Genomic DNA, 72,089 nt, shown 5'->3' with positions numbered 1-72,089 from the left:
AAGGAAATCTCGTTTTTGGATTTTTGTGTTTCTTTTTCTGATTGTACCTACAAAAACTGAAATGGATTGAATAGAAAATTGTAGCTAACTAAAATAAACCTTGCTGAAATGAAAATTGCAGAATTGAAATGAAAGTAGGAGATGTCTAATCTACTTTTGCTAAAATGAAATTGCAGAATTGAAATGAAAGCACGAAATGTCTAATCTACGCTTGCTGAAATGAAATTGTAGAATTGAAATGAAACCAGGAAATGTCTAATCTACACTTGCTGAAATGAAATTGTAGAATTGAAATGAAAGCAGGAAATGTCTAATCTACTTTTGCAGAAATGAAATTGCAGAATTGAAATGAAACAACTACTCTACTCTTGCTGAAATAAACTACTTAGCAGAATGTTGCAGTAGAAAATAGAAGGAAAGCAGTAATCAAAAATAATCTGATGCTTCCCCGGCAACGATGCCAAAAAGAGTGGTGAGCTCTAGTATTGCAGCAATAATGCTGCAACTCCTAGGGCTCCCTTCTTTACTTTTATCAACCTGGTAGTTCGTAACAAACTTGGAAGCGACGGTGCTGTATGCACAAGTACTAGCTCTTACTGTAGGCTGTCACTTGATCAGCTGGCACAAGTTTGCTAGGAGCTTAAGCAAACTTCTATGAGTTCTCAGAAGAAGCTTTTACTGTGATGGCAGAAGACTAATTCTATAGGGGCTATTCTACTTGCAGAAAGAGAATGAAAACTAAAATGGAACTCAAACCCTAGCAAACCCTAGCAAACCCTAATCGTGCAAGAAAAGAGATGGAAACTACTAAGATGGGTGCCATTGATTACTGAAAAGGTAAATTGCATTTATTCAAGCTACTTCTAAAGAGAAATGGAAAGACATCATCTTTTTGAAATTTTCAGTATTTTTATGCAGATTTATTATGCTTGTGATTTGACTAATTGTGACTGTGCAGTGGTTTGGTGGTAAAGGAAAATGGAGTGGCTTTTGTAGATGATGAGGAAGGTGTGGAGAAGTCCTAAGAAGTCCCTAGTACCCTTCTAGAGACTTCCATTGCGATCTGACTTTGAAAAATTGCTCGCATGGACTTCCACAGGAGGCTGCAGGGGATCTACAAGAAGTTCTATAGGAAGTTCTACAGGAGGAGGCCGAAAGTGCTTTTTGGAGGTTTGAAGGTGGAAAAATGGCGAGAAAAAGGAAATGAAGGCTGGATGAAGGTGTTGGAGGGTCTAGGACTCTGCTAATGAAGATCACGAATGAAGGAGAGGGTTGGATTTGCTCAAAGGGAAAGAAAGCAGCTTTGCACAAAAACGTAGAAATTAGGATAGCTTGGCGAAATGTGGTGAACGAGTGAAGGAATCTATGAAAGATGAGCTCGTATAGGTTGTGCTATTGAGGTATCACAAGCTGGAATGTTTTTCAAGTGAGTTGCACACCTACTCCTTAAAACTGACCCAAGCAAGAACCAAAAAACAGAGTTTCTCTAATTTGACCTAAAATCTGACCTAAAAATAGAAAAGTGCTAGACAGAACTTTATGAACAGGAAACTATGTGGGAAATTCATGGTAAATGAACAAGAAATGGTCTAATCATGTGAATCCAAGCAAATATCAGCCTCTCCAACTCCAAACATCACACTAGCGATTGCATGGAAGGCAAAAAAAATGTGTTTTTGGTGGCAGCAATAGTGCCTTGTCCTCAATTCATGATCCCAAGGAGGGAGAAAGCAGATCAAGACCTGCTGGTAGCCATTTTGGATCTTTCTCTGTTACCACAACAAACGATTTAAGCAACTTGAAGCAAGAACAACTAATTTAACCATAAAAAGCAACCTATTTTACCAAAGCAAGATTTAACCTAAACAACAGAAATCAGCTTATGAATGCAAGAAAAAAACATATAAATACACAAAGGAGGTGCTGGGAAGCTTGGGTTGGGCCCTAACCTAAGAGCTTCAGCCCTCTAGAAAAGATCAGTGCTGGTTCAAAGCTGGATTCATCTTCATTGATCAAAAAATAATAGTTACATCACAAAACTATCTGCAAAAAGAGCTCGGAAATGAACTGAGTACAAGACTGCACAAAAGTTCAAAAATAGACTATGAAATGGCTAACCTACTGAGGCCTGAAGCCTTCTTATTTATACAAGTGAGGTCCCCCAACAGTCCCCCTAAACTTAAGGAACTCAGCTGCATAAAACTGGAGATAACAGCAGCCCCACTTGAGTTGCTCGGCTGCCCCTTGGAATCATTGATGTGGTGGCCTTTGAACTCTAAGCTACTGGTGGAGAACTCAAGGAAGGGGTCATTAATGCAAGAGACACCCCTCTTATAATTCCTTAGCCTTGTTTCCTTGATTTTGGCTGCTAATCTACTCATAAATGCCTGGCCCTTGTCCAAAAATTGTCCAAAAATCTGCAATAAACACTCATTAGACTATGTGGCAAAGTGACTATCCCCATTCACTCAATTTCAGACATAAATATATTCAAAAACATGCGCAAAACTATGGAGAATGGTGGATTAAATGGAAATAATAGGCAAAATGAGCCCATATAGTTACCCATTTATGGGGCTCATCATCTCGCAGTTTGGCATATCGGCAGGATCTAAACCATTAAAGACTTGCAAACTGCTGATTTGCGATTTTTGTGTAACATCACCAAGGGACCGAGAAAATAGTTTACAAAGGAAAAGGACAACAAAATGAGGGTTATGCCTCCCCTTTCTCTCTCCTCCGCATACGATCGGTGATCGGTGATCAGCGGAGGTTGTAGTCACAAATTGTTGAAAATCATCAATATTGCGATATAGAAAAAAATCGTTGGGCGTGCCACTTTCTCTCTCCTGTTGAAGGCCACGTGGCGGCATGTGATTGGTCTTAAGAGCTGACAGGGTAGTTGATGTCATTAGTGACATTGTAGTATGATTGATGATGTGGCAGAGGACACGTGTCGCCCAATTTCAGTGTTTTTAGGGTTGACATGGGACCATTTCTGGGTGCCAAGTGTCAACACTCACAGGGTGACACGTGGCAATAATGATGTCACACCGCAGATCGGCGATCACAACAGTTAAGGAGTAAAATATTAAGACAATGATGCAATGTGATTGTGATATGTGGGACTTCCCTTCCTGATGCGATAAAGTGTTATGGTAGGGTCTATAAGGACCTTGTGTGCAGACTACCGACCCACTCCAAAGAAAAATATAGAGTCCCCCCTCTCCATGGTTACAATTGTGATTTCTTGTGGCGAGCCCAACCCCACAGATCGATGATCGCAAGGATAGAGGGAAGTGCCACAAGCGACACACAATAAAGCATCGATATGCAGTATTCGGTGTAACAAAGGGAAAGAAATCCCTGAACAGGAATCTAAATTCCTTAGCACCCAAGGGCTAAGCCCTTGGTCCCAGCCCCCTTTCATATGTGGAGAACCATAAAAGAGGATATAATAAAGGGTTTAAGGGGGGGAAATCAAAATTGTCGCATGTTTTTTCTGTTTTAAATGATTAAACGACTCGCGGCTATGGTGTGTTGAGAACATTTTTGCAACGATTAAATGGGCAAATGGACCGATAACTATAATATTTAATGGAGCATGGTGCAATTGTAGGAAAATATGGGGGGGCCTCAGGAGGATTTAATGGCATGGAATTGTGCTCCACTCCCTCTACACAGAAAGGGACTGCTTGGGCACACGCCTTTCCAACCCCGTCCTCTATTCCACCAAATAGGTCACATAGGCAGTTAAGGCAGAATTGATAGAAATAGGCCAAGCAATAAGTGGAACACATCGCGGCAGGGACATGGCTATATCAGGGATCTCACTGGAATATAAAGGGAACACCTCCTCCTTCATCTCTCAATATTCATTCTCTGTACATTTATTTCTGCATTTTTTCCAAGAAAGGGATTCGATCCTTGTAGTAATCTTTAGGTAGGTAGTAGTAGAGCCTTACAGAGCCGAGACAGCTAGTCTAGCATGACAGTTGGGGCTCGAGATTAGATATTTTGATTGTAACTCAAAGCTATCCCTATCTCATCTTATAAATAGGGGGGTGAAATTTATAACAAAGGTTCTGGCATTTCTGACCCTAGAGTGTTGAACTCTGTGATACAATTTTGGCTTATAACTCTGTAAGTGAATGTCTATTATCTGAGATTGTATTACTTTACAAAAGTAGATCTTCAGCCTACCACAAAAATGGTGGTCATTCCTCCTTCTTAGCATTACAGTATGTTTTTCCTTCTATTAATTCCATTATGTTCATATTCTTCTATGTATGTGTGCTACAATAGCCCTAGAAATTATTTCGTGCTTCCTTACAAATCCACGTGTGTCTATTCATTAATGCATAATGCTTGTATGAAGTGTTGAAGTATATCTTTAAACTACTCTATAAGAATCATAGCACCCATCCTCTCTTTAGTCCATTATTTCTGCTTGTAACTCAAACAAGTGTATATTTTCCCATTGCTTACGGCTCTATGTTTTCAACATAGAATTCTAGATGTTTTAGGCTCTATATGATCATTTAATCCTCCTCCTCATCCTCTATCATTTACTCAACAAAGCCTATTAAGTTGTAAACTCCTTTGAAGTAATCGACCTCCATTGTTCTATGTAATACTTCTAAGAACTGTGTGGGTGAGGGAATATCTGAAATATATAACTCATACCTTTGGAGGAATGAACCAAGCCCCCCTCATACCTTTTTACATGACAATTGGAGTGTTTCAACCCCCTCACATATAACCTTACAAGAACTCCTCTATTTAAGATGTCCTAGGCACTAGTCTATAATCAACCCAGAGGTTGTATCTAGGAGGCTTTCCTTGCTTCTTGCTACACTTGTATTGTTGGTGCAAGATTTAGCCACAACAGTTCCTTTGATGTTGGTGTTGCCATTGGTACCAACTCAATAGAGAAGTCCACTTCTCTGTGAGGTGGCATCTCTGAAATATCTGTTACAAACACATCATGAAACTACTGCAAGATTGGGTACCTCTTCATAAATTATGCATGCTCAACATCCTTATCTTTATTGCTAGAAATATGCACTACAAATAACACACACCATTTTCTGTGACTGCACTTTGTTTGCATAGGTGTCACCATTATAACTAATGTTGCCTTCTAATTACCCTACAAGATTCTTTGTTCTTCATTGTCATCCAAACACTCAATAGATTTTTCATAACAATCCATGTTAGTCATGTGAAGATACAACCAGTTCATACCCAAAAACATACTATATGATCCCAAAGGTAGTACATTCAAATGTGTTGAGGTAGGCATAGCACTCAACTCAAATGAGAAAGCTCTTACCCAATGATAAACTCTTTTCTTTGTACCTGTAGCCAACTACACTAACCAAGATTTTGCATGCACTTAGTTATTCAAAAAACACTTGTCCACCAGGTCAAGACTAACATAACTATTATTAGATCTAGGATCTATCAAAATAGAATCAACTTGATCACAAGGATTATTGTCCGTCTCGATAATATATTCCTAGTGATTTGCATGCATGTTATCCATCGTTGCATAAATCAGTGGAATGCTTTTCCAAACATCCCTAATTGTTTTTGCGCCCTATGAACTACAAATATGAGGCCTACCACCTTGTTTTTGTGGAAAATACCTCTTCATATGCTCCTTGCCACATATCCAACACTATAACTGTCCCCTACCATCACCCTTATTCTATTACCCTCCAGGCTATGACCCATTAAAATTCTTGTAAGGTGCAACATTTTCTTTCTCCCCAACATTCTAAGGTCTTATTCACTTTGGCTTCCATCTACCTTTAGCTTTGTCTTTCCCTTTCCAACCTTGTTGAGATTTTGTCTTACTCTTTGATTGATCATAACAGTGCTTCAATTTCCCAATGAATTCTTCTAGGATGAGGCTCATCATACTCGATTCGATATCTAAATGTTAATGGAAATCCACAAACAAATATATGAACTTTGGATTTTTTATTCTTAAGATATGGTACATACCTCAACAACTCCAGGAACTTGGTCATATACTCCTCATTTGTCATCAATCCCATATTTAGCTCATAAAATTCCTTAGCTTTGTTGTCATAGTACCACTTTGACAAATATTTCTTCCTGAAGAGTCTCTTGAATTCATGCCAACTCAACTCCTTTGTCCTGATGTCCCTAACCCACTTAACATCTTCCCACCAGATGTCTTCTTTCCCTTTGAGGCCGAAGATAGTTATTCTAGCCTTCATATTCTCTGTTTAATCATGAATCTCAAATAACTACTTCAAAGGTAGGTGGATTTTCTTTCTTTAACTTGTCTACAAAATATCTCCTGTCACTCCTCCCATGAGGATGATAATGATGATGATGATGGTACCTGTCAGAACCAAAAATAGAGAAGAATATGTGCCCATCATCTCTCCTATCTGATGTATCCAAGAGCCTTCTATCTCTTATTGTGTCATCCATATACGACCTATGCCCACCATGATATCTACTACCATATGCCCTGTTAGTCCTATGTCCCTGCCTATGGCTAATCCTAAGCAGTCCCCATCTCTGTCTTTCAGACAAACTCTGAAGGATTACAACATTAACTTCTGCTTTTTTGTATTGTGCCTAAATGATTCTGTCATTATGTTATTTGCAAATTCTTATTTCTACCTTCAAACTTCTCAATGTTTCTTCTATGTTAGAAGAGCGTCCACCACCATGCCGCTCATCTGATTCATAAGGAGAGTCTCATGAAATGTAATATACCATATTGCTAGACATATTGTATCTTCTTCCTACAAGTATACCATGTCAGCTTAAACCAAAACATAAAATAATCAACATACCTCAGTATAGTTCAAAGGAGGATATATCATCTACAATATCAACCATATTAGTGCAATACATGTATAAACATAATTATATCAGTACATAAACATCATTTCAACCATTATCTAGTTATCATGCATGACCTTATCAACCACCTACCATGACCTCATGCATGAAAACTATAACCATGTTAATGAATGCATAATAATGTATAATCACTAACATGCATAACAAGTGAAAAACCGACACACACGCACGAAAAATACATCCAACAACAACACCATCAACTTTCACATGGCGACACAATTGCAACCATTCCCACACAACAAGTACATAGACCACAAGCATAAAGAATAGATAGGCAACTGACATGTATGCATGACCAACACATTTTGTCCATCCAGTCCAAAGGGTGTACCATGCTCTGATACCACTCTATATCACCCTCCTCCCACATGTACCAAAGCTAATGAGTCCACTAGCGTAAACATGTGATGAAGAGTTACTATGATGTGATTCAACTCCTCGTGTATAGTTAGGAAAGTGGAACTGAAAAAACCAAACCAATATGACCTTCCTCAGGAGCTACAAAATCTCCAAGAGACAACCATCCATGGCAGGTGCCTAACCCCTAAGAAATCTTGTCATTTTTCTGAGCTAAACCCCTATCTGCTCATATGACAAGGCATGCATGTGACTGAGGCCCTCAACTCAGTCCCACAGTAAGGCATGCATGCGACTGTGGCCTTTTCCAATAAGTTTTGTTCCAACTACCCTAGATTTTGTGATACTTTTTTAGGGCCAGGACTTAGGCCACTGGCCATAACTTTAGGAAACTTCCATAAATGATAAATAATAATGAATTAAATATACTAATGAAAAAATTGGTGCAAGGACTTGATCTGACCCGTACCCTCCATGACAAACATTTCATCAAACATATCATAAACACGTAATATACAGGTCATAACAACAAATATGAGCATAGGGGTCTCATACTTACCTGAGTATCATGAAGAAGAAATTATGCCTTATCACAATAGTTGCATTATCATATATTAGGTCATATATTCATTCACATTTCATGTACTAATAAAATCATGATGAGAGTCATTACCGAAGTCTATCATAAACCATGCTTATAACCTACATATAACCAACAGAATAACAAAGATAGAACAACCATAAGAACCGCATAATAACAAGTACATTTACATATAGAACAAAAGAGGAAAAGAGCTCTTATTAACATATGCAAATCCAACAAAGTCAAGGACTCCCACGTACCACCTGACCATAGATTGGGTTGAACCAAATCTTTCTTTCAACCAACCACCCTCGTGCCATATTCCAAGCATGAATGTGGGACTCATAATAGAACCAATCAAGGCTACCTTGAGCTTTACTGTATATCCACCCAAGGATTCGTAGGCTCAAAACCCTCATCAATACAACCAGGATTTACTGCAATCCCATTAGATCACTAAGTCTAAACAAGCATGGATCAAGGAAAATTTTAGATGCAAATTTTCACCCTTGGGTGAAAATAAGGGGTTTATATTTTTGTTTCGTGAATTTTTTGTATCATAGTACATCGATAGAAATTGCCTCATATTAATTTTATAAAAAAATTAGGTATGGAGGTTAGCCCACCTTATTTTAAGGGAGAGGGTAGAAAAAGTAAATTTAGCTCTTGAAATTAGGAGTTACAACCTTCCATTCGCCCTAATTTTCAAGAATAGGAATTTATGATAGTTATTTCTCCCTCCCCATTCGGTGTAAAAAATGTCTTTTTCTTTAATTTTTCCATATTTCATGGTATTGGGATTAATTTCAAGAAAATGACCCTCATTTTTTGGAACCAATGGTCACAAAAGAATAATTCATTTTTGTTTAAAATTCAAGTCTCTTATTTTCATGTCTATTTAAAGATTGAATACTGCTCTTGCCATCTTCCAAGTTTGCATTTGTTTGTTCATAATCCTATATGAGGGTTGTCCACAAAGTTGTATAATTTGAATAGTGGTATAGGGTTGTTCGCAAAGTAGTGAAATTTGAATTAATAAGTCAAGCATCAATGTACAATAGTACACATAAGTCTATGTTTTAATGGATTTTTGGTATATATAATTATTAATTTTATGATATATACTTGTCATTTTCAAATATTATTTAGATAATATATTTCACGAATTTTCAATCCCCTTAAAATAATTGATCTTTGATTTTTGATTTTCAACTTCCACCCATCGTTAAGTCAACATACATCTGTGAAAAAATTAAAAATCTCTAATCCAAAAAGTAATCCCTTACCTTCCAAATCAATACAACTCAAATTCCATCATTTATTTTGTTACTTACCCTTTATCTTCAATGTACACTCTATGTAAATGATAAAGTAGTTATTACTATTTGAATACGAAGGTGTTGATAGTTTGAAAAACTCTACTAGAAGACCGTTTGTTGGATGACACTCTATTAAAAATCAAATTTAGCTAAAATTGTTTAAATTTTATCGATTTCACTTTTACTAGGAATTGATAAAGTAGTTGTTGTTATTCTTGGAATAGTAAGGTGCTTGCCGTTTGAAAATTTCAGCCGGAACACAATTGAATGGATGTTTGAAGGCATCTTATTAAAAAAAAAAGGACAGATATGTTTAAAATAGATGTATTATCAAAACATGGATTGCCATTTAAGAAAATGTCAAATAAATTTGAAGCTATTTACTTCAAATAAATTTCATTAGCCACATGAAGATGGAGGAGATATTTTGAGCACTTTTATATGCATAGATGCACTGAAATGTTTATTTATTGGGTTCCCATAGACATCAACAATCATTAGCATCCTATTCATATATATGGTAGCCATGAAGAGGAGAGACATTTAACATTTTGAAGACATTAAACAATTACATTTGGTGTGTGTGTGTGTGTGTGTGTGTGTGTGTGTGTGTTAGGTTTCTAGAGGGATTAAATTTGTTGTGAAAATGTTTACTCAATTTTTTCACTGTAAATAAAAAATGTGGGCTATAAAAAAAATTAATATACATGGTATACTCTTACTCTCAACCATAAATAAAATATTTCAATGTCCATATGAACTATCATGATCATATACCAATTTAATAGAGAAATAAAATAACTAAAAATAATAATAAAAACTTATACTTTTGAGTACAAGAAATAGTATAATTCTTATACTTTCTAAAATTAAACTTTTTAAAAATATTTAGTACATCACTCAAATAATGTTTTTAAATATGCATGACTTCATGCATATGTACATGGAGAGAGTGTAAATGACTAGTTACTTTAATGTTGAGCATAATAAAATATTTCAATGTTGTAAGAGGAGTAATTAAAGTAAAAAAGTTCAAGGAGATATGTATTTTATTTAATTATTAATATCAAATTAAAATGAAACATTTAAAATATATAATTAACAATAAAATATTCAATGTAACTAGCAAATTAATAAATTTTATATGGAGGGTTAATTAATATTGAAATGTATTCAAAAATATATTAATAACAAAAAACTCATTTTAATGTGGAAAATATATTCCATAGATAAAATATTTGAAGAAAAATATTTAAATGTGTATATATTATATATGATTAAAAAAACTATATATTCATTATATAAAGCAATTGAAAAAAAAAAAAACATTATGGCTAAAACATTATAAGTAGTCTCATTGTGGCCCTTTTTTAAGAATATTTTTTGGTCAATTTTGTTTGAAATCAAACAAAGATTTGTTAGAATTGCAAGTTTAAGCTATGTATTTTACACAATCCAAGTTCTCAAGTCATTTTTTAAGACATTGAACTCATTTTTTACATTCAAAAATATAATTTAAACAATGAAAAATTACAGGCGGTCTGTGTGTGTCTATATATATATATATATATATATATATATATATATATATATATATATATATATATTACAAATCGATTAGGTTTCCAAATCTGTTGTGTGCAAATTTTTTAGTAAAAAATTTTCATTGTAAAAGAGGTTTCCTTTGAGCTACAATATTTTCTTGCTCCCTCGAAAAAATATTATATACTTGTCTCCAATATTGAAATCCAATCTAAACCAACACAAACATGTACGTGTACACTGATTTGATCATGTGTGCACAAATTTTCTAAATTTATTGTTAGTTCCAGGTACTGCACTTAATTTTCTAATTAATGAGTTGATCCTCATATCCCATGGATAAAAACATACATGCAAACAAAAAAATCACCGTGATCTATCTCAATAATAATTTGAGGCATTGTACATAAGAATGTTTATCTAAAATGCTCAAGAAGCACTTGGAGAAAGCAAAATCTTCATGGATATCCTGGTTTTCAAAACCTTCGGGTATAGAGGAACTATGTCTTTTGGAATTTTCCCTTACACAATTATATTTTATATATAAAAAATTTTTACATTAATTTTAATAAAAAACAATGATTGAAAATGGTTTATATTTGTTTTACCTCTAGCTTGGTTCATAACAAGTGAGTTCTTAGATTGGCAACGAGGGCAAGAAAGTGAGGAAGTGGAGAAATGGGAGCTCGCGGCGATGGCGGAACCCTAGCTAGGGTTTGTTACAGGGTTTGCTATAGGGTTTACAGTGTAACCATGGCGTCCAACATCTGGGGCTCTCAGGACCATACACCTGGGGCCACTGGGTAACGACAAACCGCTGACATCTGATCACCAGCTGTGGTTTCGAACTTCACGGAGCCTTTGTTTTTTTCCCCGCGGTCCCCTCCCTGTTTTGTTTACCTGTCGCACTGACCTCCGATTTTCTCGCTTGACGGTCCCGGTTCGAACCCTGAACAGGCGCTTGTACACCGACAGTAAGCTATGGTTGAGGAAGATATAGTGGATTATGAGGCGGACCCCATGCCTCACCAGGAGATATGGGCACACTCTGGCAGACCGCTCATGATACCGAGAAGTGTTGCTCTTGGGTATGAGACTGTCACATCTTCACGGCACCCGCATTTGACGCTAAAAGGGAAGGATAAGTCGCCAGAATATCCTCTTCCGGACGCCACACCTCTGGAATGCCCGCCTTTATCCCTCGCGACTCTACAGATTCTGGGTTCTTGCCTACAAGCGTCGCCATCACTGGACGCTCCACTTCAGCTGCAGTTCAGGCCTCCCTTACCTCCACCCCCGTCGCCTCCGCCCCCATCTAGCTCTCATTCTCCCTCTGTCTCCTTTATGCCGCAGGCCCAACAGATTCCCCTCCCCTCCTCCTCTCCCCTCCTCCAGGGAACTAGTTCCTCGGCTCCCCGCTCCCCTATCCGTTCTGGCTGCTTCACCACGCCACCCATACCTGCTCGCTCTGCGGGCTCTGCTCAGCATAGCTCCACGGACCCGTGCCGCAAACTACTCAAGGAGACCCCCTTTGGAAAGCGCACGGAGAAGGTTACGAAAGGAAGATGCCTACGTGCTATCGACTCTGAATTCAGTGTTATTTTTGAGCCAGAAGCCCCGCTACCTGATGTAATGGACGCTGGTCGTAAGGTTCTGGTTGGTAGGGTACGTGGACGCACCTATACGGCGGAGAGACTAAAGCTCTGGGTAGAAGAGATTTGGGGACCACTACTAAAGGAACTACCGGAGGTCATGGTTCTCACCAGAGGATGGTTCGCCTTGCATTTCTGCTGTCCTGAGTATGCCCAGTGGATTCTTTCACAATTTTGGCATATTGAGCTTATGCCTGTTATGCTCAAGCGCTGGGATCCCTTATTTGACCCTGAACGTGAACAATTGGGGGCTGGCCCCATCTGGGTGCGTTTGCCTGGCCTGCCATGGCAATTCTGGTGTCCGTATGCATTCAAAAGGATAGGGGACACTCTGGGTACATATCTGGAACATGACCGATCATATGAGAAGACGGGCAACAGGTCTATGGCTTGAATTTTGGTACACTTGGATACCAAACCTGGGCTTGAGGAGAAAATCATTCTGCATCACAACCATGTCTCCCGCAAACAGATTCTGGATTATGAAGGTGTGCCCTTTCGATGTCGTAGATGCCATAAAATTGGTCATCTCTATAAAGATTGCCCATTGGTTTCAGGGGTCGTACTGGAGGAACCTAAAGGACCTAGACAGCAGCCTCCCGTGAATCAAAATGCTGGAGCCAACATACCAACTGAAGGTGGTCAGACTCAACAGGTGACTCCCAACAAGAAACCGGGCGAAAGTGGGAAAAAAAAGAAGTCTCGGAAAATGGCAGTGTCTTCATCAAAGCCGCCGCGCATCCGATCAAAGACTGTTGAGGCCGCACCAAAGCCGAAGGAGACAGCATCTACTCATTCGGGTAATGATTCCATTCCTATCTGTAATCCTTTATTTTCTGATGAATTGCAATCTATTATGCATTCTGCATTCCGGACCTCCCTCTCTGAGAATGTCTCCCTTCCTTCCATACTGTGTCCCATCGCCCCTCCTCCCCCCACCCTATCTACCACCCCTCCCTCCCACAACCCGGTGTTAGGATGTCCTGACTCCCCTCCCTCCCCTCATGAACCCGGCGCACACCATTATCTTCTGAGGTCCCGGACTCGGCCAAAATTCCTGGGCCTGGGATCCTCCCCTGGTCGGCACCGCAAGCAAAAACGTGGTAGACCTTCCCACATCTCCTCTGCAAAGTTAAATGCGGTTGCGGATGTAGCTTTGGGCCGTCAGTTTACTATTGAAAGGGCACTTAGAGCGAATGAGCCCCTGACCTGCGTTACCCCATGATCTGGCTCTCATATAACTGTAGGGGATTAGCCAACCCTAAAAAACGACTGGCTCTAAAACGGCTCATTCAAGAATCCCGATGTGATATTATTTTCCTACAGGAAACCCTCTGCACTGCTGAGTTGGCGGTGAGATGTCTACAAGCAATTCTACCTGGATGGGTATTACACGGGCTGGATGCCTGTGGCAGATCTGGGGGTCTGCTCATTGGCATAAATCCTAGGAAAAGCAGACCTCTCTCGGCCTGGGGGGGATGTGGTTTCCTTGGTATGGACATTATTATGGGAGAGCTGGGTATCCCAATTAGAATTATTAATATTTATGGGCCCAACCAGAACAGACTTACCTTCTGGCAAAATTTCTTATCAGGGGACCATATTACTCCGAATACTGTCATTGGGGGAGATTTTAATTTCTCTCTGGGATCTGGGGAGTCCTGGGGTCATTTGGCGCAGGGTGATCCTATCGCGGAACAAATGCTCTTGCTACTTGATGCTCATCATCTTGTAGACATACCCATGAATAAGAAGCTCCCCACCTGGCACAATCAGCGAACTGGAGAGGCTGCACTTGGAAGGAGACTAGACAGATTTATGATGCATGAGGAATTGATACAGAAGTTCCCTTTATATAGACAATGGGTCAGCACTGGAGGCCTCTCTGATCACCACCCGATCCTCCTACAGATAAGTGACAATATACAAAAGCCGCGCTCCCCCTACAAATTTTTTGCTGGTCACCTACAAGATCCAGATTACATCAAGTTGGTCTCGGATTTCTGGGCATCTCAGCCCCCGATGAGAGATAGAAGGAAAGCCTCGGACTTCTGTGACAGACTAAAGAAACTCAAGAATCTGACTGAGATCTGGGCTAGATCGAAACGGAACAGAGATGACCAGATACTGAAGGACATGGAAGAACGAATAGCCCAACTGACTGATGAGAGGGGGGCTGGATATCAAATTGATGCAGCAAAATCTCTCCTGTGCCAGCTGGTTGAGCAAAAAACGAAGATACTGCATGAGAAGGAGGAAATCTGGCGACTGAAGAGCAGAGCCATCTGGCTCAAAGCCGGGGACAGCAATACTAAATATTTTCACAATCTCGCCAATGGTAGAAAGGCATCCAATACTATTTGGAAGCTTCCAATGGAACCAGATGGATGGGCTACCACACATCAACAGCTAGCTAGATTGGGGATTAATCACTTCAAGGGCCTCTTCACGACTCCAAATAATGTAAACCTTCTGGAGATCATCAGACTTGCAGAAAAGTTCCCGAGATTTATTGGGCCAGAAGACATTGATGATCTGAGCCAACCGGTCAGTGCTCAAGAGTTAGAAAGTACTCTTAAATGGTTCAAGAAGGATAAGAGTCCGGGACCTGATGGATGGCCAGTAGAGTTCTATCTGGCATTCTATGACCTGATGAGGGATGACCTATTGGCGGTAGTTGAAGAAAGCAGGATCACGAGGCACATTCATCCACCTATGAACCAGACTTTTATAGCCTTGATTCCTAAATCTGATGACCCCATATCCTTCAATGATTTTCGGCCTATCTTCCTCTGCAACTGCCTCTACAAAATTATAGCAAAGATCATTGCAAGCCGCATTAAACCCATCCTATCCTCGCATATCTCGGCTGAACAATTTGCTTTCCTCCGGAACCGCCACATACAAGAGGCTATTGGCACTGCTCAAGAAGCTTTACATTCCATTAAGCTGAAGAACCTGAAAGGTATATCTTTAAAGATTGACCTTGCTAAGGCTTTTGATAAACTAAATTGGCTTTTCCTCAAGATGATCCTTACACATCTGGGATTTCCTTATATGCTTATTAATTGGATTATGGGTTGTGTATCTTCTGTCTCTTTTGCTATACTAATCAATGGTGTAGCCTCAGAACGTTTCAATATATCTAGGGGGATCAGGCAAGGGTGCCCCCTTTCCCCGCTTCTTTTCCTTATTGTTATGGAAGGTCTGAGTAGGCTCATAGCAGATGCAAAAAGGACTGGTGATATCAGTGGCCTCAAAATTACGGAACAGTTTGCCCTTACCCACTTATTGTTTGTTGATGACATATTAATCTTCCTTAATGGAAGTGTCCGAGACATAATTGCTCTAAATGATGTTTTGCTTCTCTTCTGTAAAGCCACGGGCATGGAAATAAACAAGGAAAAATCCACTAGATCCTTGATGCACTGCTCTCAACAGGAAACACAGTTGGTGGTCCAGTACTTTCCCTTCTTGGAATGCCAGTTGATGGATGGCATAAAATACCTTGGATTCAGATTAAGGCCGGATGGTTATAAAGTGACACACTGGACATGGCTAATAAATAAAATTGAAAGAAGGATCACAGGATGGCAGCACCGACTACTGTCAAAAGCTGGTCGACTGCTACTGATCAAAACCGTACTTGAGGCTACCCCTGTCTATTGGATGTCACTGACTTGGATTCCAAAAGGCATCTTAAATAAAATTCAACAAATATGTACCAGGTTTCTGTGGAATGGCAACAAAAAGGGGAGGATCTTCGCATGGACCAGATGGTCTCTCGTCTCCATGCCAAAACATTGGGGAGGATGGGGTGTAAAGTCCCTCCCTGAATTTGCTCAAGCTCTTACTGCAAAGCAGGGTTGGTCACTCATCAAGATGGACAGCTTATGGGCAAAAGTTGTTCACCACAAATACATCTGGCCCTCCAGCATCACAGAATGGCTCCGCAGACCTACTTAGAACTACATGGGTATATCCGCTATCTGGCGAGCCACACTTAAAGCTATGCCACTGATTCGCGATAATCTTCTTTGGAGGGTGGGGAATGGTGCACAGGTCCGTATAGGCCTCGATCCTTGGCCTGGTTCTGGCAACGCTCATCTTTTGCCTGAAGGCCTGATCCATCACCTCAATAACAGAGGCATCAAATATCTGGCTCAGATTGGGGATCCCCAGCGTTCTACTATTTTTACACAAGCATGGATCAGGGATAGGCATTGGCACATACCAGAGGAATGGTCAGATCCTTGGAATGGATATATTCGGGCCCTTACCGAATCACACATCAAGTTACAGGAGGAAGATGATGAACTAATTTGGGCACCCGCCAAATCAGGCACATATGCACCAAAGCTGGGCTATCTAAAGCTAATTGAAGTAAAGAAACCTGATATACTTAATAGCTGGTGGAGAGTTGTCTGGCAGCTACAAGCACCGCTGCGAACCAGACTTCTAATGTGGAACATCATAGCTGATAAGCTGCCTACAGGTGACACCCTCAAAAAGCGGGCTTTCTCAGGACCTACCTGGTGCGTGCTCTGCCAAAAAGAAGAGGAATCGACAACCCATCTCTTCCTTCACTGTGAGGTTACAAAGGCGATTTGGCATCAGGTCACTCAGGCCCTCAACATTAGCACTATTTGGAACGGCGCGGATATACCAACTGCCTGGGATCGCTGGTGGTCTGTGTTTGCCTCCGAAAAGGCCATAAACCTTCCTCCTGTGGTTTCGGGTTACATATGGCAAAATCGCAATGCTATTATTTTTGAGAATCACAGAGTCAATTGGCAGCTCCTTCCGGCATCCATATGTGCTGCAACCACAGAAATCCCTTTTGAGCATAAATCCATTACTCCTAGGAATACACAGCCTGAACTCATAAACAAGGAAATGCCTTGGGCCTACTTTGATGGAGCAGTTCCGCTGCAAGGATGTGGAGGCGGCATTGTATTACACATAACAGAATCACATTATTATCATCTAAGACTGGGTCTGGGGACAGGCTCAAACAATTTTGCCGAACTTATCTCCCTGAGACATCTCCTGTATTTTGCTCTCACCAAAAATTGCAGAAAAATTCAAATCTTTGGAGACTCAAAGATTGTGATTGATTGGGCAAAAAATAAAACTTTTTGTCATGCATATTCTTTGAAACATATCTTGGAAGAAATTGTTTTTCCAAAAACACATTTTGACCAGATCACTGTTTCTCATATCTACAGGGAAAGAAATGCGCTTGCTGACCAGCTATCGAAAGAAGCGGCGGATCGCCCTTTAGGAGACTGGCTGATCGAAGAGTACACTCTAGAAGGGATGCACAGATACTATCATCGCCCATACATAGACGGACTACAGCACGGGGATATCCCCCCTCCCTAGTTTTTTGATGATTCATGGGTTCAATATATTGTATATAACATAACAGTTTTATGTCCGGCTCTTTACTGCACAAGGGTGTACATACCTCACCTCTGTTTTTTTTTTGTGATCTATGTGATTTTGGTATTAATTATTGCTCCTTTAATATTAGTGGGATACAACTCCTGTATCCACTATATGGACATTACAGGATGTTACTATGTAACTCTCTTTTGAACAGTGGTTCATACCACACTACTGCATATGCTTCGGCATCTACAACATGTAATATCTATTATCATCTTTTTAATAGAAATTACGAACTCTATTTCCTCGAAAAAAAAAAAAAAAACAAGTGAGTTCTTATTTTAATAAAAAAATATTACAAGGTAAATGAGTATGATTAAGTAGACGAGGCATAATATATACCTCTAGTTTCATGCATAACATTAGAAAAGAAATCATATGTTCCATCCACAATTCATTATTCCCTAATGGTATCCTATAACCATAATATTGATTCACATAACATGTTCATCACAAGCTATAATGTTATGGATGTTTACTAGCACACTCACATCCAAAAATAAATAGAGATAATGATAATTAGTAAAAATGTTGTACCATCATATAAAATTCCATTTACAAGAATTACATTGGCACATATAACATTGATTTCCCATTATGAAGAAATAGTAAACCTATATCAATATTCAACATTCAAGATTCAAATATTAAAATACTCCAGCAAAGTGCATTGTATTAATCAATTCGATAAAAAAACTAAAGGAAAATCTTATATATTTTAAAGTTGAAGGGCAACATTAACTTAGGTAGATAGATGTTCCACCTAACCATACACTCTATTGCACTTATTCTTTTTATACTAGGCCACCCAAATTGAGGCTATGATACCACTAAGGAAAATTATAACATTCTTATGGAAATCATTCTATCTTAGGAAAAAAGAATTACCTATCCCATTTTCTCACCACTAATTGTTTTTCTTGGAACAACAAAACTATTTGGTGACACATTGCTTTCCTTACATAGAAAAAGGAGAATACCTTCCTTATCTACTTAATATTCCCTCAAAAGTCTTTGATCTCTCCCTCTATGTGTGCATAGAGGGTCTAGCTACTATCCATTAACTCGAAAAACATTTACATAGTTCTTGACCTTTTTCAAGTTTTAAAGGCTTCCTTGCTTGGTCATTCAACCCACACTATGATTTCCTCCTTAGATTTTATCCATGGCTTCTCCATAACATAGCTTGATATCTTTCCTACATCCCTTTCCTATCTAATTTTTTAATCTCTCTATGTTTTCCCTCTCTATAATTTGCTCGTTTTCCAAGGAATTAGCTTCTAACCATTTGAATCTCTTCCTTATCTATTTTCATAATCTATACATATTTCTATAGTTCTCATCACATGAAATCAAAATGGTCTCTATCATTCCTTGATCAATCTCCTGGTATGAATCGATATCTCTAAAACTACTTTCATGGATGTTAGCATCAATCAAGAGAGAATGAATTTACCCCTCCCTCCATTTCTTTCTCTCTTATAACCTACTTCTCTTCCATACGATTTTCCTTCTCTATTGTGTCTAGCCCTATCCATCTCTCTTAAATATGATTTGCATGGTTTTGTAATGGTCACACACCATTTATGAGAATGTGAAATGGCCTCCGCTATTCACCTTAGAATACTATGTTGCTTGTATTAGTCCAATAATGACCAATAATGAATCATTCCTTCTTCCCTATAATTATTTACATACATGCCTCCAAGATTACATGAATAATTGACTCTCTACAATCAATTTCCTACATCCAATCGTGATTTTGTTCCCTCCCCATCAACCACATGTGTGGGGTGTATGATGATGAATGAATGAATTAAAAAATCACCTCGTCCCGAACATCCCGCAGTACCTGATTTTCCCCCTTATTGTGGGGACATGATTTTTTTCAAAGAAAATGTCAGAAAATATAAGTTTTACCACTCCTCTCACAATTCCCATGATGAAGGTACTTATTGCCTTGATTTCGTAACTGTGGGAGGTGTACATCTCCACAACCACCACATGTGTTCAATGATTGGTAGTTAGGGTTTCTAGATTTTTAGTAAGGAACATGGTGATGAAGGAAACAAGGTAAAGTTTGGAAAAATGGAAAATTAAGGATTATTCGACATGTAGAACCCACTAGCTCCCTCTCACCTTTCCCATCTCCTTCTATCATAAGCCCTTTTTTATGTTCATCTATCTTAGGTAGCTCTATTATTTTAATAAATTCAAGAAATATAATACTTACATTATTCAATGTACCATAAAATTTCTTCCTCATGGTGTAAATAAACCATGGTAATTAAAATATACATGCTAAACAAAATTGAACATTTAATCATAATTAAGTATAGTTAATCAATGGGATTCAATACTAGGACATTCTATCATATCCCCCTTCAAATAACACAATCATAAATATTCTCTTCTCATTAACAACACTTATTTTCCTCATTCTTCAGTTGTATTTGCAGTGCCATCCTATTCACTATCTTGGTATACCACTAGACTTCAACATTCTAACATATGGCTACATTAGTAATCAAGTAAGCATACATATTATAGAAATTATCAAGAAACACTTATCTTATGCACAAGATTTCTTAATTCCATGATGTAAGCATCTATTCAAATATATGTATGTATTTTTTATTTAATACTTATCTCTATGGATATGCACCTATCCCATATAATTTCTTCCACATGAAATAATCAATTTCATTATCATTTCTAACTTACCCACAAGATTCTAGCCACCATCCCACATGAAATTTTAAGTTTTCTCCTCCTTGATACACTCACCCTCTAGGCTTAGGTGTCCCCTTCTCTACTAAAAAATACCTTAGGTGATCCAGGCTTATCATGGATTTCTCGTGTAAGGAGAGCACTAACTTACTACTAGACATCCACTAGTAGTATATAATGTGTGGAAATCACAGGGTTCCTTTGTCCTAACAATGGCCTTGCTTTGAGGGTTTCCATCTTCAATAGCCATAGATATATTCATAATAATACATTATAAATTCCAAGTCTAATTCATAAAGAATATCATATTTCATAAGTATGATATTCCTTCTCATAGTGTTTGGCTCTTGTGCATTGCAACACGTAATCTTTCTTATAGAATTACACTCATTTTCATATTTGAGACCATTCTGCCTACAACCTAAACTTTTCAATCAACCAAATAAAAGTGAGTTCTATGCATATAATCCTTTCTTTAAATATTTACTACCATCCATGAGGTGTTCTAAGAATAATATTAACAAACTAATAATTCAATCATTTTTAGTTGTTAATCATACTTAATGAAATGGAACTATGATTCAATGTACATGGGTTACTTAACATACCTACCATTACAAAATGTAACTAAATATTTATTACAATAAACCAATGTTCCAATACTCATGATCACATCTACTCAATCTATATTTTTCGCTTGATATCAAAATATTACATTTCTATACCATCTATTCCACCATCATTAGTTGGAAGGTCTAGCCAACACCTCAACACATCATCTTGTCAACTCCCATCTATACGTTAGGAATACTATAAGTAACTTCCATTCTCTACTCTATATTACCTTAGGAACCCTCTCCTCTATAGGTGCTCCTCACAATTTGCAAGAAGTTTAAAGTCTACAACACCAATATAAGCATAGAGATAATTGGACACTTGTGCAGTATTATATCCTTCCATATCCATCAAAAATATTGTCTCACACATGATATCTATTGGCATTCACTTTCATGTGTTATACAAATTCATAACATGATTATGTTACCCATTCACTCATTGTCATGTGACTCAATCATGAGATACTAATCCATGGTTGAATCAAAAGGATTATAACAATCTTTTCATACGAAAAGCTTCTTCCTTCATTATTTCCTACCTAGGTATCATTATCATACATGAATTCCATCATAAAGAAATAAATGAATATATAAAGTTTTCCTAAGGAATCCTTACTCAAATCATTTGAAGTCATATATCTTGGCATGATTAATGTTCATATTTGGATAGTTTATTTCAACATTCCCGGGGTTACTTGATCAATTGATATCTCATGTGAACTCTCATGATCCATTAATCAACCTATTGACAAGACAATATCTACCATTTTTTGGTCCTGATGATGGATCGCCTTTGGGGTTCGAAACGTCGACATGATGAATATGATACTATGGATAATCCGGTAAATACTACACAAAATAATTACCACAGGAGCTTAAAGTCTTACAATCCTATCATCTTTATCCTTTCCACAAGGTTTTCTATCATATACCACTTCATCATCAATATTTTCAACCATTGTTGATACTTTTTTTTGGAATAAATTGTGTGTTCATATTTGAAATGTCCAATATTCGAATGGACACTCCACCCATCATTAAGGAAAAAGAAAGTAATAACATATGAAGTGAGTTTAAGAATGAAAAGAGAATTTAAAGGTAGCATAAAGTATTTAACCATGAAAGAATAAAATGGGTTCCAAGGAATCGAAAATATCTTTAAATCATATAAAGAATAATGTAGACATTACGAGAAATTTGAGCCATAAAAGATAAAGTATTTGCTTTATATATTTGATTATTTAAGGAAAGTTTTTCTTCCTTTCACTTTGTGGTGTCACAAATAATCTTCAGCTTTTATAATCTACTATGTTTATTTTATATTTTCTTTGAAAATACTTATTGTTTGTTAATAAAGGAAAATGAGATCTACTTAGTTAATTGAAGAGAAAAATGCTCTATGCACTAGGATCCTATGTGTTCATCATAGGAGTCCTATTATCATGAGACTGACATTCATCTAATGCAATTATACTTTGATATCAATACAAAAAAAGAATCACATGTTATTAGATGAGAACGATAGACTGTTTAGTGCACTACCATTCTTGAAGTGAAAAATCCCTTGATGATGATTATTTTGTGACATATTTTTCCAAGTAATGAGCATGCAAAGACTATTGTTTATATTTCTTAGCTCACCAAATGTAGTCTTTTTATGAGTTTGTGTTATTACCTTCTTTATTTTTTCATCAAGTAGGAAATTAAGTTTCAATACATATTTATCTTCCATTCATTTTCATTTTTCATTTTGTGCGATTTGAAATAATTATTTACCAATTCAACATTATTAGAGTTGTCAACTGTAGAATAAAGTGCAACAAGTACTACAATAGTTATGATCCAATAATTAGGTGAAAAACCTACATATGACGAGGAATCACCATAATTTAAAGCTATTATTTTATTTGAACTCGAGGAATTAGATAAGTATCTACATTTTAGAAAAGCGATGTATGAGAAAACAAATGAATTTGATGTAAATATTCATGATTTTGATATATCTATTCATAGACCTTATTTTCATATGTATCCTGCAAAATATGAATTACATTAAATATGATTGAGTTATCTAGATGCATCAAGAACAAGTTTGAGCAAAATAATTTCTTTAGTTCAACATCAAACGCCTTTCGGGGTGCCTTTCCAACTAGTTTCCCCTTGGGATGTCATAAGAAATTTGTGGTAAAACATGATAAAAACATGCAAAAAAAATTGCAATAGTGTATAATAAGAACCTAGAGTAACATTACTCGTGATTTTTCTTTTCCAAAACATGGAAAATTAGTATATTATAATTTAACTAAATAATTTTCTTATTATTATTATTATATACATTATCAACGAATCACCAATATTTTACAATGTTTCTATTTTCTTAGAAGATTAGCCAAGAATTTGCAATACCATATAACTTAGTGAAAAATTCGCCAAGATTTAACAAAATTTTATAATTCAGTGAAAGATTCGCCAAAAAATTATATATGTATATTATATCAATGAAAAAATAGCCTATACATTTTTCTATATACCATGGGGATTCACCCATTTATTATACATATAAATTTGGGGGGTTTCTTAAAATTTTCCTTGGCATGGATGCCTCCATATCCCTCCACCTAAACCATGAGGAGTTTGTCTGTCTCCATGTCTTGGCTTTACCATGTATCTCGACATTATCGGTCAAGGGATTCCTAGGCCTATGGGGTCACCACCCTCTAGGCTTTACTATGTATCCCGCCATTATAGGTCAAGGGATTCCTAGGCCCAATCAAGGGTATTCACAACCAGGCTTTACTGTATATCCCACCAAGAGATTCCTAGGCCTTGTGATTAATCCTGAGACCACCCCACTCATCTTTGAATCCATCCGAAAATCTAGCTCAACCAAAACAAGAGAACCCGATCTCACTATGACTATATGCAAATGGAAAGGAAAGGATGAAAACCACTGCCACGCTTGGCAAGACCTATGCCAATGACAGGAAGAGAACCAAAAACACACGTGCATGTACCATGCATGCAAAAACTAGTTAGGAAATCTTACATGTAACTTGATACCTCCAAGTAATTCCACTATAGTCATTTGATTCCCGCTCTTCCTTGCTTGATCCTTGCTTCCTCTTGCTTTCTTGTCCTTCCTTTTCCTTCTTTCCTTCAATGCTAGAGTGCTCCAAGAATAGTTTAAGTGTCCAAGAGTAGGAGACAACAGAAAATAGATAGTGCTCCAAAACTGAACTGGCAAAAGGTTGTGAATTGATCGTCAAAAGCCTTTTTATTAATGAAGCCTCTATTTTCTTCATTTTCCATTATTTTCCTTCATTTTCCTCGTCACGTGCAACCTGCAACCTTTCACCATTTTTTTCTCCTAATTTCCTTTATTTTCATAAATAAAATTCTAATTAATGCCCCTTTTCCTTTTCAAATCCTTTTCATTGTTTTTGCAAATTTCCCCTTAGCCATAATAAACCAAATGAACACCCACACTAGGATGTTTTACCCAAAATTCAACATGGAATACCTATCCCATGACCTTGGCTATTATTTTGCCTATATTAACTTTATTACATGGACTTTTGACCAGGGTTGTTACAAGACTAAGGCTAGAGTATGCCTTGGAAGGCACCTCTAATTTTGTTGCAAGGAAGGATCACATGGAGGCGGTATTGGATGAAAATGGATTGCTAGAATACATCAAGACAGATGTTTCACAACCACCAAAATATGATGCCTACAACCATGCTCAGTGGAAGAAAGATGCAGCCAAGACAAGGAGAATAATCTTGGAGGGAGTACGGGATCACATTGTCTCAAATCTACACAGAAGAGAAACTTCATTTTCAATGTGGCATTAGGGAAATTTTGAGGTCTAAAATGGGCCTCCTAAGAAAATGTACAACCAAAATAAACTTTATAAGAACTAATAGGATTCAAGATGATGATGTCAACCATGGGGGATGATTCACCATTTTTAGAGTAAAAAGGTAAAAAGATTAAAAATTAATAAAATAATAAAACTACATTTTCAACTCGTATTTTTAACTTATCTCCCTAATATTTTGCTCAAATTTCGAGCGGGAGTACTCATTAGATGCAAAATTTAATTTCTCATCCAAGGAGTACCTATGTTTCCTACTTTTGATGGACCTTGCTACATGAAAAATGAGAAATACATGAAAAAATGTGATTGCAATCACGTTTTTCATGTATTTCTCATTTTTCATGTAGCAAGGTCCATCGAAAGTATGAAACATGGGTACTCCTTGGATGAGGAATCAAATTCTACATCCAGCGAGTGTTTCCACTCGAAATTTGAGTAAACCCATAGGGAGATAAGTTGAAAATACGAGTTGAAAAAATAGTTTTTCTTTTTTCCCTCTAAAATTTGATGATGTAATCTAATCTTATTTTATTATTTCCACTATTATTTAATAATTTCCTTAGGACGCCCATTTTAGACCTCAAAACTCCCCTAATGAAACCACTGACAAAATTGTTCGAGAATAATAGTGACCACATGAAGCTGGCACTCAAGGATAAACTTTGAAGTATCAAGATACAGAAAAATGACACAATTCCACAATATCTGAGTAGGTTCACACCATGTCATGATGAAATTGGTGGGGTCTATATTAATGTCCCTAAAGAAGATTTCGTAAGCCTAATCCTTCTAGGCCTTCCCAAGAGATGGCACAGCTATCAAGATTCGGTGAATGGGGTGGAGAAACTACCAAATTGGGAGTGCTTATGGTTTCATTTGGTACAAGAGGAAACAAGGAAAAATACCAGAGATGAGACTTCATCCAAGGGTGTGGATGAAGAAAAATTTTCATTGGATGAAAAGGGAAAGAAGGGAAAATGGAATAAATCTCAATCCAAACCCTGTTATAGCTCCAAACCTCACTCTTGATGTTTGTGATGCTACACTCATGGCCTAGGGCAACCCCTCCTTCCAGACCTGGTCCAAAATTTAAAAAATAGTGTTTTACTCCCTATACGCGACATTGCCCTGAGCTAAACGCATGTGTATGCGGGTCTGTTTATACCCAACCTGCATATATGTCTTAAAACACTTTAAAAAAATTAGATCTCCTTAATTTCGGGCAGAGATCATGGGTTTTACCTGTTGATTACCTATTAGTGCCTGTGGCCCAACTGTTCCCAACGAATTCCCAACTAAAAAAATACTTTGGGAGAAGTATAAAAGGTTTCAATGGGAAGGCCTAAGGGGAGGAGAGAAGAGAGAGAAAGATCACTCTGCTGAGATTTTCCCTGACCAGGTCTGAAGATCCTAGTGCCTCCAGCACTTCCCCCATTTACAGGAAACCCTTGTTTCCTTATGTGATGATGTCTTTCTACTACTTGAGATATCATGGAGTAAGTAATGGAAGGAGTTTGTTAAAGGCTTGAGACTGGACGAATCCGGAGGACGGTTCCACTTGGAGCCTGCGAAAGGACGAATCAGGTGAAATTATTCCTTTCTGTACTTTAGTTGTCTATAATAAAAGAAACACTAGTCTTGTTCTTGATATAAATCTTCTTCATGTTTATGATATCAATGTTATGATTCATATATGAATGGTTGTTATAATTGCATAACTAACTACCTTTTAATATGTTATGAAGATGATTTATTTATGATGCTTGGTCAATATACTGCTATACTTTCTTGAATTGATTGTTTTGCAGGCTGAAGAGGCAAAAGGAACTCCAAGAGGGTTTGGACCCTAGCTGGATCTTCCCAAACGAAGGACCCCCAGGTGCACCTCATTTTGTTCAATTTGTTTATATTAGCATCATGGCTGTGTGGAATGTGTGTTTCTATGTGTAGATAACCTCTGATCTGCTAGGGTATCAACCCAAGACCCTAGGGGAATTTATCCATTAACAGAATTAGTGACTCCACTAGGGACAACAGTATTCTTGTTCCTAGTTTGGGTTTATTCAAGCCAAGCAGGGCTCAGTTGTTTATTTGCTTGCTGTTACTGTGTAGTCTGTTCCTATAGGAATTTGAATTGTAAGTTTGATCAGTTTCTTCAAACTGTTTTTTGTTTTTTCTTGTAATCTTTTATATACGTTGTTTTTCCAGTTTACAGAAGCGTATATACGCATGTTTCCTTAAGTAAACCTGCGTATACGCATGTTTCCTTAGGCTGAGTCGCGTATACACGCAGCTGTGCACTAACACAGTCGCGTATATCCTAAAATTTCAAGATTTTCCAAATCTTTTTGTTTCTGAAGGTCTGTTTGCTAGTCTGATTTAGTCCTAAACAGTTACTTTTCTGTGTCAGTCTTTAGTTTTACAGCAAGTATATGGTTTCAAATTCTCTCTGATTGTGGAAAGTGTTGGTCTTATTTGTTTTGTTGCAAAAGTCATCGTTTTTGCTTAAGCACACGAGATTTCTTGCTAGGAATCTTGGCTGCTCTATGTCTTCAAGGCAGAAAGGTTGATTTCAATCTTTGTGTCAAGTTTTGTTTTGGTGACTTTTTGGTTTGCATCTCAAAACTATATCTTTGTGACCATCTGGTTTTCTTACTTTCTGAAATTTGTTGGTTCACACTTTCTTGAAAGTTGTCTTTTCAATCTTTTGGTCTTTATTGCCAAGCTCTTGTTGTTGTTTTTTTATTGTTAAGAGCATCTTGAAACACATCTTTGTTGAGTTTTCACCCGCTTTGTGTTGTCAACTTGAAAAGTGTTTTGTTGCCTATTCTTCGATCATAAAGTTTCAGTCTTGTTTAGAGCACTTTTGAAAAGTCATTTTTGTTTTGCTTTTGAAGAAAACTTCTTGAAAACTTGGTTTTGCTTTCTTGAACTTTGTTTTGATTCAGTTTCTTCTTGCGAGTGAAAGTGCATTTTTGTTTGTCTTGGAACTTGCTTTTAGTGTTTGGACGAAAATGAGCATTAGCAACTTATATTCTATCTAAACATCTTAAGTGGCAAATTAAAATTGATAAACAAGTTACTTTCATTCCTTGATTTAAGAGTAGTCTTAAGTTTTGCATCAACATGTACTTATTGCATTAGGGTAAATTTGTGCATCTTTTAGGGCATCCATAGTTTTGTTAAATTTTGTGAGTGTGGAGCTTGAGTAAAAGAAAAGAAAAAAAAAAAATTGTTGCTTTCTTTGAAGTTCCTCTGAACCTAGTAGAAATTTCTTTCATCGAAGAACAAAACGAGTGCATTTGCATATAGTTTGGTTTTTATTAATTTCTTTTGCATCAAAACACCACTAGTTTCATTTCCGCTTACCCCTTGACTTAAAGAACAGCCCATTTAAAAACAAGCGCTAATTAAAATATACTATAACTTTTTATAATTGTCAAGTTAGACACACCAACAAGTTTTAGGATATTTTAGGGCCTTGGATTAGGCGAGTGGAGAGATAACTCTCCAAGGCCATTTAAACTATCAAACATAGGAGTCTGAACAGTGAGTGAAAATCCAATAGTGTTAGGGAGACCAGGAAAGCTCTGGATCTGGGACTTAAGCACGAGGGTTTTTGAAGACAAGGAAGAGAGATACCCCTCTCCTACTTGTCGGATCTTACCTCAAGACTGTTCCGCCTGGCTTCTGACACGAGTTGGTAACCTTAGTGGCTTCTCCAAGGGATCTACATAGGTGGCTGCGGAGGGGAATCACGTGGCACCTAAGGTCGACGTTGTATCACTCTCAACGATACTACTGGAGGGCACCCTTGCGAAGCTTGGGGGCTTGCACCGGCGCAGGCTGTTGTTAGGAGGTCAGCGTAACTTCCTCTGTTACCTTTACTGGTAGGACTGGGCCATCATTATCCCAGACTATCTTCGGAAGGCCCCTTACTTCACTTTCTTGTATTTTGGTGTCCGGTCCTCATCACCCAGAGTGGAAATACTTGAAATTTGCTTAACTGGATGATATCTTTTAGGGACTTTTTAGTGTGTGCTCTGTGCTCTTAGTTGGCCTAGCTTTCATTTTTCTTGAGTCTTTAACTAGATCTTAATAAAAAATTCAAAGTGGCTGACCGATCACCTAGACGGTACGAAGACTTCGTGGTCTTTCACCACCAAGTTTAGATCCTTCCCCTAGAAGGCGCAGATGTAATACTGCCGGTGGGTTTCATCCCGTGGCAGCTGATGCATCGGGGATTGATCCTCCTCTCAAGAGAATTAGTGTTCAAGATAGGCTTGGTAATTCCACAGAACAAGAGAGGAACACTCCAGTTCTTTCTTGAGTTCTCTTTCAAACGGAAGATAACATAGAGGTAGAAGAACTCCCAGAGTCCTTAGCGGCTCTGAATTCTCCCCTACCTTCTAGTTATCTTGAAGTATTACAATACATTGGGACTCTGACGCATAGACCGTCAAGTCCAAGTCACATTACGCACTTACCATCGATGACCACTACTGGAAGCATGGCTTCTACTACAAGTGCTACAACTATGCAGATTCCAACATCAGTACAAGGGGGAGGAACTATTTCCATCCCCTCCGCTTCCTTATTTGTGTCTTTTACTAGCACATCTTTAGTTGGGTCTACCTCCATTCCTTCTAGGAGTGGAAATTCCCAAGCCAATGCTTTTAGTTCTAGATTCTTCTCGTTTGGCACCCATTCACAGGGTATTCCGTTAGTTCTGTTTAGTGCCTCCACATCCATGATGGGTGGATCGACTTCATTTTAGGGTTTTCCTTTTGGAAGTGGTCATATAAAACATTCCAACCCAACAATAGGATCTATGCCTTTTTCTTCTATAGGACAAAGCAGCAATCCTTTTTAAGGTTGGACTAACCCTGTGGTTAGTGGCATGGGAACTGGGAATCCGTTTTTCAACCAATAAGGGAATAGGCCGTACTCCACAGTTAGTTCGTTTCGAAGTATTCCTCCCTTAGCTTCTGCTTGGAATCCTTATCAAGGGTTATCGACTCCTTACAATCCTTTAGGAGGGAACTTCGCCGATTATGGAGGTTTTTCGGCTGGAGTTGGTCAAACTCCGAGTTTTGCTGGATCACAAGGTTCACCTTTTGGTTCAGCTGGTTCGGCTAGTTACTTTGGGCAACCTGGTGCCTTCCAAAACCTAGGCCAGTCTTTCCAGAACTTTGGGAGCCCCGCCCAGTCTGGGTGGAATCCCCAAGGTCCTCCTAGGCTTCCTTTTCTGGCAACCTTAAACTTGCCAGATCTCACAAAATTAATAAATGATCCAATCAAATACAATCCGGCCTGGCCTCCCGTCCTAATCAAACTCCCTTCGGACATTCCAAAATTCGAAGGAAAGGGCGGTGAAGACCCGGGCGACCATGTAACCACATTCCATTTGTGGTGCTCATCAAATTCCCTTATTGATGACTCAATTAGGTTGATACTTTTTCAATGCACCTTGACTGATAATGCAGCGAAGTGGTATATAGAGTTGCCAGGGGTCAGCTTTACATCTTTCGCTGACTTAGCTAATGTTTTCTTAAATCATTTCCAGTTGCTTGTTCGATATGATGCCGGAACTAAACTTCTGGCCACTTTTCGTCAGGACACAGTAACTCACATTTCTGATCATATTCAGGAATGGAGACAGAGAAAGAGGCTCATTAAAGCCGACATTCCACTGAAATATTGTCTTGAATGGTTTTTGAAATCTTTACAACCTAAAATCTCTAAGGATGTCTCCTTGTCCGGAGTCTATTCTGAGGAGAAAGCTATTTTTAGGGCCCAGCAATTAGAATTGATTTATTCTCAGTCTGGGATTCTACAAAAAATCTTGCCTGATGCTCCTGGGACTAAGGTTGATATAGCCAAGTCAAAGCCAGGTCCCCATGCGGATGGTATCGTTGGATCGGTAGACACAAATGCAGTGAACTTGTTGAGCCAATTGCAGCAGTTGTCTTTGCAAACTGCTCCTAACAACTAGGTCACATCGTCTAACCCTTTGTCTTCCCAAACCTCTTCAGTTAATGCCGTCCAATCTGAAAATCCCAAAGGAAATCAAAATTCCAATGGGAAAAAGAAAGGACGAGGTAAGAAAAAGAGTCAAGATGGGAAGGCTGATGCAAATAAATCCGGCAATAATGCTGGTGGTGGTAGAAATGAGTCTAGAAAGAAAGTCAAGTTTCCATGCAAGTTATGCAGTGGAGACCATTTAACTCATCTCTGCCCAAAGATTCAAGATGCTCAGCACTTGTTAGGGTAGCAAGGGACTTCTAGTTCTCAAGCTGTGTTAACCAACCCTTTTCCCCAAGGGCAGTAAATGCTTACTGGTGCGAGTTCAAATCCTGGTACCTCCGTAGGGGGCAACCAGGAAGGGGAGAAATCATCAAATGTTTTCATCATGGATTCTAATGTTCATGTGGCCACTCGGTCACGTGATTACGATGAAGCTGAAACTTCCAAGGACAAAAATTCTCCCGGAAATACTGACCTTCATATTGAGTGACCCCCTGTCGAGACTATACCACGGATACCGAAAGGTTCCACTAAATGCGCGACTATTAATCCTAATGCTAGGGCCGCCCAGAATTACTCCATTGTTGAAGATCTGGCTTAGAGTCCATGCGCCATGTCCACTTTAGAGGTTCTCCAGTCGTGTCCAACTCAACGAAGTGCTTTACTTTCGGCGATTGGGGCAGTTGATCCAACTAACTCTTTAGTGCTCACTTTCGACATTTTAAATGTCAAAAAGCGACTCCCTCATCATATGGCTTTTCAAATAAAGTCTACATACCGGAAAATTAACATTTTTCATACTATTGTCGATGAAGGAGCTTCCACGTGCGTCATGTCGATGTCTTGCTGGAAGGCCATTGGGTCTCCTTCAGTTGTTCCTTCACCTACCCTCCTGACTGCATTCGATGGGCATTCTCATAAGCCACATGGGATTATCCTAGCCTTTCCCATATGTGTTGGGGTGAAGGTTTTCAATATCGAAGTGGAAGTCATTGATGCTAACCTAGACTATAATCTCCTCTTAGGAAGGAACTGGGTATATGAAATGGACGCCGTTGTTTCGACTCTGTTTCGTGTCATTTGCTTTCCTCATGAAGGGAAAATTGTTAAGGTTGATCAATTGGATTATTGTCCAATCGATCCTCAAGCAACTTCCGACTCTACTGTTCCTTTAGTGGATAACCCTCGTCCGCCTACTGAGAATCTAGGAGTTGGGATGTATTCTTCATTAATGGGTACCTTTGATTTTCCCTCTCCTATCACTAGAATCAATGTCATTTCATCATCTAAGGAGTCTCCTCAAGAAGAGTTCTTCCAAACTCATTATTTTTCAGACCCTTGGACCTTGCCTTCACCTACGGCCACATTAGCTGAAGGACAAGTCAATGGAATGGAATTCCCTATGTCTGCAGCTGAGCTTAGATATCAGTCTATCATTAACTTTGTAGACAACCACTCTACTCCTTTCTCTGAGGAGGAGCTAGATGGTGATGTGGCCCCAGCCTGGACCCTTGATTCTGCCTCCGCCATGGACTGCTTAGATACGGTGTTACCTTCTGAAGAAACAACCCTAGAAGTAATGATGGGTGTGGATCGACCTTGGGAAGAATTACACCATCGTTCATATTTTCTTCCTCCGTTGCAGGAAGTAGAATCTAGGTTCTCCGAGCTCTTTACTAGTGATGTTTGTACAGTATCAAATCCTTTGGCTCCAGCACACTTTCGTGCCGAAGGTAATATGTCGGTGGTTTCAAAAACGATATCTATAAACATCTCTAGGAACCCTAACGTGATCGAGAATCTCTTCATCGGAATTGAATGTTCCCCAGAAGAAATTCAAACTTACACCGACCTTTTCAAGGAATTTCGAGATGTATTCGCTTGGTCTTATGAATAAATGCCTGGCATTGATCCTTTTGTAGTTCAACATGAGATCAAGACGTATGAAAACGCCAAACCAGTTCGTCAAAGACTTCGACTGGTTAATCCTAGGAAAGCAGCAGCCATTAAAGCTAAAGTAGAGAAGTTGCTCAAGGCGGGTTTTATATACCCTATTCCTCTTACCGATTGGGTTTCTAATCCAGTCCATATAGATAAAAAGCAAGGAACAATATGAGTATGCATCGACTTTAGAGACCTAAACAAGGCTTGTCCGAAAGTTAATTACCCCATGCCATTCATTGATTAGATTATTGACGAGTGTGCGGGTAATGATATTTTTTCCTTCATGGACGGTTTTTTCGGTTATAATCAGATCTCTATCTGTCCTAAAGATCAACATAAGACAACTTTTATATGTCCCTGGGGTACCTTTGCATACGAAAAGATTCCTTTTGGTCTTAAAAATGCTGGAGCTACTTTCCAACAGGCCATGTCATATGCTTTGCATGACATTAAACATATCATCGAAGCATACTTGGACGATCTAGCTGCTCGTTCTCGAAAGAGAACTGATCACCCTAGTCATCTTCGAATGGTTTTTGAGCGATGTCGGTTTTACAAAATCCGGTTGAATCCCAAGAATTGCGTTTTCGCGGTAACATCCGGTCGGTTATTAGGGTTCATTGTGTCAAATGAAGTGATTAGGGTTGATCCCTTCAAGGTAGAGGCAATAATTCAGTTGCCTCCCCCGTCCTCAATTTGGCAACTTCAAAGTCTTCAAGGGAAGGCTAATTTCTTAAGATGATTTATAGCAAATTATGCTGAGATCACTAAAGGGTTTATGCATTTGCTACAGAAAGGAGTTCCATTCGTATGGGATGACTTTGCGCAACGGTCATTCGATGCCTTGAAAAAAGCCTTAGTCTCTACCCCGCTTTTGAATCCACTGGATTATGGTAGGGACTTCCTTTTATATCTCGCTGTAGCAGAATCAACCATTGGTATGGTTCTCGTTCAGGAAGACGATGCTCTCACAAAACATGTGATTTATTATTTGAGCCGAGGCTTGATAGGTCCTGAACTTCGCTATTCTCTTGTTGAGAAGTTGGCCTTGGTAGCTGTCCATGCTGTCCAGGGGCTCCGCCATTATATTTTGCTACGCAAAACTTTTGTCTTAGTAGTGGTCAATCCATTTCAGTTTGTCCTCAGTAGGCGAGTGATTGGGGGCAAATATAATCGATGGATAGTCATTCTACAAGAATTTGATCTCGAGTTCTTTTCCACCAAGTATAAGAAATCTATGGTTTTTGCCGATCTAATGTCCGAGCTGCCTTGTGGAGAGGATACTATTTATGAGGAAAGTTTTCCCGACGAACATTTATTCCTCATCTCTTCACTTGACCCTTGGTACGGAGATATCATTGTCTATCTCCAAACTTCGAAGTTCCCCTCTACTTTCTCTAAGGGCGAACATCGAAAGTTACGTCACCTGGCTAAAAATTATGTTATCATTGGTGATACATTATATCACCAAGGGGTTGATTCAGTCCTTCTGCACTATTTAACCTTAGAGGAAGCAGAGTCAGTACTCAATGACTGCCATAGTGGAGCTTTTGGTGGTCATTTATCAGGGCTTGCTACAGCTCAGCGTATCTTGCATGCCGACTATTTTTGGCCTTCGCTCTTCAAAGATTATGTTGAAGCGGTCAAACGCTGTCACCCCTGTCAAATTTATACTCGGAAGATGCGCGCACATCCAACTCCTCTTTTTCTCGTTGTCACTGTCGGTCCTTTTACTAGGTGGGGTATTGATTTTACAACTTGTAATCCGCCTTCAGCGGCGAATCACAAGTACATTATCGTGGCCGTAAACTACTTCACGAAGTGGGTGGAGGCCATGCCCACTTATAAAAACGATAGTGAAACAGTGGCATTGTTCCTTTTTAATAAGATTATCTCAAGGTCCAGTATCCCGAGAGAGATTGTCACTGACCATGGCAGTCATTTCCATAATCAACTAATGTTTGAATTGGCTCTCAAATAGGGTTTCTGGCAGGAACATTCGTCTCCTTATTATCCTCAGGCCAATGGACAGGTCGAGGCAGTAAACAAAACTCTTAAGACGATCCTGTAGAGGACAATCGACAAAAATCGGTCCAATTGGCATCTTATGCTGTATCCGGCTCTTTGGGCATACCGAACCTCCGTAAAGACTACTACAGGTTTTACACCTTTTCAGTTAGTTTATGGGATGGAATCTATCTTTCCTATTGAATGCAAAATCCCATCTCTTAAGTCAGCTATTGAGCTCCTTCCAGAGACTTCTAGTCTCGAAGAGCACCTCCTTCATTTGGAACATCTCGATGAGCAACGTCGAGATGCCGCCACAGTCAATGAGGCTCATAAGAAAAGGGTTAAAACTCAGTATGATAAAGCTGTCCGTCCTCGACTCTTTTCTGAAGGTGACCTTGTCTTGGTCTATGATCAAGATAAGGACACCTTGGGGGTAGGCAAGTTTAAGCCTATGTGGTACAGTCCCTTCATAATTAAATGAGTTTTAGAAAAGGGATCGTATGAGTTAATCGATTTTGAAGGAAACAAGATGGCGCAGCCCCGAAACGGGTTCTACCTCAAGAAGTACTTTGCTTAAGTAGCAGCTAGGCAATGGCTTCTTTGTACATTTTGTATATTTGTACATATCTCATCAAGAGTTTTTGATATCAACACTTTTTGGTCTACTGTGGCAGGTGTTGATGGATGACTTGGTCTATTTTGGATTCGCCGATGGTGCTAGTCGGCACACTTGGAATCTCGCTTCCGCAGCTTGGGTACTCTACTATCCAACTGGTCAGTTGCTGGTATCAAGGGGAGTATGCATTAGTCCCGCTTCAAATAATATGGCTAAGTATACTGCCATTATTAATTTACTATCTGAAGCAATTTCTTACGAAATCGACTCGTTGGTAGTTTATCTTGATTCACAATTGATAGTGTCACAATTGAATAACATTTGTCGGGTAAGGGATCCATGTTTATATCGCCAGTATTTAAGGGTGAGGTTGTTGCAAAGATCATTTACTTATGTTAATTATTTGCACATTCCAAAATCTCATAATTGGTTAGCTGATTCTATTGCTAATCAAGCATTAGACTGGCACATCAATCATTCATCACAATAAAATCAAGCATCAAAAAGTCGAACTGTATATATATATCATAAAACATCTCGAGTGTACATAAGTGTGTCCAAAATAATATACAAAATTGGGACTCAAATGCCCATAATCATGTCCACTATATCTAATGCCCCGGCTCAGGATGAGCGGCTAAGTAGGCAACTACTACATTGCCCACATGCCTAAGAGTGCGAACCCAGTCTCGTGGCATGCCAACCACATGACGCTACATATCTACAGGAAGATCCTCTACGGCTGCCATCGGTACTCCGTGAGTTAGTCTCACCAAGTGCCGCTGAACTGTATGCAGAAGTCGCTCTGTGTCTGTGGCTACCTCTTCGTCCCCTCGGCCGCGACGTCTATGCCGTGGGAACTCATCTGGTCATACCGGCCCAATATCTGGAATATGATCATCATATTAGTCATTTGAATCGTATCAAAAACATTTTTCAAAATTAATTATTATATTTGAAAAATAAAAAAAAAAATCATAAAATCAAAAAACACTTACCAATGTCACCCCATGCTGCGGTCGGTGGTAATACTAGATCGGGATCTCCTCGGAAATCCAACCCAGCATAAGGGTAGTCATCTATGGCGATGATCTACTGATCCCACCAGGAGAAGAAGTCATCGTCAAATGCAGTCCGTGGGACGTCCCCACCTCCTAGATGTTTCATCAGGTCAGCCCACCTACCCATTCGTGGATCTCGTGGGGTGCTGATTGAAACCGGTACTCTAGGACGAAGTGCAGGGACCCTCTCAAAAAAGAAAGAACACAAAATAGTCCCATATCCAAAGTTTTTGGTCTACCCTCTCTTGATGGAAGTGAGCTGGTTTTTCAGGCTGGCCAGAAGAGGAGTACACCAGTCGAATACGGTGGTGAGACAATCTACTGCCAAGCTCATGGCTAGCCATGATGCCTGGTGCAGAGAAGCTGATCCGTTCACTCTAGCTATAGTGAACAAGATTATCCTCAGCGATAGACTCTCCACATGTTTGATTGGAATTTAACTTCCAATCTTCTCTTGATGTCCTGGGCAATATATATGTACGTAGTCCTCAATCGAGAGACTGCCTGATGTCCTGCCCCTGGAATGTACTACCTCTCCCCTTCGAGAAAGGCCTGTGATGAAATAAATGTCTTCCACTTCTATCCTGAGTGGAATTTGGTCAATCATTAATGAATCATCCTCGATGCTCCAGTAGTGAATGAGCATCTCAAGCAGGCGAGTGTTTTTTTTCATATTCGGCATTTTGAAGAATTTTAGCAAACCACATCCCTGTAAGGCATCCAAAACATTAGGATCATTCATAACCTCATCATCCACTGAGGTATTCTCTCTTTCTCGCCAAGTGACTGGCATCCTGAAGAAAAAATGAATTTAGACCGTTAGTTTTTTTGTTTGAAATGTTCGCGGCGTATACGCGGGTCCATTTACACACAGTCACGTGTAGGGCCTACGTGTACGCGGGTTTCATATATCCAACCCGGGTATACGTTGCGGTGAAATTTTTGACAAAAATTTCAATGGTAAAACTTAAATTAAAAATTCTAAAACTAGTCACAATTGAATGCAAGACAAGTAGAAGGGTTACCTGGTAATTTTGGAAGAATTTGAACGGTTGAGTTTGGCGTATGAAAAAGTTTGCTCCTTTTTCTCCACTCCTCTGCTCTCAAACTCAAATGGTGAAAATGGTGAGTCCAAAAACTATTTTATAGGCTTTGAAAATGAAATTTTTTTTCAAAACTTGATTTTGTTTGGTCTCATGTAACTTTTAACTTGGGAGCTTGGAATGTCAAGAATGGTTTGATTTTCAAGACATTTTGGATGTTTTCCAACAGTTTTGAGACAGTTCCATGACTGCTGACCCATCATGGTAGGTATCGTTTTCTCACTGGCATATAGGTTAGGGAAGCCATTTTTCGGTTGCATTATGCATATGAGCCTCCATTTGTCGATACACTTGCCATAGGGTCGATCCCATCGTGTTATGGTTCATAAACCACCTTCACTCGCCGATTTTTTTTTAATCATGACATGATGGTAGAGCCATCCTTTTCATGGGCATCGTAGTTAGCACCTCACTGACATTTGTTGCCCATTCTGCTCCGATCTGAGTAGGCTCTGGATTCCTCTATAGTCCCACCATGACTTATGCGATGGAGACTCATTCCTCTTTGCTTCTTTGCTTTGTTCTGGCCTTATACCCTAGAGGCTCCTTTGTGTTGAGTTGTACTACTGCATTGCATTTTGACCATTTGAACCTTTTGGCCTTGAGCCGGCTTCACTTGGACTCGTGTTTAAGCCAACTTTTGACCATGACGACTGCAAAATCAAACTTACATGCCTTTGACTTCTGCAACTTGACACACCTTGACCTGTGGAAGGAACACACCTTTGAGTGTCTTTGACCAGTTTTCGCCTCCCTGCATTGAGCATAGGATTGTTCCAATCCCAGGAACTAGATCATCTGCTTCACCGACACTCGTTCTTTCCACTATACTATAGCATTATTTTATTCTTTTTCCAGCTTAAAGAAAAAGACAAAAAAAATTTATATATTCCAAAAAGAGCGGGAACGGGACAATATTTTCATTTATTGTTGGCAGCTAGAGTCAGTCATGTCGCCCTTGAACAAAGCACTCCAAAACAAAGTCTCCTCCATCTGGGTGGGATTTAGTTTGACTTAGGTATGCCTTAACCTTGTTATTGAGTCAGTTCTCCCCCGATTGGTTATCTCTTCCAATCATATGGAGGGTTCGTTCATGCCTCCTGCACAACGAGCTTATACAGAGTCATCATATGCTGCCACATAGTCACATTGAGTCGTGCTTTTGTTCAAGTGAAGTTAGCCTGAGTCGAACTCTTTGCAGTGTCTCTTGACTCATTTTTCAGTCGGCCATCCCTGGTTGTCAGTATCATGTCTATCATCACATCAGTTATATTGGTCTTTTACTCGTGCCGGTTTGAGAAGGTCCTCATTGACTTCTTGCTGGCAGGTCTTGTCCTTATCGACGACGACATCTTGCTCTGAGGACAGGCCTAGAGCCGCACCCTGGACCTATTTTCATTATTGATAGGTCACCTTGTCCTCAGCATCGATCAATATCATGGGTCTTTGACTGAGTGGTTTCCCTTGTGTTCTACACTAGCTTACATTATCACAAATTGGGATTCGTGCAGTACCTTGGTTTCCATTTGACCCTATTGGTGGATACCACGCCTCTGTGTCAACTTTCATTATTGGTTGGTTCAGAGGGTTTCTGTCGTGCACTAGCCACATCTTGTGTACGCGGGAAATGTGCTTCGGTCGGGTTACTACATCTTTTTTGTCCAATTCCTTCCACATTGTTGGCCTACAGGTGACACTCGCGCTAGATTGATGAAGGATGCCTTAATGCCTTTCATTGCTTTGGGGCAAAGATCTAGAGTCCATTTGGTAGTACCTTGGGGTTTGCAGTCATTAGTGGCAGATCCTTCGCTATCAACAAGGGGAAACCATCATTGTCTCCTGATTGATAGATTCTTACAGGTGTTCGACTTCAGCTCATCTATTCACACTTGTTAGATTGTACTGGGTACCTTGACGCTCATTATCATTATTGGTGAGTAGTCTCGCGTTTGTTAACGGTATACATCAATGACCGGTAATCAAACGATCTCTCACATGGTCGACTTCAGATCATTTATTCCCATGCTATAGAAATTTACCACGGTGGTCGGTAAAGACCTCAAGTTGTATCAGCATTCATTGGTTCACTTGACAGTTGTTCCTGTTGCTGCTAGTTGATACCACTCCACCTTATATGTTGTAGTCATTCATGGAAACATTTTATATGTTGGCACCTTAGTTCACAGTGTAGTACCATCTTATTCCATCATGTTCATTTGGTACTTTTTGGGATCAGTCTTTGATATCAGTGATCCGCTTCATCTTTCAGCATCATTAACATTCTTATATGTGATATTCAGACATGTACTTGTTCGATCATGATCAGATAATCCATTATGTATTTTCCAGTCTTTTATACTTGTATACTTAGTGGATCCGCTTGTACTTGATATGTGGACATTCTGTACTTTTTCTGAGCATGGGTATGCCTTCCTTAGATAGTGTTTCTTTCTGATCTCCTTTTGTGGCTTGGCAGGCTGAACTCTGGTGAATTCCTTCTCAGTTTTTGACAAATTTCCTTTCCATGAACTTGCTTAATACATTTCGGCTATCATGTACCCCTTCTGACCTCATATATTAGGGGGCATCTGTTATAGCTCCAAACCTCACTCTTGATGTTTGTGATGCTGCACTCATGGCCTAGGGCAACCCCTCCTTCCAGACCTGGTCCAAAATTTAAAAAACAGTGTTTTACTCCCTATACGCGACATTGCCCTGAGCTAAACACGTGTGTACGTGGGTCTGTGTATACCCAACCCGCGTATATGTCTTAAAACACTTAAAAAAAAAAAAAATCTCCTTAATTTCGGGTGGAGATCACGGGTTTTACCTGTTGATTACCTATTAGTTCCCGTGGCCCAACTGTTCCCAACGAATTCCCAACTAAAAAACTACTTCGGGAGAAGTATAAAAGGCTTCAATGGGAAGGCCTAAGGGGAGGAGAGAAGAGAGAGAAAGATCACTCTGCTGAGATTTTCCCTGACCAGGTCTGAAGATCCTAATGCCTCCACCACTTCCCCCATTTATAGGAAACCCTTGTTTCCTTATGTGATGATGTCTTTCTACTACTTGAGATATCATGGAGTAAGTCACGGAAGGAGTTTGTTAAAGGCTTGAGACTGGACGAATCCGGAGGACGGTTACACTTGGAGCCTGCGAAAGGATGAATTAGGTGAAATTATTCCTTTCTGTACTTTAGTTGTCTATAATAAAAGAAACACTAATCTTGTTCTTGATATAAATCTTCTTCATGTTTATGATATCAATGTTATGATTCATATATGAATGGTTGTTATAATTGCATAACTAACTACCTTTTAATATGTTATGAAGATGATTTCTTTATGATGCTTGGTCAATATACTGTTGTACTTTCTTGAATTGATTGGTTTGCAGGTTGAAGAGGCAAAAGGAAATCCAAGAGGGTTTGGACCCTGGCTGGATCTTCCCAAACGAAGGACCCCCAGGTGCACCTCATTTCATTCAATTTGTTTATATTAGCATCATGGCTATGTGTAATGTGTGTTTCTTTGTGTAGATAACCTCTGATCTGCTAGGGTATCAACCCAAGACCCTAGGGGAATTTATCCCTTAACAAACCCGAATCCAGTCAAGGGGGCAAGAAGAAAGATTTGTTGAAAATTAAATGCTTCTATTGTCATGAATTTGGGCACTATGCCATGAAGTGTCCACACAAGAAGGAAAGAAGGAATACCTCATGAGGCGAAGCAAGTGAATATTTGGATTAATAGATCGAGATTGACTTTATCCTCATTACAAGCATGGCCAACAAAATCATGGGGAGCGTGTTGTACTTGGACTCAAGTGGATTGTTCTAGATGATAGGGTGTAAATAATTTTTCAGTGACCTGGAAGAAAAATATTTGAAGATTCACATCGAGATGGGGAATGATGGAAGGTATAGCATGATCAAGGTTGGTACAATCACATTTTAGAGGGAGTCAGGCTCCCCCCTCAGGCTCAAGGATGTCATGTTAGTTTCGGGCCTCAATGAAAATATTTTCTCTGTTGCAGCTTTGGAAGACCATGGTTATGATGTGATCTTCAAAAACGGAAAGGAATTCTTGATATAGATAGCCATAGGACAAGTGAAGCATATTAGGGTTTGTGTGAAGAAATTGTATAAGCTAGATGTGGAGGATTGTGCTACAATAATCACTAAGGAAGAGAAGGTGCAGAACCACAATGTCAGTGAACTTTGGCACATAATACTTGGCCATTTGCATCATGGTTTCCTGAAGATTATGCCATAGATAACCACAAGCCTTCCCAAAGGATTACTTGAGAAGAAGGATGTATCCAAAGGATGTACATTTTGGAAGTATACAAAATCCACTTTCCATAATTAGGACAAAAAGGTGCATGCAGTGCTTGAATGGATCCACTCTGATGTCTATGGACCTTTCTCAATAACCTCCACTACCACACACAAATATGTTGTCATTTTTATTGACAACTTCTCACGAAAGTGTTGGATCTTCTTCATTCAAAAGAAAGATGAGACATTCTCCAAGTTCATAGAGTTCAAGGCACTAGTTGATAAATAAACAACCAAGAAGGTGAAGGCTCTCAAGAGAGATAATGGAGGTGATTACACGTTGAATGAATTTAAAAATTTATGTGCAGAAGAAGGAATTCAGCGGAAATTGACATCACCCCACAACCCACAATGTAATGGGGTGCCTGAAAAAAATAAGTTTAGCATTATGGTTGCTGCGAGGGTGATGTTGCATGACCAAGCCCTACCTCTGAACTTGTGGGCTGAGGCATGCAACAAAAAAGTATATTTGTAGAACCAGAGTCCTCATCGGATTCTAGGAATCATTACACCAAAGGAGGCTTTCTTGAGGAGAAAGTCGAATGTGTCGCACTTCAGGATTTTTGGAGCATCTGTTTACTACCATGTCTCCAAATAATCAAGGAAGAAGCTAGAGATGAAAACATAATTGGGGGTATTTCTTGGTTACACAGAAACTCCCCACAACTACCATGTGTAGTTTCCATCCCTAAAAATGATAGTTGTGAAAAGGGACAGAAAATTTGATGAGGAGAAAGCGATTCGGTACTCTCTTGAGAGGGAGCTTCAGATCCCACTGGAGGAGGAGCTTCTAGCTCTAAAGGAGGAACCTCAAGAAGTTCCGGATAAACCAAAAATTGAGGAGCAAAGAGTGGATACAACCACTCAAGATGAACCATCTAGAGAAGAAAGAAAAATAAGTTGAGAGACTTGTGTAGGATGTGAGGGAGAATGTGGGTGCTCCTTCAAATCAACACAGGTAGAGAAGGTCACCAGATCAGTACACTTACTACATCACTCTAATGACTGAGCTTGTGGAGACTGAGCCACCCTCTTTCGAGGAAGCAATAGCACAACCTATGTGGGTTGATGCAATGGTGGAGGAATACGAATCAATTGTAAAGAACAATGTTTGGGAAGTCATGCCAAGACTAGAAAATAAATGAATTGTGGGTTCATAATAGATCTTCAAGGTAAAGCATGCAACAGACAGAAGCATAGAGAAATATAAGGCTAGATGTATGGCTAAGGGGTAATCTCAAGTTGAAGGGATTAAATATGATGAGACCTTTTCTCCTGTAGCAAGGTACTTGTCAATCAGATCAATTCTTTCTTTGGCTAGGAAGATGGGGTGGAATATCCACCAGATGGATGTAAAAACAACATTCCTCAATGGAGTTATTTAGGAGGAGGCTTGCATTAAGAAACTAGAATGCTTCGAGATGTTTCATCTACATTCTCATGTGTGTAGACATAATCGAGTGTTTTACAGTCTCAAGCAAGCACCCCGTGCTTGGTACACCGTGAAATATAATAACCACGTAATAAAAGTTAATAAAGGAAATATAATAACCACGGTTGATGGGACACTTATTCCAAGATGAATGTTCGGCAAAAACATAGTGATGGTGATCAGTGATGATTAATTAATGGCCAAGGAAATTGGAAAAGGCAAGGACAAAGGATTTGGAAAGGTAAAATGACATTTTGGCACATTTATTTATAAAAATAATGGAAATTAGGAGAAAAGGGAGGTGAAAGGTCACATGTTGCATGTGAGGAGGAAAATGAAGGAAAATAATGGAAAATGAAGAAAATAGAGGCCTCATTAATAAAAAGGCTTCTAAGGATTAGTTCCCAAACTTTTGTTAGTTCAATTTTGAGCTCTGTCTCTATTATCTCTCTCTATTCTCTCTCTCTCATACTCATAGACATAGAGTTTTCTTGGAGCACTCTTGGAGAGTGTGGCATACTGGGAGTTTTGGAGTAAGAAGGAAAAGGAAGCGCAGGAAGGCACAAGAGGACATCGGGATCAACATCTATAGAAGGTTTTACTTGCAGCTACTGAGTTGCATGTATGTTTTCCTCACTAGTTTTGGCATGCATGGCATATGCATGTGGTTTATTGGTCATGATATGTCATTGGCATGCAGGGTTGCCTAGATTGACATTGGATTTTCCTAGCCTTTCCATTTCCTTGATAGCCATGGTGTTGTGGGTTCATTTGTTTATTTATTTTTTTGTTTTTTCTCATGTTTCCTTTAGCTTGGGTTGAGTTACTAGTTCCTGGAGCCTTTGTTGGACAAACGCTCCGGAGCCCTATAATAGCTTGGGTTGAGTTACTAGTCCTAGAGCCTTGGTTGGAAAAATGCTTTAGATCTCTTGGTTGGTTGAGTTACTAGTCCTGGATCCTTGGTTGGACAAATGCTCTTGAGCCCTATATCAGTTGTGGGTTGAGTTACTAGTTGTGGAGTCTTGGTTGGAACAAATGCTCTGGACCCATGGAAGGCTTGGGTAGAGACCAATCTAATGATGGTTTGTGATGTTCGACCGTTAGGTGGAATCATTGTTTGATGGGTTGAGGTGGTTTGGCCTCTAGAAGCCCTGGATGGTTTTGATTGATGTGTTTTATGAGATCCCACATTCATGCTTGGAATATGGCATGGGGGTGACTGGATGAAGAGATATTTGGCTCAGCCGTGTCAACGGTCGTGTGGTTCATGGAAGTCCTGAACCTAGTTGGCCTTTGCATATTTAATATGAGGTTATTTCTCCTTTTTAATTCGTGAGTATTATACTTGTTTATATGTGGATAATATGGTTGTTGTTTCCTTGGTATTTCTGTTTTTATTATGCTATATTGAACATCTATTATTATGGTGGCTATGTATGTCTGTCATCATGTTTTTACTTGTAAATGAATCAACAATGTATCTATGGCCTAATAGATGAAATTGCGGCTAATGTGTTGAGGCACCAATTCTTCATAGTGATTCTCAGAGAAGTATGAGACCCCTATGCTTGTTGAGAAATGTAACAAGAAAATCCTAATTTAATTTTGTCCTTGAATTAAATTAGGAATTAAATTGTAATTCTAATTCTCATAGTGACTTGTAATAGTTAAATAAATTAATTTGACTTAGTTGACTCAATTAATTTGAGTTGTGAGTCTATCTATAGTCATGTAGAGTGATCCCTAAATTTTAGGAGCCGAGGTTGAGTTCTTTTGAGTTATAATTATTTAATTCAGTTTAACTAGTTCCAACTGATGGAGGAATTAGTGGGAGATCTATTAGTGAGGTGTAACTTGTAGTATTGGGGTGTAACCAGGACTGCTCAACCAATAAACTAAATATTCACTCATAAATAACTCATGCATGTCAGATCGGAGAAAGACCCAATTGAGATTAGAGTTCAGGGACAGTGTACTATCAGTGGTAGAATCATCTAAATTAAACTAATGGTGCATGCAATCAAAGGAAGGCATAATGATGGATTGTGTAGTTATGGATGAGGAATTTACCAATTAAATATAGGGTAATTCCCTGGGAAACTACGAAAGGAAATAAGATCTTGGCAGGTAGCATATTTGGCTAAGTATTGGCTGGAGCTTGTTTGTGAAGCAGTGAGAGAGATTGTGATAGTGCAAAGTTGCACGAGCTTGAGAAAAGAGTTGTAATATTCTCAAATTTTCTAATTAATGCAACATATAGAGATCAGGGATTTTTAGTTGTGGCTTTCCCCAAAAAATTATTGTGTTATGTATGATTGAATTCTTCATTTTTCTTCTTCATGATTTCATAGATCAATTATTGTTTCCACTGATGAGTAGAGTAGATTCAAGTCAGTTGTTTTAGGATATTAAAATCTACAGTTTGAATCTACAAGGAATTTCTACATGGTATCGAAGCTTAAATCACTATAGAAGAGGAGAATACGAGTTTGTTTTTGTAGAAGAAATCAAATTTGTAGCATCATACTTCAGAGCTAGGATATGCCCTTGAGGGAAGTTCAGACTATATTGTTTGGAAGGACAGGATGGAGGCAGTGTTGGAAGACAACATGCTTAAGGAATTCATAGACAATGATATTCCAAGGCCTCCAACAACTGATGCTCAAGGTCTGGAAGATTGGAGAAAGTGTGTGGAAAAGGCGAGAAGGATTATCCTAGAAGGAGTTTGAGATCGTATTGTCTCAAACCTTGACGGTATGGAAACTCCATTTGCAATGTGGAAGGTATTGACGGATCAGTTTCAAAAAAATAGCGACCACAAGAAACTGGAACTGAAGGACAAGCTCAGAAAGATCAAGATGGAGAAGGGTGATCGATACCGAAGTACTTTACCAAGTTCACCCAATGTTGGTATGAGCTTGGGAGTGTCAGTGTTATAGTTGCAAAATACAATCTAGTGAGATTAGCACTTCTAGAACTTCCACAGAGCTATCATAGCTACCAAGACGCAGTTAATGGGAGAGAGAAGCTACCAGAGTGTGAGCGATTGTGGTTCAACTTCATACAATGTTGGATTAGGGGGTCCTAACCCAGGTTTAGAGTTAGATGCACCAACCAACAAAACCCTACACTACTAGCCCTTTCGGAAACAACCCGCGTAGCACAGGCTATAGTCTCACCCTAAGCAGTATGGGGGGATGCAAGAACCAAGTTTCTACATCCAGATACTAGTGTGATATCTTCTAGCGCCTTGGATCTGCCTTTGCGCAGATCGATAAAATCATAGGGCACGTTACTGCAACTCAGTCAAGCCAGCCTTTAGACCTTCATGAAAGCCCATGATCAGTCCTTGTGGGTCTTTAACAGTTGATTCACCTACTTATGTGCATCAGAAAGAAATCATAAATCAGAGTTCGCGCAGATCTACTTTATTCGCTAGAAAACATAAGAGAAATCACCATGAACTTCACGAAACCCAATTCTCTATCTAAGTTCCTTCTAGTTACTTCTTTATTTTGCTAAGACTCAACCATGGGGATGATTTTTTGCTCATTTTCCATCCTGAGCTAAATCGGGGACCACTATAGTGCATGTCTCCCCATCGTTTCCCATGTCTGTTTTAGTAAAACATTCGCATCGGACTCGAGATCCAAGATGACCTGGTTCATCTCATAATCACCTATTTGCGCTATTAGCCTCATCTCTCATCCTTTTCACGCCTTATTCTTGCCAATCTTTCTGACATCGCGGTGTTCATCAGGGGCCTTTTCCTTGTTGGCACATTTATTTATTAGTTCCTACAGGCCTTCCACAACCTTGCTATCGCACAGCAGTTTCATGCAGGTCTCCAAAAATGTAGTGAGTACAGAAGGATCAACATCTACAGGTGCACTGAGTTCTTGTATCTTGCCCTGGATTCCTGAGGTGGAGGCCTCCGCAAAGCTCTTCTTAGCTTCCATAAAAGTTTCCTTAGCATGATCCAGATCAAAGCCAACTTCTTTCTCTGGCACTTTGTAGACTCATCCCTCTTCTTCAGGTTGTTTACCTTTGTTAGACTTTAAGCTTTTGTGGTGGTTTTTTGGAGTAGTATGATCCAGATTATCCACAGTATTATGTTCATTATGTCGACGTTTTGAACCCCAAAGGGGGTCCATCATCAAGACCGAAAATGATAGATTATGAATAGTTTGAGAGAAGAATCTTCTAACCATAATATATATATATATATATATATATATATATATATATATAAACCTAAAGAATGATGAATTTTAGTAGAAGCCGACCAATTCAAAGAGTAACCTACATATATGAATTATTCAATTTTTATTTATTTTAGTTTAATTATTTTAATTTTAATTAACCTAATTAGTGTATAAAACTAATTAAATGAGATAATAAATAAATAAAATAATTGTAATAAGTTTATTTTACACAATGTGATATGATTAGTTTCTAACTAATTTCTATTTATTATTATAATTGTTTTTTTAATTTTAATATAATTAGTTTATTTTAATTTTAATTTAAAATCAAATTTTATTTTATTTTTATTTATTACTAAAACAAAAGAATTAATTAGTCTATAAAAATTGTGATGAAAGATTAACTTATTTTATTCTTATTTTATTTTGTAATTTTTATTTATTTATTTTTTATATAGATAATTAAACCCTAAGTAATTTAATTAATAAAGAAGTAAATTATTTAATTAATTTATGATTTTTAAAACTATTAAAACTTAGTTAATTTTAAAACTATAATAAATTTTATATTTTATAATTTATAATTATTAAAACTTAGTAAATTTTAAAACCATTAAAACTATAATTTTATATTTTGTTATATTAGTTATCTAGATTAATTTTATTTATTTATAGATAATTAAACCCTAAGTATCTAATTAATAAAGAAGTAAATTATTTAATTAATTTATAATTTTTTCTTCGAAAATGTTAATTTTTAAACTATTGTTACTATAATTTATAGTCAATAGAATAAACTTTTATTTTGTTATATTGGTTATTGTTAATAATAATCATTTATTTATTTATTTTAAGATAAATGGTTATTATGTCAAATAAACAATTATTAATTCCTAAAAATTTATTTTTTTATTTTTTTTATTTTTTTCCTTTATTAGCGTGAGCCGTCTTTCCACTTCTTAGCACAATATTAACATTCTGATCTTCATCGTGGGGCTCAACCCTCATCATTTGTAAATTTTGGGTCGGCTGTTGAGGCTACGTTTTATTCTCTTGCATTTTAGCTATTAGAACCGGGCATTCTTCTATAGTATGGTCAAACTATCTACAGTATTGACATGATGAGTGTGTAGGATTCTGGCGTTCTCGTGTATAGTGCCCCGGCTATCTGCAGCTGTAGCAGATAATCTAACCTCAACCTCTACCATGTCCTCCTCCTCCTCAACCTTGCCGTCGACCCTAATAACCTTTTTTCACTCCTCCATCGCCTTGATCTGGAGGTCGAGTTTCTGCTTGCATATGGTACATAGGGGTTCTTTCCATCATCAGCTCATAGCTTCGACAGTGGCGCTCATCGTGGCCCACAGATTTGCAAAAATTACAGAACAACTGTTGGGGTGTCTGAACAAACTTTTGAAGTAAATGGAAATTATCCATCGCATGTTGCCCAGTAACTTGACAAATGGCACACCATAGCACAACCCCCATGCTCAGTCCTGCTGGGGCTTCAGGTTTCAGGGGAATTGGTCCCCCTCTTATAATATAATTCGCATATATGGGGCAGTGATATTTATCATGCCCATGTCCCTTGCACTTCAAACACCAGACTTCTACATGCATTTCTAGTTTAATCTCCTTGTCTTTCTTCAAACTCTAGGTGCAAGCATGCTAACTGTGAGTGGATCTGTTGTACCCCTAGATTCGTATCCTGAATAGGTGATGCATGCAACCTCATCATGATCTCCAAGGCTTCTGCCTATGTATCTATCTTCTGTTGTGATAGAGCGATCCTCAAATGGGGTAGAAGCGATGCGATAAACTAGTCATGATGTTGGCCATCTATGATCTGCATGTTAGCGTGTCTGATTTGGCACTTCAACCTCTGATCAAAATCCCAAGGCGTCTCCTCAACCTTCATCATGATCTCTTTAAATTCAATCACTGACTGTGAGTCAGATTTAGGCTTACTAAACTCTTTGTTCAAAGTCGTTTTAGTCTCTGCTATTGTCGCAAGAGGATTATCAGCACAATACTTAATGTACCAAGTTAGTGTGCAATCCTGCAAAGCAGTCACCAAATGTTCCTTATTTATGTTATCATTGGTGATCTTTTGAGTTGTCCATATAGCATTTGAAATAAACCAGAATTGCTCGTGATTTTAACTTCCTATGCCCTTGAAGATTGGCATTTCCATTGCGTTTGACATGTTCAAAGGTGGGGGTGGAGGTGGAGGTGTGGGCGAAGGTGTATATGGTGGAGGTGCAGGTGGCGGTGAAGTGGATGGATGGTTTGTTCTTGGAATCCCCTGAGTGATTAGATGAACAGAATTATGTGGTGTAGTTTGCCCCACCCCTTCATTATCACTTAAAGGAGGTCCAATCAATGGACTATACTTTGGTCCCGATCCTTCGCAATTTCTAAAGAATCTTCCACTTTGCATAGCTCTGAACATCAACATAATGGTATCACCCATTTTTCACACAACAAAATTTTAATCCAAGTATTTATTGATCTCAAATACTTACCTCGCAGTCCTTCGAAGAATCTTCACTATAGCTGATTGAGGTATCAACTGCATATTCTGTAACAAATCCTCATAGATTTCAATGGAGCCAGTGATCGACAACCTGTTGGCTTGAGAGGGCCTGACCCAGGTTTAGAGTTAATTATCCAAACGAATACCTACACTACTAGCCCTTTTGGCATTAGCTCGCGAAGCGTGGACTGAAGTCTCACTCGAAGTAGTATGGGGGGATGCTGGAACCAAGTTTCTGTACCCTTGAGATTTTTGAGGTGTCGTTTTAGTCCAACTGTGCCTACCTTTGCGCACTGTCCTAACCTATGAGACCTTCGCGATCTGTTATAATCGCCTTTGGTGCAGTCCTAACCAGGGGTTGAGGTGATTTTGTGCTACTATGGCAGCGATCTACGGTAATTCCCCAAATTACATCGTGTATCTTACTTATCTTTTACAAATGTTAGTTAACTTCGCATAAACGGATATTCTATCTCACATTCACTTAATCAACACAATCTATATATGTTTGCGCATCATATAATCAGTAGAAATGAAATTTATACCCAATATATTCAATGCAAAAAATAGAAAATAGATATGCAGAATTGATATGAAACTTCTCTTTATTAATGCTCCAATGATTACAGACTCGACTCACCATACGCACTTAGCTGTAGGGGTCCGCGCACTCAGCTACGCAATACTAGGCCTCTACACACCCAGCTACAGAGCCTTCTCCTACTCTATGACCTAAATACTCGACTTTACACTTCAGATATGACTCAATTCTTCATCCTTAGATCACTACTTAACTACTTAGAGCCTCACTCTATTTATACAATCTCATGGTCCGCAAACCATGGGTAGATCTCTATAGCCGACATTACATTACAAAATTGATGGCGAACAAGCCTATGAATATTTTACAAGCTACGCACTCCACACCCACAAAATGCGGAGTCTTTACATCGGATTTATCATTTGTGACCAAAATCTGGGCTCTAAGCCCCAAAACTTTCCTTGGGGGATCCCGCACCCAACAGGCCCCCAACACAAACATTGTGACTCGCCCTCAAGTCACTCTGTTGGTGCGGAGATCTTTATGCAAAGACCTCCCAAATCTTCCTGGATTGTTGCAAGATCGACAACGCACTGAGAAGCTGCCTGCTGCACTTCTTGGACGCGATATTCAAAGACTGTTGTGGCTGAACTGCTTTCCTGAACATGTTCCTGCATACCTTGCATCTGCACGAGCTTTGCTTCAATAGGGGCTGTAACAACAAAGGCCTCATTGATCCATGGTTATACGCACACCTTCAAAACGACTTCCTTGTGTCGAGCAGCATCCACCTGCTCCTTGAGCACTTTCGCCTGCTGCATCCATGCGAACCTCTGTGTAAGGGAAACCATCTGCACGATCCCTTTTACTTTGTCACACTGCTGCTATAGCTCACGCATGTCTGTTTCTAGGTGTTGTATGTGAGGGTCCTCTAGCAGAGTAGTGAGAACCTCGAACGATTCCTCGAATAGCTTCTTGCAGTCCTTTACTGCACTGTTGGCCTCTGCTATGGCTATGTAATGGCACTGGCACGCTATTCCTTAACCTTTTGAGCGGTTGAAGGTTGTGTCTTCAACTGCAGTTTAGCTATCTGAAGCTTCAGCTCCAGCTGAACCTTGGCCATCTCTTCTTTAGCCTCGCACACCCCTGTTGCTAGTTTCTGGATGTGCGTCTCCACTGGTTCCTCTGCTTGGAGGGCCAGCATTGCGACCATCTAGCAAGCTTCGTCGACCACCTGCACAATCTGCCAGTTCTGTGCTACTACTTCGTCGCGCTGCAGGCTCAACTATTTGATGTTGATGCACTGCTCACTCATGACCTAGAGCGCGCGACCCTCCCTGGCTCGCAGTTTTGCAGTCACTTCGTCCTACAGAATATAGAGTGTCTCCTAAGGGAGTGCAGCCATATTTATTCCAACTCCCTTCATCGCACTAACCATAGGCCTATCGGCCTCATTTTATATAACTCGTGCTCCCTCTAGCAACACTATGGTGTTGGTCATTTGGGCGCGCAGCATTTCCTCGGTCACGGTCGTGCCTACTGCAAGGCTAGTTGACAGAGTACCAGCCTATGGAGTGTGCACCTGCAACTCCTGTATCTGCCCCCGGAGGGCCCCCAACACCATATGGTGTTCCTATGCGAACTGTTGGAGGGCCTCCGTGGTGACGTCCCTCACCATTTCCCCAATGTCATGCAGATCCCCCTCAGTGAGGGTGATCAGGTCGAAAGAAGTTTTCAAGGCCTTCGACGTCTTCCATGGCCCCACCTGCTCTCTTGGGCACTCTCGCTTCAGCTGTGTGGATGTTGTTTGTGGGTCCGCGCCACCTTCCTCTATATCTGTTTCCTGTTTGGGCAAAGGCGTCTTCTGGACTTCGCCCTCCTTCTCAGCTGCCTTTTGCTGCTCTTCTACTGCCTTCACAGCATCCCGTGTCACCTAGGCCTTCACTACTGCTGCTTCATTCCGATGCTTCTCTCCCAACTGCACCATCCATAGTTTTGCCTCCTCCTTCTTCCTCTGTGCAGCAAACTTCTCTGCTTCCACCGCGGAGCTGGCTGGAGCATGCCAGTTCGGCAGCCATGACTTAAGGATGGCGAATATGACATCATACATCGCTAGATAAGGGAGATCATTCCAAGTCTTCACGGGGTCCTTGCGTGCCCTGATGTATACATGATGAAAGTCTGCCTTGAACTCCGCGAAGCTCTGCAAACTGTTATAAACTGTGGGTGATAATCGTGGCTTGCAATTAATCCGCATTCTAATGTTCATCTCCATGAACACCGAGAATATTTTTCTCTCTGATCCTCTATGCATCTTTAGTTGCCCACAGCGAAGCGTACCTCACTGCCTCTGGAAGATCTTGCACAATCGTTGGGAAATGGTTGTCCTCGGGCAATTCCCAAGCCACCAGCACTATGGATAGTAGAAGCCATGCATAGTGGAAAGTCTTCCCCTATTCCTGTGCCTCGCGACAGTTCTCCAGGAATTCTTTGCACAAGTAAGTTAAACTAGACCCCTTCTGGGCATTGCGTGTCAAGTGAAACCACCGGCGCAGGCACTTCATCCATGCGGCACTTCCACATAACTTTCCCGGCCAGTATCTGCATCATGACTTTGACCACAGAGTTGTTGATGCTGGAAATTATATACCCTCTCTTCTTCTTCTCCATCTTGAAATTTTTCTTCATGGCCTCCACAATGGCCAAATCATCACTCTTACCCTCCAAGGTATTCGTGGGATCCTCCCCTTTGTAAGGGAGCTGGGTAATTCTATGGATTAAGTGGTCCGTGATGGGGATGGGCTCCTCCAGCCACAAGCACCCATCATGCACCAGAAAGAGCATTTGTCTGATGACAAAAATAGTTATTGGGGTGCGATGGTAATGCAGCACCCAGAGCAGGTTTAACAACCTTGACTTCTCTACACCTTGCAACCACTAGCGTGGCTCCAACTCTATAACTCTCAACGGTGTGTTTTTCTTCTGGCGCATGAGCTGCGCAGTTGCCAAATGTGGGAACTTCTCATGGTCTGTGAGATCCCAGTCTTCAAATTTTAATACTGGCACTCGCCCCAAGTGCGCTCCTTCAAAAATAATGTCGTCGAGGAGCACTGGGGTCTATAGAGAGCTCTTTCTCTCATATAGGTCCTTGGGCACGCTTTCTTTCCCCTTTCGCAGAGGAACATACGTGGGCAGCCTGGTCAGAGGGTCCGCACCTTGGGTTTCCACCTCCATCTCTACGTCTTCCTCCTCCTCTACTAGGATTTCTTTGAATTCTTCCTCCTCATCGGTTTCCAAGTTGACTGCCTTCCCATTTTCTTCCATGGTGAGCCTAGTCCTTAACGGGTTCCTGGGGACATGCGCACCGGTACCATAGGCTGCTTGTCTTTCTTAGGTCTCAGCATGCGTGGCGATTTAGGGATTTTTGCGACTATCCCGACACTTTCTGAGGCTTCTCCTTCCGTCATGGCTTGTGCGACCTCCTCAACGGTCATTGCTCCAGTATCCATGGCTTCCTCTGGCGCAGCCATAGTGCTATTCCACAATTCTCTCAATGGCTCAGGTAAGTGTTCAAATAATGCCTTCAACTTCAAAAGATTGAACAATTCTAGATTCATGAATCTCTAGGTGCGCAACAACTCAATTCTCAAATTGGCAAGTGTTGTTTGTTGGGCAACCCTTTGCAATTTATAGTGCCTTTTGAATTTGAATTTGATTGTTCCCCCCACATTTGGTCCATTAATGCTCCCTTGCTGGCAGATTTTCAAGAATCTAGCCCATAAAGTTCGCCTTAAATGCCTGTCGCCTACTCCACTTGGTCTCAAACCAAGCATCACATCATGAATAGTGACTATAATGGTCACTTTCCAACCAACCCATGCGGCAGCGCAACTACCCTCATGCTGTCATGGACCCTGTGACACTTCGCTACTATGCGGAATCCTGGCATCGCGCAGCTCCTGGGAAGAGTATTTTATAGTCTTGGGCCTCCTTTCAGCTGCTTGGAGTGCTAAGACTGTACTTCCTACGACTAGTTATATGGTCAAGCCACCTGTATATGGCTTCAAATGACTACCATTTACTTATCCTGGGAAAAGTTTGCCATTTAATTTTACCCGCTGCACCGCGCCACCATCTGTGATTTCCTTAATAACATATGGTCTCATCCAATGCATTCTGAGCTTCCCCAGGAATTTATCAAACTTACTATCGTATAACAATACCAAATCATTCACCTTAAAGGTGCATAACTTGATATGTCGGTCGTGCCAGGCCTTTTCACGCTGCTTTTGTACCTACTGGTGGAATCCAGCCAAAAACCATTCTTCTTCGAGCTCCTCCAACTGTGTGAGCCTCTCCTCCAGGGCTCCGTGATCCGTCATACCTATGAGCACTACTATGCGCAGACTAGGCATGATGTACTCCATTGGCATTATGACTTCCACTCCATAGACAAGTCGAAAAGGTGTTTGTCCTATCAGCTTCTTGCATGTTGTCCTATAAGCCCATAATACTGTGGGTATGCGCAGGTCCCAATTACTTCGCTGCACATTGCATACCTTGTTTAGTGCATTTCATAACTTATTGAATGCTTTTGCGTGGATAACCTTCTGCAAAAAAAAAATTCCTACATAATGTCCTCCCAACATTAAGATCCATTTACGCATTTTCCCCCCAACACATGCTTATTGACCATACCTCTCAGCGCGAAGTTAATGTGCATCAACGTAGGTTGTTTTCCATATGCCTGCACCCACCTGGCCAGATGCGCAAGCAGACCATCCCATCCATCATACTTGTCCGTCAGCTGCACCCTAGGCTTCCCAAATCGTGTGTGCATGCTCCTCCTACATTTGTGCCAATCGTCAAAGCTCCCTTTGTGCGTACCCCACCACCTCGAGGGTGTAGCGCACAGTACCGAATCCAAGGCCTAGAAAAGCTTTTCTAGCACTTTCCTTTCAAATTTATCCAAGATCGATCTACCTTGCTTAACTGATCATAAGTAGGTAGGTCTCTTACTTCTGTCAATACACAACGCAGTGACCTGGTCATCATATTACAATTTAGCATGGTTACTTTGTGTAACCGATTCTTCCATCGCTCTATCTCCTCATCAGAATCTGAAGTACAGGAGCTCTCACACTCCCTTGAAATTCGCCCATCCGCGATGGGATTCACCCAGTCCTTCTCTCACGCAGTTATCTTGTAGATGTAGTCCAAGTCATCATCACTTTGATAGTCGCGCACTGGCTCTGTATAGCGCGATCCTTTAGCCGGGTCTAGTGGTATAACTACATGTAGAGACTTCTTCTCAAAAATCATCTTGCGCTTCTTCAAATTAATCACCCCATTCATGTCAGTGGCCCAATCAATTCCTAAGAGCGCTAGATAGGGATTGCCGTCATCAACAATCTCTATCACTTCAAAGTCTACTAGAACACTCGTTCCCTCAATATCCACAGTGATTCCCTGCAATCTCCCCATGGATATTATTTTATGTCGGTTCGCCATTTGCAGCTGAATAGGATACCATTGTAGCATAGGTCTTCCCATTCGCTCCCATGTCTATTTTGGCAAAACATTCACGTCCGATCCTAAATCCAGAATCACTTGGTCCATTTCATATTCTCCAATCTGCGCAGTTAACCTAATTTCTCTTCTCGTCCTCATCTTATGCTTTCCAATCTTTCGGACTACAAGCGGTTCTCCTAGCGCGGTCCCATCACATCTGTTAATGAGTTCCTGTAACCCTTTTACAGCTCTATTTTCACGCAGTAGTTTCATACATGCTTCTAGGAATGTTGTGAGCATATATGGGTCCATCTCTGGCTCCAGTCTATCTTTTCTTCCTAAAGTGGAGGCATCAGCGAAGCTCTTCTTAGCTTCCATGAAGATTTCCCGAGTGCACTCCAAATCAAACTCCGCTTCTTTCGTTAGAGCCTTGCCAACCCAAGTACTATCTTCTGGCTATTTTCTCTTATCATCTCCCATCTTGATTCCACTTCGGAGAACAATGTTTACATTTGGGTCTTCCTCGCGGGGCTCAGACCTCATCATCTGTAGGTTCTGAGTCAAGGGAGGTGGTAGCACTCCCTTGTCATGTATCCTAGCTATCAACATAGGACAATCTTCTGTCTCGTGATCAAACAAGGTGCAATACAAACATGACAGGTGCGTCGTATTTGTGCAATCATGGGTATAATTTTCTAGACCTCCGCAATTATAGCACATCAACTTTCTGTGACCTCTTCTAGGTCCTCCTCCACCTCGGCCTCATCCGCGCCCCTAAAATCATGTTCACGCCATTCCTGCATTTTGGTCTAGGGGTCACGTTTTGGCCTGAACTCTGTAGGTTGGAGTTCTATCCATCATCAACTCATAGCTTCTACAAGTGCGCTCATCGTGTCCCATCGACCTACAAAAATTACAGAACAACTGTTATGAATTTTGTGTATGCTTCTGTAACAAATGACAGTTGTCTGTAGCATGCTTTCCACCTATTGGAAAAATCACTCACCACAAAATAGGCGCCACGCTAGGTCTTGCTTGTGCTTCTGACCTTAACGACATCGGTCCTCCTCCTGTGCGGTAATTTGCGAACACCGGACAATGGACCTTATCATGACCATGACCCTTACATTTTACGCACCACACCTCTTCGCACACTTCTGGTCGAGCTTTCCTGTCTTGTTTTAGACTCTGCATCTCAAGGCATAAATTCTTCAACTGCATGTGGATCTGCTGGACTCCTAAGTTAGGATCCTGCATCATGGTCTCATGCAGCCTCATCGCGATCTCTAAGGCCTCTACCTGCATCGTTAGCTTCTGTTGTGATAGCGCACTCCTTAAATGTGGCATCAGTGATGCTACAAACTATTCGCAGTGCTGTCCATCCATCAGATTCATAGTAGCTTCGCGAATCGTACTTTTCAGCCTCTGATCCAGCTCCCAAGGAGTCTCGCCTAGTAGCATTGTGATCTCTTTGAATCCAATGATTGATTGTGCTTCATACTTTGGCCTGCTAAATTCCTTATTTAGCACAATCTGGATATTCGTGATTTCCGCATTCAGATTATCATTAGAGTGCTTAATATACTAGGTCAGCGCACGATCCTGCAGGGCACTAACCAGTGTCATTTTCTTTTTATTATCATTTGTACTCCCTGTGCTTCCCATACGGCTCTTAAAATGAACCAAAATTGGTCTGGATCCTCATTTCCTAATCCCTTGAACACAGGAAACCTCATTGTGCTAGCCATATTGAATCACGGTGGTGGCGGAGGTGGTACGGGTGAAGATGGAGGTGATGGCGGTGAAGTTGGTGGTGGTGTGGGTGGGGGGGGGGGGGTGGGGGTATTCCCGGAATTATTTCCCTTATCAAATGGATCGCACTTCGCGGAGAGACCCTCGGGAGCTCTTCCTCGTCCCCTCACGGAGGTGAAATCAAGGGGCTATTCTGCATTCCATTACTTCCTTCGTTCCTGTAGGTTTTTCCACTTCGTGTAGCCCCGAACATCAATGTAATTGCATAACCCTCTTGTCGCACAATAACATTTTAATCCAAGCATTCATAGGCGTTACATACTTACTTCACAGTCCTTTGAGAAAGCGTCTATTTGCTTCGCTATAGCTGACTGAAGTGTCGACCGCAAACTCAGTAATGAATCCTCCTATAATCCGATCGAGCCAGTGATACACGGCGCGCGCGATCTTGTCCGTCGATGCTTCCAACCCGCGCACTAATTCTGGGGTCCACACAATGGGACCATCGAGTTTCCACCTTCCTTGGCTATCTGCTAGCTTCGCAATCCACTCATACAACTCAATAGGGAAGGATGTGAAGAATATTTCATGGATCTCTATGTATAGGTGGCAGTCTAACCACTCTTCTTTTGATAGTTGTGGATTCTTGTTCTCCTACGTCGTGAACTCGTGGATTCTTCTATCCAACCAGCCTTCAATTTCCTTCTTAGTTGGATTCCAATGATATGACATCAGACATATCTATGCAGATTCCAGTCCCAGCAATGGAACCATTTGTTGGCTTGAGGGGGCCTGACCCAGGTGTTGAGTTAATTAGCCAAACAAATCCCTACACTACTGGCCCTTTCAGCATCATCCCATGGAGCACGGATTGAAGTCTCACCCAAAGAAGTATGTGGGGATGCTGGAACCAAGTTTCCACACCCTTGAGATGTTTGAGGTGTCCTTTTAGTCCAACTGTGCCTACCTTCGTGCAGGTCACTTCACGCACTGTCCTAACCTGCAAGACCTTCGCAATCTTTTATAATCACCTTCCTCGCAGCCCTAACCAGGGGTTGAGGTGATTTCGCGCTTCTACGGCAGTGATGTGCACTAATTCCCCAAATTACACCGTGTATCTTACTTATCTTCTACAAATGTTAGTTAACTTCATGTAAAGAGATATTCTATCTCACATTCACTTAATCAACACAATCATATATGTTCACGCATCATATAAACAATAGAAATGCAATTTATACCCAATATATTTGATGCAGAAAATAGAAAATAGATTCATAGAATTGATATGAAACTTCTCTTTATTAATGCTCCAACAATTACAGACTCGACTTGCCTTGTGCACTCAGCTACAGACTACTAGGCCTCTGCGCAGTCAGTTGTAGAGCCTTCTCCTACTCTACGAACCAAAGACTCGATTTTACACTTCAGATATGAATCAATTCTTCATCCTTAGATCACTACCTAACTACTTAGAGCCTCATTCTATTTATATAATCCCATGGTCCACAAACCATGGGTAGATCTCTATAGCCATCATTACATTACAAAATTGAGGGTGGACAACCCTATGACTCTTTTACAAGCTACGCGCCAACAAAATGTGGAGTTTTTATATCAGATTTATCATTTGTGACCAAAATCTGGGCTCTAAGCCCCAAAACTTTCCTTGGGGGATCCCGCGCCCAACACAGCCTGCGCGATCTTGTTTTCAGAAGCTTCTAGCCGTCGCACCAATTCTGGAGTCCACACTATAGGACTATCGAGCTTCCACCTTCCTTAACTGTCTGCCAACTTGGCTAACCACTCATATAGTTCAATGGGGAAGGTGCAAATGAAGATTTCGTGTATCTCTGTATACAGATATCTATCCAACCAATATTCCTTTGACAGGTGCGAATTCTTGTTTTCTTGCGCCATGAACTCGTGAATCTTCTGATCCAACCACTTTTGAATTTCTTTCTTGTTCGGGTTCCAATGATACGACATCACACATCTCTTTTAAGAATATCTTGGTGCCAACAATAGAACGATTTGTTGGCTTAGGGGGTCCTGACCTAGGTTCAGAGTTAGTTGCGCCAACCAACAAAACCCTACACTACTAGCCCTTTTGGCAACAAACCGCATAGTGCAGGCTTCAGTCTCACCCAAAGTAGTATGGGGGGATACAAGAACCAAGTTTCTACATCCAGAGCTAGTGTGATGTCTTCTAGCACCTTGGATCTTCCTTCACACAGATCGATAAACTCCTAGGGCACGTTACTGCAACTCAGTTAAAGCACACCTCAGACCTTCATGAAGGCCCACGATTAGTCCTTGCGGGCCTTTAACAGTCAATTCACCTACTTACGCGCATCAGAAAGCAATCCTGAATTGGAGTTCACGCAGATCTACTTAATTCACTAGAAAAGATAAGAGAAATCACTAGGAACTTCGTGGAAGTGGCTAACCATTCATTTCATAGATTATTAAGATAAATTCAATACAATTGTGTAGCATTTAATCAGTAATTTATAAAACATGTCATTTATCAGCAGCATATAACATTAATAGAGATAAACATAAATACTCAGGAATTCTTTAGAAAACTGTCTTTATTGATCTTCAATTCACTGATTTCAAACTCAAACTTCCCTGCACACATCGCTAAAGGGGTTCACGCACTTAGCTTAAGACTCTACATAGGCCTCTGTGCACTCAACTGTGGAGCCTTCCTTCCTCTACCTAAGCACAAGAAGCATAACCTTCCTACCTTAGATTCTATATGAGACTCTTTGCTGAACCCAATTCTCTATCTAAGTTCCTTCTAGTTCAATTCTTTCTTTCGCTAAGATTGAACTATTTATAGAGTTTTTCATACAATGCCATGGTCCGTGGACCATGGGTGAATCTCAAAACTCATTCAAAACTTTACTTAAAACAAGGGGCTAAGCCCCTTTGACTCTTATTCATCCACGTGCTCCACTTCCACAAATCATGGAGACTTTAAATTTTTTACAAAATTGTATACAAAAAAGGACTAGTTAATTTATGAAGATTTTCGGAAAAATCAAATTGCCAATATTTGGTCAACGTGTTTCGAACCAACCAGTGTGGTTCATCTTCAGGACAAGATGAAGAGACAGATCTCAGAAGAAGGTTAAATAGGAAGATAGGTCATCCTAACTGCTAGAGGAAAATGGCTAAATTTGACCAGGGAGGGGAAATTATATTGTTGATTAATTAATTAAGTTATATATTATTATAATTTAACCAAACAACTATATTTGACTAGGGGAGGGAATTATTTAATTCATTTAAATAATTAATAATTATTTATTTATTTAATTTATTTATTTATTTATTTATTCTATCCCTTATTTAATTACTTATTGTTCTTATTTAATTGTTTATTTGATATCTGATTTGGAAAAATTAATAAGGATTATAAATTGTTAAGAAAAATGATAATGAATAAATAAATACTAATAGAAATTAAAGGTGAAGGTGCAAAAGTAATAATAATAATAATAATAATAAAACATATATTAAGAGTGAATTTTTTTTTTTAATCAAGGGAATAAAAATAAAAAGAGAGGGTGTTCTTCTTAAAAAAAAAAAATTAATAACAATAATAATAATAATAAAAATAATAGTAATAGCGATAAATAAACAAATACTAATAATGAATAAATAAATAATATTACTAATAAAAATTAATTAATAAATAAATAAACAGTGAGGCTAATCCTCTCTAATTAATAAAAGGAAGAATTAAAAGGCGAATAGAACATAAAAATGAAAATTCCCAGACAAAGAGGAGGAAAACTAAGAGGAGAGGGTGGGAACCCAACAACTACTAATTTTCCAGCCGTCATCCCTATTAATATTATTAGAAGACCTCTCAATTTCAATGGATTCCCTAAACTTGTGGTGATGAAAATGAGAGATATTTGTGATGACCTTAGCCTCCTCAATGTATATATGATGCTTGGTCTTCATTGCATGCTCCGCGAAAGCAAAAGATTTGGTCCTCCCATGCTTGATATCAGCAGCGTGTTCCTTAATCCTTTGGTTAATAGACTAATTAATTCCATTATTCCCTGGGGGACCCCATCCCAACATACAAGAAGAGATCCGATGGAAAAATAGAGATGGATTCTCATCTGAGAATGATGATGAGGAGAAATGTGCCTTAGATGGGAAGGCGAAGAAAGGGAAGGGGAAGTCATCCCATTCCAAATCAGATTGCAGTTAGGGTGACAAGAATAAGGACATGTCGAAGATTAAATGTTTTCACCATCACGTGCTAGGACATTATGCTACAAAGTGTCCACACAAGAAGGCTAGTAAGAAGCCCTTAGGAGGAGTAGTAGATGAAGCTCTTACTTCACAATTCGAACTAGACTTCACCCTCATAACTTGCTTGGTGACATCGGTGATGGGTAGTGTGTAGTACCTTGATAGTGGAGTCTCATTCCATATGACCGACAACAAAGAGTTCTTCAATGACTTGGAGGAGAAGGACTTCCAGATGCACATAAAGATGGGAAATGATGGGATGTATAGCGCGACCAACATCAGTATTGTTACCTATCAGATGGATTCTGGTACTCCTCTCACATTAAAATATGTCATGTATGTTCCAGGTTTGAAGAAGAATTTTACTTCAGTTTCCATGTTGGAGGACCATGGCTACATTGTGATATTTAGCAAGGGAAAGGATTTACTTCATCGCATAGCCTCAATACAGGTGAAGAGGATCAGGGTTCAGGTGAAGAACCTCTACAAATTGGATGTAGAAGAATACGTTGCTTTGAGCACTAAAGAAGAGAAGGTGTTGAGCCGAGACATCGATGAGTTGTGACATAGAAGATTGGGTCACTTGCACCACAGAGATTTGAAGATCATGCAACAAATTTCTATAGGACTTCCCAAGGGTACACTAGAGAAACGAGACACATGTAAAGGGTGTACATTGGGGAAGGACACCAAAGATTCCTTCCATGATGGATATAATCAATCACGATCGATCCTTGATCGAGTTCACTCAGATGTGTGTAGACTGTTATCGACAACATCCATTACCAGGCACATGTATTATGTAATATTAGTTGATGATTTTTCTTGTCATTGCTCGATTTTGTTCATGCATAAGAAAGATCATATGTTCGCTAAATTTTGTGAATTTAAAGCACTTGTCGAGAAAGATATTGGTAGGAAAAATAAATCTCTAAGAAGTGATAATGGTGGAGAATATGTGTCGAATGAATACAAGAATTTGTGTGCATCAGAAGGCATTCGACAAGAGTTAATAGCACCTTATAACCCATAGTAAAATGGGGTGGCTAAAAGGAATAACAAACTTATTATGGGATATGTATGAGCGATGTTAGATGACCAGGGCCTACCTTTGCACTTGTGGGTTTAAGCAAGCAACACAATTGTTTATTTGTAGAACATAAGCCCTCATCGAATTCTCAGGATGAGTACACCCGAAGAAGATTTTTCAGTAAGAAACTAGAAGTGGAAAACTTCAAGATCTTTGGTTCATCAGTCTATTGTCATGTTACTAAGGATACACGAAAAAATATAGAGCCACCAACTAAGTTGGGCATATTTGTGGGGTAGACTGATACACCTCATGACTATCGGGTGTACCTTTCATCCAACTGGATGATAGTGGTTTGTAGAGATGTGAAGTTAGACAAAGAGAAGGCCATGATATGTTCACTTTAGAGGGATCTTTAGTTACATGCATATGAGGATGTTTTAGCTCTATAGGAGGAACCTCAGGATGATGTGGAGCAGCCACATGCAGAGGAGAAGAGAGTAGAAGCACTCACTCATGCAGAGACTTCCAAATATGAAAGAAAGCGCACCAGAGAGGCTGAAAAATTGATCCAATTTGCTAGAGAGAATGTGGGATCACCCACATCATAGCATAGGAAGAGGAGGTTACTAGATTGATAAACTGGCTACATGGCTCTGATGAGTGGGAGTGTAGAGGTTGAGACATCCTCATTCGAGGAAGTCATGCAACAACAAATATTAGTTGATGCCACGGTTGAGTAGTATGACTCCATTATCAAAAACAATGTCTCGAAAGTGGTCCCAAGACTAGCAGACAAGTCAATCGTGAGTTTGATTAGCTCATAAAAACGCAGATCAATCCAGGTTGAGCACTATTGGTGTGAGTTGTTATGCAATATCGAATGTGTCCAATAATGGTGGAAAGTATGGTTGAAGGTGATCTACATTGAACACTGGATATAGACCAAGGAATAGTGGGATATTTACCTTGCAGCCATTGTCATCAACATCCTTAGTGATGGTGTATGGCCCATATCGGAGCGATCAAAGCTTTCAGTGGGGTCTAGCGAGGTGCTCCTTTTGAAAATGTAGCCAAACTTTGTCACCCTCCTGGAACTTGTGTGGAACTCAATGTAGATCATGATGTTTCTTGTACTTAGAATTGGCTCTGTTCAATATATCATGGACCTACTGGCGGATGTGTTGAATGTGCTCAATGAATTTGTAATCCCTGTCAGCTTCAGACCAAATGTTAGCTGAATCTTCCTGAGTGGTTAGAAATGGTATGGCCACATCAATGGGACATAATGGTTGAAATCCCAACCCTACCTGAAAGGGGTTGTGGCCCATTGAGCTATTGAGAGCTATGTTGTAGCTATGCTAGACGTAGGTGAGACTTTCATCCCACGTGCGTGGATGCTTCGAGTTGTACATGTGCAGAATGTGTATGATCATCCTGTTGACAACCTCTATTTGGACATCAGTTTGTTGGGTTGTGTTATATTCTTTCCACGACTAGCCCACGTAGTTAACCAAGGGGTAATAGGGGGCGACAGCCCCCCCTGTCCAGGGAGTTTGAGGGGGGTGGGTAGCCCCCCTTTACAGGGTCTAGGGCAGCACCCCAGGGAAAATTGTTTGGGACCCTATATTAGTTGGGAAAAACCTACCTATGGTTTTGTGCATGGTTTTAGAACATGGTTTTGGACACGATGGTTTCTCAGTCCATGGTTTTGGGCACGATGTTTTTTGGTCCATGGTATTGGATGCTTCGACACGTATATATGTGTATTGTAACATTGAAAGGAACATAATGAAAAATCAAGTTGGTAGTCCCGGTTTTGGGATCCAAGTGAAAATCTCTATGTATATGTGTTTTATGTGTTATGCTCTCGCATTATTTATTTTTTGTGTTTTAGAATTCGTATGCAGGTAATTTCTATACGAGGTTAAAACCTACACATTTTGGGGATGGAAAGTTGTGGACTTAGTAAGTTTTGTATCCAACATTGACCAGAGACTTGAACAAAATGCACTCAAGAATCTATTGTCCCGATTTGAGACAATGGACTGTGGGAGCCCGAAGTGTACCCACACTCGCTCAAAGAAGATCTTATGAGTTCCTCTGTTTTGATACTCTTCTTGTAGGCTACCATGATGGCCATCTTAGAGAATCTATCGATGACCACAAAAACGCAATCATTCCCATGCTTAGTAGAAGGAAGGCCTGACATGTAATCCATGGAGATAGATTACCAAGGCCGATTAAGAGTAGGTAGAGTAGTATATAGGCATTGTTTCTTAATGGTTGGTTTGGCAATGGCGTAGGCGATGCAGGATCTAATGTACTTCCCAACATCCTAACGAAGTCACGGCCAATAAAAATACTTCTACAATATCGCCACTATTTTCTCTACTCCAAAATGTCAAGCGACCCAATTGTAGTGCACCTCCCAAATAATATTGGTGCACTCACTTGAAGGAACACATATGTGTGCCACGTGGAATAACAGTGAATCTTGAAGGTGAAAATTTGGAACTTTCTTCCCTTCTAGGACTGTCAGGTATGTGCTGTCGAATTCTGGATCGCTCTGGTAAATATGCGGCCACCCCGAAGTCTCATGCCCATAGAAGTCGAGCACAGTGATCAGCACCATGACTAGTGGTCCGCTGAGGAAATTAGCACATTATTGGTGCTACCTTTCTTATAATTAATGTTAAAATGGACTTGTTGCTGGTAGGTGGACCATTTCTGATGGCGATCATTCTCTAACTTCCCTTGTGTCTGTATGAATTGTAGGGGTCGGTGGTCTGCATGGATGACCGTTTCCTTCCCCGAGATGCAATTCTTCCATTGACGAAAGCCCTGCACAATGGAATACATTTATTTGTCGTAAGTGGGATATTTTCGAACTATGTCTAAAAATGTCTCATTTTGGTTGTTGGGTGTGGAGCCTGATTATCTTCTGTATTGAAAGGTATCGCCGCATTGGACCCTAGTTTGTAATGGGGCGGCAACGCCACCCGTAAAATATTTGCTACAAGGGGGGTCCAAGAGGGGGCGACTGCAACCTTTGGGAGCCCCCCCTGGTGGGGGCATTGGGGGCAGTGCCCCTGAAGCTAAAAATAGATGTAAAATTGCCTTGTAAAATGTTGTAATTTTGTAGTCAAGCTAAGCTGTTCATTAGGCAGAGATCTAACGGTAGAAGTTACGTTTAATTTAGGGTTTTTTTCCCTTGAAGGTAGCCCCTCACTATATATGAGGGAATTGTATTACGTCTATGTATATTTGTATTCTGAGTGAGGAAGAGAGTGGAGATTGAGAGCGAAGAGGGAATTATAGCAGATCTATTGTAGGTTGTATCTCTTCAGTTTGCTAGATAGTATAAAAGGAAGGACTGGTTGTTTCTTCGTGGACGTAGCCCAAACTGGGTGAACCACGTATATCTATGTCTCTCTTGCTTTATGCATTTTCTGTTTCTATATTTCTGCAAAATTTTATGTGTTCCATTGCTGTGTAATATATAATTTTCTAACAACTGGTATCAGAGCCGAAGGTCTACCTGGCTGATAAACTCACAAGAGAGAAGGGTTCCTCGTTCGAGTGGGAGCAATGACAGAAGATGGTAGGTTTAGGGTCGAAAAATTTAATAGCCAAAACTACCAGTTGTGGAAGATACAAATGGAAGATTATTTGTATCAGAGAGATCTGTACCAACCATTGAGTAGAAAGGCAAAGAAGTTGATGAGTATGACAGACACAGAATGGGATATTCTCGAGATAAAGGCACTTGGAACAATACGACTGTGCCTAGCGACATCAGTAGCCTTTAATGTCAAAATTGGCCAAACTATATGAAAAACCCTTGGCCTCAAATAAGGTATTCCTTATGAAGCGTTTATTTAATATGAAAATGTCAGAAGGTGGATCTGTTGCTGATCATTTAAATGAATTTAATACAGTCACCAGTTAGTTAAGTTCTGTAGGGGTAACTTTTGATGATGAAGTTAGGGATCTATTATTTCTGTGATCATTTCCAGAAAGTTGGAATGGTTTAGTTATGGCTATTAGTAACTTTGTCTTTGGATTTAGTACTTTAAAGTTTGATGATGTTGTCGGTGCAATCCTTAGCTAGGAAGTGCGACAGAAAAGCTCTAGTGATACATCAAGTAATGCTTTGACTACAAAGACTAGGGGGAGAAAAATGGAAAGAGGAAAGAGCCCTGGATATCGCAGTAAGTTAAGAAAAGGCATATCCAAGTCCAAATCGGGGATAGTGTGTTGGAAATACAGTAAGAAAGGACACCTGAAGAAAGACTGCAAGTCTCGGATGGGAAAAGAAGGAGACGCACAACAAGAAAATAATCATGAAGCGAATGTAGTAGGTGATGTGTTGCAAGATTCTTTGATTCTTTCTTTAGAAAATATTATTGATGCCTGGGTGGTAGATTCAAAGGCATCATTCCATGCCACACCTGATAGGAAACATTTTCATGATTATGTTCAAGGATATTTTGGACAGGTTCGATTGGGTGATGATAAACCCTGTAAAATCATTGGAATGGGTATAGTTTTCATAAAACAACAGAATGGAAATCAATGGCTATTGAAGGAGGTAAGGCATGTTCCATATCTGAAGAAAAATCTTATTTCAACAGGACAGTTGGGAGGTGAAAGTTGTGTGACTACTTTTACATATAAAACTTGTAAGGTCACTAAAGGATACCTGGTAATAGCAAAAGGAGAAAAGGTTGGTACATTTAATTTATGAAATGGTATTTCTAATTCTGTTAATGATTTAACCTCTACAGGAGAAGATACATCATTGTGGCATCATGGGCTCAAACACATGAGTGAGAAGGGGATGTAGATTCTTCACTCAAGAAATTTGTTGCCAGGTTTGAAGCATGTTGATTTAAAATTCTGTGAGAATTGTGTTTATGGAAAACAGAAGAGAGTCAGATTCCTCAGAGTTGGGAAAGAAAAGAAGACCGAAAAATTAGATCTTGCGCATACAGATGTATGGGGACCTTCTCAAGTATCATCTCTTGGTGGCTCTCGTTATTATGTTACTTTTATTAATGATGCAACCAGAAAAACGTGGATTTATTGTATTCGAAATAAATCTGATGTATTTGATACTTTCAAGAAATGGAAAGCTTTCGTTGAAAATGAGACATGAAAAAGGTTGAAGTGTCTCAGATTAGACAATGGAGGTGAATATTGTAGCAAAGAATTTGATAGGTACTATTCAGAGAATGGAATTTGCAGAGAAAATATAGTTCCAGGAACACCACAAGAAAATGGTGTGTCAGAAAGGATGAACAAGACAATCATGGAGCGTGCAAGGTGCATGAGATTGCATGCATGATTGCCTTTACAATTTTGCACAAATGTTGTAGATACTGTTGTTTATCTAATAAGCAAAGGGCCTTCAAGTTCCTTGGATGGTGGTATTCCAGAGGAGGCATGGACAGGTAAAAAGGTAAACTACTATTTTTTAAGGACTTTTGGTTGTGAAGCCTTTGTCCACATTAATAAAGAAAATAGAACAAAGCTTGAAGCAAAATCAAATAAATGTACCTTTATTGGATATGGTGTTAATGATTTTGGTTATCACTTTTATGATTATGAAAAACACAAAATCATTAGGATCAAAGATGTCATATTCAATGAAAAGGTTTTGTATAAGGATCAGCTGCAGGAAAAGAAACAGGAAAAAGAAAATAGAGAATACACAGTGCTTGACGAGATCACAGAAAAAGTGATGGTGCCTAAAAATCATAATGATCAACATCTAGAACAACAAACACAACAATAACAAGAACCTCAAACACCTGAAAGTGGTGTTAGAAGATCTACCAGGAGAAGTAGACCCCCTGAATGATACTCTCCTTCATTATATTATGTATTGTTGATTGATTCTGGTGAGCCAGAATGTTATGAAGAAGTAGTATAGGTAGAAACTAGGAAGAAGTGGGAGCAAGATGTGAAAGAAGAGATGGAATCCTTAGCACATAACCATACTTGGGACTTAGTCAGGTTGCCTGCAAGTAAAAAAACATTACAGAATAAATGGGTTTACAAGTTGAAGGAAGAAGATGGAGGTAGAAAAAGGTATAAAGCTAGACTTGTGGTGAAACGGTTTGGACAGAAAAAGGGTATAGACTTTGATGAGATATTTTCTCCTGTTGTGAAAATGACTTCAATCATAACTATTTTAAGTCAAGTAGCAGCTAAAGATTTGCATCTTGAGCAGTTAGATGTGAAGACAACCTTTCTCCATGGGGATTTGGATGAAGAGATATATATGCAGCAGCCACAGGGACATGAGGTAAAAGGGAAGGAGAAACTAGTGTGCAGGTTGAAGAAGAGCTTGTATGGCTTAAAACAGGCTCCAAGGAAGTGGTATCTAAAATTTGACAGGTTTATGTCTAAACAAGGTTATACTAGATGTCACTCTGATCATTGTGTTTATCTCAAAAGGCAAAATGATGGCAACTATATTATATTGTTATTGTATGTAGATGACATGCTTGTTGCAGGTTCTAACATGCAGGAAATAAATGTGCTCAAAAGAAAATTGGAGAACTCATTTACAATGAAGGATTTGAGTGCTGCAAAACAAATCCTTGGTATGAGAATAACTATAGACAGGAAGAATCACAAATTAACATTGTCTCAAAGTGAGTACATAGAAAAGGTGTTGAAAAGGTTTAATATGCAAAATGCAAAACCAGTTAGTATACCTTTGGTTAGCCATTTCAAATTAAGTGAGGAGGAGTGTCCTAAGACTCAGGAAGAAATGGCTCATATGTCTAAAGTTCCATATGCATCAGCAGTTGGAAGCTTATGTATGCAATGGTCTGCACAAGGCTCGATATTGCACATGCAGTGGGAGTTGTAAGCAGGTACATGAACAATCTAGGAAAAGAACATTGTATGGTGGTGAAGTGGATTCTGAGGTATTTTAGAGGTACCACAAATCAAGCATTATGCTTTGGTGGTTCAAACATTGCTCTATAGGGATATGTTGATGCAGATATGGTAGGTGATAGAGATAACAAGAGGAGCACAATAGGGTATGTGTTTACTGTAGGTGGAACAGCTGTCAGTTGGGTCTCAAAATTGCAAAGTGTTGTTGCACTCTCAACAACAGAAGCAAAGTATGTTGCTACTACAGAGGCTAGTAAGGAAATGATTTGGTTACAAAGGTTTCTGGATGAATTGGGTAAGAAGCAGGAGTTGGGCAGGTTATACAATGATAGCCAGAGTGCCATACATCTTGCAAAGAACTCTAAATTTCATTCCAAGACTAAACATATATAGCTCAAGTACCATTTCATTGGGTCAGCGTTAGAAGATTGATAGTTGAAGATGGAAAAGATACACACTAGCCAGAATCTTGCAACTATGTTAACAAAAGTTGTAACTAGGGAGAAACTAAGAATCTGCTCAGTTTCAATTGGTCTTCAATTATGATGATGAAGATGAGAAACAGCTAGGTCTAAAGTGGAGCCATTGTCCACCAAATGAAGCAGTGGTGGAGTTGCTATAATCAGTCTCCAAGTGGGAGATTGTTGGGTGTGGAGCCTGATTATCTTTTGTATTCAAGGGTATTGCCACATTGGACCCCAGTTCGTAATGGGGCGGCAATGCCACCCATAAAATATTTTCTGCAGGGAGGGTCCAAGGGGGGGCGGCTATGACCTTTGGGAGCCCCCCCTGGAGGGGGGATTGGGGGTATTGCCCCTAAAGCTAAAAATAGATGTAAAATCTCCTTGTAAAATGTTGTAATTTCGTAGTCAATCTGAGTTTTTCATTAGGCGAAGATCTGACGGTAGAAGTTGTGTTTAATTTAGGGTTTTTTTCCCTCGAAGGAAACCCCTCACTATATATGATGGAATTGTATTGTGTCTATGTATATCTGTATTATGAGTGAGGAAGAGAGAGGAGATTGAGTGCAAAGAGGGAATTACAGCGGATCTGCTGTAGGTTGTATCTCTTCAGTTTACTGGATAATATAAAAGGAAGGACTGGTTGTTTCTCCATGGACGTAGCCTAAACTAGGTGAACCACGTATATTTGTGTCTCTCTTGTTTTATGTGTTTTCTATGTTTATATTTCTGCAATATTTTATGTGGTCCATTGCTCTATAATATATAATTTTCTAACAATGGTAAGCCATTGGATTCCCCTGCTGAGTAATAACTGCACCAATAGCATAGTCAGAGGCATCTGTCTCAATCTCAAATGGTTGTTGCAAGTCTAGTAATGTGAGCACTGGTGCAAAGAAGAGGAAATGATTCAACTCTGAAAACGCGTGTTGTTGGGTTTTGGACCAAAAAAAAAATTCTTTTGCTCTGCCCTTGGAGACTTGACTTAAAGTCGAAGTATGAGAGAACCCAAACACAAATCTATGGTAGAAATTGGCAAGACCCAAAAAGTTGTGGATCTCTGTTAGAGTGGACGGGGTTGGCCAATCCCGAATGACTTGTATCTTGGTTGGGTCCACATGCACACCCTACTCATCAATGATGTACCCCAGATATTGAACCTGGGTCAGGCAAAAAGTGTATTTCTCCAAGTTAGCACACAACTTGTGTTGTCGCAGGGTTTGAAAGACCTGTCAAATATGGTGGAGGTGCTCTTCCCAACTCTGGCTGAAGATCAATATGT

This window comes from Pinus tabuliformis, chromosome 1_1 (genome assembly GCF_031772625.1).
Source record: "Pinus tabuliformis cultivar Carrire ecotype Pingquan chromosome 1_1, CPIR1, whole genome shotgun sequence".
NCBI lineage: Eukaryota > Viridiplantae > Streptophyta > Pinopsida > Pinales > Pinaceae > Pinus > Pinus tabuliformis.
The sequence above is the reverse complement of the archived record's forward strand: the minus strand, read 5'-3'. Positions refer to the sequence as shown.